Below are 72089 nucleotides of genomic sequence, written 5' to 3' on the forward strand. Positions count from 1 at the left end.
GGGGGCCTTACAACTTTGAGCACCATGGATCATTGGTAGTACCTAATGAGGGTGGGGCATTGATCATATCTAACATTGTGCACACATTCCAATGCTGCAACTCTACCTTTTCACACATTTAGAGTAGGATAGGACCAAGAAATCAAAGTGAATCACTTTAGGGTTGTTGCTGTAAACATGCCCAGAATAGGGTAGAAAAACAAGGGAAAAAAGGGATTGAAATCCATTGACAAGGTAAGAGCACAAATGCAGCAATAATCGGGCACTAGAAAAAGAGTTTAAACCCCAAGGAAGAGGGGGTGAAGGCTCAATTTCAGTCTCAGCTTAGAGAAAATGAATTAGAGAGCCGAAGAATGGGTGACAAAGAGTGAAAGACTTGGCAAGCCGCCTAGCCCTTACAGAAGGAAATAGAGTGTTAGCAAAAAGCAAAGCAGATGCTGCACAAACAAGATTGGAAACCCAACAACATTCTTCCTCAATACTATCTTGGATGTCACAAAATCAAAAGAGGAGGAGGCCATTGAGACACTAAAGAAAAAGCTGGAGATCTCCCATAGAGCCATATGGCACGAGCTGTGTGCTCAACTGCAAGGAGAAGGGACCAGCTTAAGCCAACAAGATCAAAGAAAGTATTTACTAAGGGCAGGGCTAATGGTCTAAGATGTGGACCTGCTAGGCTTCAAGGAAGGAGAACCACAAGAGGCCAGGAGAGAAGATGAAATGTAGAGGCCGCTTCCAAAGGTAGGGCTAGAATTTGAAATGGGACAACCACAGACGAGGATCTAGTCCTGCAACCTCCCTCTCCTCGACTAGAAATGCACCAAGAGGTGGACATCACTACTGAGAGAAAAGCACAAATCAAGAAGAAGAGAATGAGGATGTTGGAGCAGGCAAGGAGACGATTAAAAGCCCAACCCATAGTAGCCCCAAAAGCACCCATTCCACCATGAAAAGATTGTTTCCTAGTGAATTAGAATGCAAAGCTTATAGTGTGGGAGCAGAAATAGACTTCACCTTCAAATTCCCCTCTACACTATGTAGAGTGCTATTAACCAAAGTGGTGGAGGAGGTAATAAGCATGGGAGGAATACTTGTTGGCAATAGGTGGAACCAAGAGAGGGAGAAGAATCCAACGTAGTGGGAAATGGAAGCACTCGATTTATTGGGAAAACAGAGTCATGGAGGTGCCCAGACAGTGAAAAGCTATGAGTCCCAACCAAAATGGAGGAGGAGAATCTAGGACGGCAACATGGAGACCTTGATGTCATTTTGCTTATTCTCATTCTCTTCTTCTTGATTTGTGCTTTTCTCTCAGTAGTGGTGTCCACCTCTTGATGCATTTCTAGTCGAGGAGAGGGAGGTTGCAGGACTAGATCCTCGTCTGTGGTTGTCCCATTTCAAATTCTAGCCCTACCTTTGGAAGCGGCCTCTACATTTCATCTTCTCTCCTGGCCTCTTGTGGTTCTCCTTCCTTGAAGCCTAGCAGGTCCACATCTTAGACCATTAGCCCTTCCCTTAGCAAATACTTTCTTTCATCTTGTTGGCTTAAGCTGGTCCCTTCTCCTTGCAGTTGAGCACACAGCCCATGCCTTATGGCTCTATGGGAGATCTCTAGCTTTTTCTTTAGTGTCTCAATGGCCTCCTCCTCTTTTGATTTTGTGACATCCAAGATAGTATTGAGGAAGAATGTTGTTGGGTTTCCAATCTTGTCTGTGCAACATCTGCTTTGCTTTTTGTTGACACTCTATTTCCTTCTGTAAGGGCTAGGCGGCTTGCCAAGTCTTTCACTCTTTGTCACCCATTCTTCGGCTCTCTATTTCATTTCCTCTAAGCTGAGACTGAAATTGAGCCGTCACCCCCTCTTCATTTGGGTTTAAACTCTTTTTCTAGTGCTCGAGTATTGCCGCATTTGTGCTCTTACCTTGTCAATGGATTTCAATCCCTTTTTTTTCTACCCTATTTTGGGCATATTTACAACAACATCCCTAAAGTGATTCACTTCGATTTCTTGGTCCTATCCTACTCTAAGTTGTAGCATTGAAATGTGTGCACAAGAGGGAGAATAGAGCTTAAAGTATAAGAATAATATCTTGTTTACTAAGTTGCTTACAAGTACAACTTGGGTACACTCTGCCACACATGATAGTGACCATAGGCTATTTATATAGCCTCTGCCAAGCTAGGGCTAGGGTTTCCCCTACCCTTAAGGCTATTCACACCCATCTTCTCTCATACACCCTTGCTTACTGTGGGTTCCTGTGCCTATCTTCTAACACCCCCCCCCAATGCCAGGGTGCCATTGGATAACAAGGCATATAAGATGTCACCCCCCTTAAACAATTGGGATGCCTTTATAAATTGGGCTACAAGAGTGTTTTTAGGTAGATGGTTTAAAAACTCAAAAATTTTGGATCTTCAGATGGATTGGAGGCATAATTGACCACCAGTTCTTTGGGTACATCAAGAGTGTTGGGGCATTTACTAGTGATATGCCCTATCTTCTTACATTTGTTACATTTCATTTTCTTGGGATACTTCTCCCAATAGTTGTTTACAAGATGTCCTTTTTTCTTATAGAAAGAACATCTAGTGAGAACTATATGTACCAATACTTGATCACGGGAAGTTGAAGATGCCTAACTGATGTTGCCTTCTTTGTGGTTCCTCTTTTCTTCATCTGCCAATGTAGGATCTAAAATTTGGTAAGAGTGGTTACAAGGGTAGGAAACACATTTTTTACAGCTTTTAGGAAAATAGCAATATCATCTTCTTCATGCATTGGATCTTGTACTAAGGCAAGCTATGCCATAAGTCCCTTCATGTGAGAGATGAATTTTCCCAAGTCTTCTCTTGATCAATATTCCAAGCTAAATAATTCAATTTTAAGGAAGATTTTAGTATTTTTACTAGTGGCTCCGTAGAGCTTTTCAAGCTCATCCCATTTTTCTTTAGCAGTATTTAGTTGATCGACATGATGAATCAATGACTCATCTAAAGTGTAACATGATGATTGCTTGGGCACATTGGTCATTCTCTATATCAACCATATTTGTAGAGTTAATAGCTCTAGTGCCTTGAATGAGAGGCCAATACCCTCTCTCCATCATCTTGTACTTGATAAGTACCTGCCATAGGTGGAAATCTTTGCCATCAAATTTTTGAATTTGAGGACGGACATCAATATATGTTGTGGCCATTGGGAAGGTTTTACCACTTGCTAGAACAAGGGCAGTGTCTAGTCCCTTACGAGCTTTGCCACTAAATGTGAAAGAAAATCAAAGTTGTAATGAGGAGAAAGGTTGAAAATCATACATATGTAATATTTCAAAATATGGCATTGGTGGTCCTTTCTTATGAGCAATATTCTTCCAAGGTTTAATGGTTTTTTTATGCCATATCCAAGGGTAGGGGTGGACTTCAACCTTGACATCCACGGCATATATGATATTTTGAAAATATACAATGTAAATGCCGCCAAGCCGCTGACATTCTCCATGAATGACTTACAGGACTCAATTGCCCATTTTCTTAATGAGTTCACTTATTGCCTAGATCTCACCTTTATCACTACTTGTAACTATCTTAGATTACTTAGGTACTACTTAAATAGGGTCCTACACTACAAGAATACTACCTCTCACCCTATTTTTTGATTTTAAGGTTGGCATAGATAGAAGATTGATGATGGAAGATACCCTCTTACAATCCTTTTGCATGGCCCTCTTAGAGGACATGAACAACAGTCGCTTCACTAGGTGCGACCACCCATTTTTGTCCATAACTTCTCCAAATTAGAATAATGAACCTAAAAGGATATATGTAGGGAACATGCTTCCTTAACAAGTCCCTTAAGCTCCCAACTTCTTCTCATGACCATGATGACGAACTTTAGCTCTTCATTATTTTCAAAAAGACAAAATAAATTTAAAAAAAAGAGAGGAAAAAAAAGAATAAGAAAACAGGGAAAAAAATCACAAGAGAAAGCAAGAAACTCACTACATGAGCACCGCAGTCACTGTACTTAGGGGTCCTCAAGTTAGGTGCATCCGGTGGCCTCAGTTTGCCAGCTCCATCCCTAACCCCCTAGACCCATTTTGATTCCCCACTTCATGCTTAGGGCACATCAAGGGTAGGACGTACCTAGGGCAGTCACACTCGTCTATGGTTGACATGTCTCCTGATCCGAGAAAATCACAAAAAAATATTTATCCAACACTTCGTTGATTTTTTGCACATTTGGAGCTTTGAAATAAAGAAGAGGGTGGGAACAACCTCTTGGGAAATCCAAGAAATCACTGGATGGAAATATTTCATAAACAGGTTTACCAAGGGGGGGTGAAGAGTAACGATCAATGGAGGAAGGTGAAGGAAAAATGTATAATGTGAAAAGAAAAGACATGAAATGGATTTGGAGCCATCCAAAGGGCATGTGAGGCTCATAATGTCATGACTTCGGAGCCTTATGATAATTCAACCAAATGGGACCCTTCTTGGAAGCATTAGTGGAAGAAAAATCAAACACATGATTCTGTAAGATTTTTTAAATATACTTCCACTCCAATCCAAAAAAACTTTTCAACATGAAAGATGTAGCGCATGAGCTGAAGTTTTGGTTGATATTTTTTTATAATTTTTTGGAGCTACGACTCGGGAGATATGGCCAAAATGGTGGATGCCAACTTTTTCCAACTGCGGTGGAGACCACCTCCCAATTTTATACACACCCACACTTTCTTCTCCACACTTAACACTTCCATAAAACATCATTCATTAGACTCTCAACCCTTTTCCCTTTGTTCTCCTCTCTCTCAAGCTAATAAAACATTAGAATTCCCCTCCTAAATCACCCTCAAATCATCCTTAATTGTAGTAGTGATGTATGAATTCTCACTACTGTCTCTCTATTATTGCTAGATGTGATCTTATTTTATGAAGATTCTCTATATTTTTTTATAGGAGAGCTCTTGGACTCAAGCTATGGGGGGGATAATGGAGACAACTCACCTATGATGGAGCTTGATTAAGTACAAAATTGGTCAATAAAACATCTAGATGGAGCTTCCACATTGGTGGAACTGCCTCAATGCAGCTTTGGTGGTGTTAATTCCTATTCTATCTTAATCTTCTCCCTAAACACCCTCAAGGCCTATATAAAGAGGCCTTTCCCCTTTGTAATTTGCAAGAAGAGAGAGAGCCAAGAGGCCTTCTTCAGCCCTATTGAGCCTTTCCCATTCTCTCTCATGAGCTTATGCAGTTCATTCCCTTACTATAGCTCATGCATGCTCTACAGTGTAATAAGCCCATGCTTTTGGTGTCCATATTGTGTATATTGGCTGTGCCTTGACGGTTCTCCATCTCTTGTACCCTCTTAAGTTTTATTGATTCATCTATCTTTTGTAGTTCTCTCTCTCTCTCTCTCTCTCTCTCTCTCTCTCTCTCTCTCTCTCTCTCTCTCTTAGTTTTCCTCTCTTCTCCCTCACAAGCTCCTCTCCCTCTTACATAGCGTCCTAGTCCGCTCTTCCATGACTAGGTGGTGCCCTTACCTCATTCACTTTGTGGCAGAAGGGAGTTTGGCATAGTATAGAGGCTTCCATACCGAATTTCCTTCGTCATAAATTGGTGCCCCCACTGAGGACATTCTCATCCACAATTCTCTACCTCCTTATACAGGACAATGCAACACATGGTGGTGCATCCACTACAACAATTGCTCCAAGTGGCTATTCTCCAAGGCCTTCACCAACTCTTTTTGAAGCTAGTCGAAGTCCACGACTCCCACAATTGTCTCCCAAGGAAGCCCAAGAAAGGAAGTATGTCTATTGGATGATGGCACGTATGCGGGTAAAAGGTGTTCACCTTAGAAATTCCATTCTATCACAACGAAAAAAATCATGTTTCCATCAATTGCTAGATTCTCATAATTGTGGTGAGTATTTTGCAAACAAAGTGAAGGCCTTTCCAGGAGGTCGTCATCTCCAAATCATCAAATCCCTCTCTCTCTCTAGCCTAATCCACATCAAAGGAGGACAACTATGCATGAACGGTGTGGAGTTTTGTAGAGGTGCAAAGTATGGAGACTACCTTCAACTGTTGCTAGCTTGAAGGTTAGGTGTGGTTGAAAAGGTGGCCATCACACCTTATGAAATATATGTCACCGAGGATGGACACACTAAGGCAAGAACAATCACTGGTGAGCAAATTCTCTGTATAGCAAAGTTGGTGGGCTCCAGAAAGAAACACTCTAGGGAAAATCCTTTATAATTCAAGAAAGTGTGTTCCCTATACTCCCTTAAGTAGTCTTCACTGATGAATAATAATAATGGCCCGAATTTCTACACCTTTCACTCTGTACAAAACATTAGAGTTAATGTATGCATGAGTAGGAAGATTTTCTTCCAGCAACGTCTTGTCATGTACTTTGGGGCTAAAAGATTAAGGGAGATTCTTCTATCACCAGAACTTATAATCTTTCCAATGCTAGACTACAATGCATCCTTCAATGTACATGTCTTTATTTTATTATAATATTTTCTCATGAATCATCGCGAGTTGTATGGACCAATCCAACCTCTTGCTATGCAAACTGTGCATATTGTAGCCAGCAAAGAGCTGAATGGGAGGGATTGAAGGCAGCTTTCTTGCAAAGATTTCAACAAACTAACTCAGCTGAAGAGTTATGGCAATGGCTTTTGGCCCTCCATCAAGTGATCATTATGGTTATGCAACTTATGAGGAAGGGTTTTTGAAGCTTTGGGGGTAGTGGTCAGACTCATTGAACCTTGGAGAGAGAGCTCCAAACTGCCTTCAAAAGGATCAATTTATTTCAATTTGTACCCCTTGCTCAGGGAGAAGGTAAAGGTGAAATTTTCAAACACATTTGAAGATGCTTTGAGAATCACTAGGGAAAAGAATCGAAAGATTCTCTACCAAGCCCAAGCTAGCCAAGCAGTTTTGGGAAACAACATCACAACTATGGAGGCCTCTCAAGTTTCCCCAAATGTATCTAATGCATTAGGCCTTGTTAGAGGTCAAGAAGACATGATCCAACAAATAAACAATCTTACTAATCAACTAAAGGGTTTGAGAGTGAATCTTGTGCAAGATGCAAGAAGATCTATCAAGGGGAATGGTGGGAATCGACTACAAATGCAGTGACAAGCAAGGGAGATGCTGTGTTACAACTGTGGAAAAAATGGACATGGCGTGTACAATTGTCCTCACCCTAGAAGATATGATCACCCTGCCAGAGGTCCTTGACAACAAGTAAGCCCTCCTCGTGCTAGGACTCAAAAGCAAGAGCAGTCACGACTTGCAATTTTACAACCACCTTATGTTCAAGCCGAAACCCCTGCTGTTCAACCAAATGTTAATGTCATAAAAATAGAGGAGGTGGTCAGGGATAGAAGGCTCCAAGAAGAAATAGCGAGAGGTAAGATGAAGGTAGATGTAGTAGAGACCATGCTTATCAAGTGGGTACGTGTCCAAATTGAGACAAGCAAGGAAGCAATCAATGAGGCAAGTACATCACAGGAACCTAGAGTTGAAGGGAAGAAGAGAAAGACTCGAGCTACGTCTAAAATTGATACCTCTGACTTCCCTTTGGGTTCTCAGACACAACCTTATGATCTGGTAGCAGATGTGAGCTCTCAAGGGCCAAAAATTACTTGGCCACAACTACTTCATGCCTCTCCAAAGCTACGATGACAATGGTCAAAAATGGTAAGCACAAGGGCAAGGCAAGGTAAAATGGTTAGTGCAATCAAGGCATATGGCCTCAAAGATATAGTGCCTTTAATGGAGGCTCAAATCAAAGGTCAACTGATTCGAAAAACATACATTGATAGTGGAGCAGAGGTTTGTGTCATGACACAAAATCTTATGCATCAATTAGGCTTAAAAGTAATGGAATCCTCAACCTTTAGGTCAAAGATGACCAACAATGATGCGGTCACATGTGTGGGTGTAGTGAAAGCTTTGAGAGTTTCTGTTTTTGGAATCATTGCAGCAGTGGATGTTTATGTGATGCCAGTAAAGGGAGAAGGATATCCCCTCATCCTAGGGAGACCTTGGCTTATGGGCATCGGTGTCAAGAATCGCGTGGTGGAGGGGGTTGCTCAAGATGCTGCGCCGAACACACACAGAATGCACAAGGAGAAGCTCACTCAAGAGACAAGAAGAGAGATGAGGCCAAAACGTTTTCTTGCTGATTTCTTCTTCTTCTTCCACACTCTTTACAATGTACACAAAATATAGATAAGATACAACATAAAAGGAAAGTGGCCTACTAAGTCAAACAATGCATAACCGACTACACTAGTCGACTGGCGCTATAACTATGCCAGTTGTAAATAGGTGTAACAACCTGAATATAATAAGTAATGAGTCAGTGGCCATGTGAGATGCATAATGACCACCGACGTGCTAAGTGTAGACGTGTGGACCCATCTAACCAGGCGGTCCATCATCCATGTCCACATGTGTTGAGCTTGCCATCTCAACACTCCCCCTCAAGCTCAACTGCATCTCTGCAACTCCAAGTAAGCTTCGAAACTTTTGAAGCTTCTCTGTACCCAATGCCTTCGTGAAGATATCAGCTATCTGATCCTGTGTGCTGACATACACCAAGTCAATCTCACCTGCTAGTACCTTCTCTCTCACAAAGTGGTAGTGTACCTCAATATGTTTTGTCCTGGCATGGAACACAGGGTTCCTAGCCAACTGTATACTGCTCATGTTGTCACAATAAATGACAACTGGACCTTCCACCTGCACATCCAAATCAGCCAGTAACTTTTGCAGCCATACTACCTCACATGCTGCAACAGCAGCACCTCTATACTCAGCCTCTGTACTCGACAAAGCAACTGTAGATTGCTTTTTGCTGCTCCAAGCAACTGCTGCACTACCAAGAGAGAACATGTATCCGCTGGTAGATCGTCTATCAGACATACTACCAGCCCAATCTGCATCTGTGTATCCAAACACCTGTACGTCTGTACCTGCCTCATAGAAAAGCCCATAATGTAATGTGGACTTCACATATCTCAATATGCGTCTCACTGCATCCAAATGTGGCTTTCTAGGTACTTGCATAAACTGACTCACAAGACCAACAGCATAGCTCAAGTCTGGCCTTGTAATGGTCATGTAGATCAAACTCCCCACTATCCTCCTGAACATAGTAGGGTCTTCTATCTCATCCCCAACATCAGCACTCAACTTTACATTCTGCTCCAACGGGACTGAAAGTGGTTTGCATGCAGTCATACCATACTTGGACAACATATCCAAGCCATACTGTCTTTGGGACAGCCATATACCATCATCACATCTGATCACCTCAATGCCAAGGAAGTGCCTTAGCTCACCTAAATCCTTCATCTCAAACTTCATCTTCAAATAGCCCTTGACTTCAGCAATCCCACTATCACTATCACCTGTAATAATCAAGTCATCCACATAGATGACTATGATGACCAAACCTGCATCTCCCTTTCTCACATAAAGTGAGTGATCAGCATCAGAAACATAAAAGCCAATATTGACAAGATACTCTCTGATCTTGTCAGACCATGCTCTTGGTGCTTGCTTGAGCCCATAGAGTGCCTTCTTCAACCTGCACACATACGTGGGATTCTCTAAATCTTCATAACCTGCTGGCTGATCCATATACACTTCTTCCTGCAAATTACCATGCAAGAAGGCATTCTTTACATCCATTTGCTCCAACCTCCAACCTTTGGCTGCTGCCAAAGCAATCACACATCTGACAGTTGCCATCCTAGCAACTGGACTGAAGGTTTCATCATAATCTATGCCATATGTTTGGGCATAGCCTTTTGCAACCAGCCTAGCTTTGTACCTGCTAATAGAACCATCTGCATTGTGCTTAATCTTATAAACCCACTTACATCCAATAGCTTTCTTTCCCTTTGGCAATGATACTAGATCCCAAGTCTTATTGGCCTCTAATGCAGCCATCTCCTCATCCATTGCTGCATCCCAATGAGCATGACCAATAGCCTCCTCAAAACATGTGGGCTCAACATCCTCAACTAGTTTCACCATATAAGCATAATGGTGAGCTGCATAACCCTCAAAACCAAATCTTTTAACAGGGTATCTCACCCTGCTAGACCTGCGTACCACTGGATCACTCAATGGAGTCTTTGCATTAACACGTGCTCTCTGCACACCTGGAGTCCTCACTGAAGGAATGCCAAGCTCATCATCCAAGCTCTCTGAGCCACTGGAGTCTCCATCAAGAACTGCATCAATGCCTTCTGACACTTTATTCTTTCCTTTGTCTTTACCTGTAGTGCTACTAGATGCACTCGAAGATGTAGAGGTACTCCTTAGTCTCCCAGACCAAGGACTACCAGATGATGTCTCTGGTCCACTAAGAGTCCATGATTCTTGCCTTTCAGCCTGCACATGAGTGTCATGATCATCATCAACATCCAATGCATCACCACTAGATGCATACCAACTGCTCATTTCATCAAAGATGACATCCCTGCTCACTCTGAACTTACATGTGATAGGGTTGTAACAGCGATACCCTTTTTGCTCTAAAGAGTATCCAATAAAGATACACTTTTCAGCCTTTGGATCCAGTTTCTTCCGCAACTCATCTGGCACATGAACATACGCAATGCAACCAAATACTTTCAAGTGTGAAACATCAGGCTTCTTACCTGTAAAACATTCTTCGGGGGTCATACCATGAACTGCAGCTGTGGGAGTTCTGTTCATAATATAAACAGCAGTATGAACAGCCTCAGACCAAAAATGCTTAGGCATATTCTTTTCAGCCATCAAGGCGTGTGCAACTTCTGCAATATGCCTGTTTTTCCTTTCTGCAACCCCATTTTGCTGTGGGGTATACCTGCATGTGAACTGTCTCTTTATCCCATGAGACCTCAGAAAATCACTGAACTCATTTGAGAGGTACTCTCCCCCTCCATCTGACCTCAGGCACTTTACTTTCAAGCCTGTTTCTCTTTCAACTGCAGCCTTGAAAGTTCTAAAGTGCTCAAATGCTTCACTCTTTTCCTTCATAAAATATACCCACAGCTTTCTAGAACAATCATCAATGAATGTGACAAAGTATGAACTGCCTCCAAGAGATACATTTTGTGTAGGCCCCCAAATGTCTGTATGCACAACATCAAGGATATTTCTTCTTACATCTCTGTCATGTGAAAAGGGTTGTCTTGCCTGCTTACCAAACTGACATGCTTCACATACCTTCTGAAATTCTGCAACTTTAAATGTAGGCAAACCTGTAACCAACCCTTTAGACTGCATTAATTTCAGCCTTTGTACATTTGCATGTCCAATGCGTTTGTGCCAAATTTCAATGTCTGCAACAACACCTTTTCCTTTGGCATACATAGCCGCATTCATAGTAGGAATTCCAGCATCTAGAGTGAACATACGTCCAACTCTACTTCCCTTTGCTACCAACCTGCACTTGTCATTGAAGTCTTCTACAAAGCAGCCCTTTGCATTAAATCTGACTTGCAGCCCTTGCTCTACCATTTGACCGACTGACACCAAGTTCTTTGTAATAGATGGTACATGTAATACATCTGAAAGACTCTTTGTCTTACCATCATGCAAGGACAAGGGAACTTTTCCAATGTGTGAAATTGGGTGGCATGAGTCATCACCCGTCTGCACATAACCTGCATTCTGCAAATCCTGCATCTCTCCAAACCATTCTGCATGGCTGGTCATATGATTGGATGCACCTGAATCAACATACCAAACATCTTCATGTGTTCCCTTTCCTGTAACAGCATTCAACATATGCTGCATAACGAACAAACGTTCATTTTTGTCTTCATTCTGTCGTGAAGATGATGCATAGTTTCCTTGCTGCAACTTACCACTACGGATATCATCTCTCTTAGCATAACATTGGGCTGCAATATGACCTGTTTTGCCACAGTAGTGGCACACAATACCAGAGTTGTTAGAACCTCTGTTCTGCCATCCACCTCTTCCTCTAAAGCTCCCCCTGCCTCTAAAGTTACCACGGCCTCCTGAAACCTGCATATCGCCAAATTGCTGATTCAATCTATTTTGCTGGTTGTCACTACCACGTCCTGTACCACGGCCTCTTGAAGAGAACCTGCCACGTCCCCTTCCAGAACTGGAGTAGAAAGCTTGGACCTGTTCACCACTTCTTTCAGATGTCTCACTCTGCATGTTGATCTCTTCAGTGATCATAAGGGAGACCAATTCATCGAAATCTGGAAATGGCTTTCTGACATATACGGAAGTTACAAAAGACTTCCAAGCCTTTTCATTGTTAAGTCCACCCAAGGTAGACGACACCAAATCATCATCATCGGGCATTGCATCAATCGCTGCCAATGCATCTGCAATGCTTCTTACTTTCAGTGCATAATCATTGATAGACATCTTCCCTTTCTTCAATGTATTCAACTCTTGCTTGAGTTGAATCTTTCGTGCCTTTGTATTTACAGAAAACATACTTTCAAGTATGGTCCAAGCTGCATATGCATTCTCTGTATTTCTAATGTGTCCCAGCATGTTATTGTCAATTACTGCAGACAACCAATACATGACCTTCTTGTCTTTTGCATTCCATTCCTTTCGTGCCTTTGTCTCTTCTGCAGTTGGAGGATCACTCACCTCCGGCTCCTTTTCTTCACCTGAAACGAACTCGTAGAGGCCTTTTCCAATAAGGAAGTTCGTGACACGAAACTTCCATGATGGGTAGTTGTTCTTGTCGAGCTTCTCAATGATGGGGCTTCCACTGTTCTCTGCCATTATCACAAAACTAATACCAAACAGCAAGCAAATCTTCTGCAACCCTTGACCTGTAGTGCACAGCAATACACCAGACAGCCTTTTTTACTGTCTGCTCAACAATACATGCAATCTGCAACCAGTTTGCAGATAAACCTTGTGTTTACTCACTAATAAACACCTTTGAACTTACAGATCTGAAATCTGTAACCTGCGCACCCACGTTCGGTCAATACAGTCGAAGTCACAGTGTACCCCGAAACTGCTGTCCGCAACCTTGCGGCTCTAAAACGGGCCCTGAAACGGCCTCAAATGCCCAAAATCTCTGCGGGAAAGCCCTAAAGGTCTTATCTGCAGAATATACAGCGCTCTTTGCGCACACCAAATCTCACTGCAATCTGAGATTTTTGCTCTGCCCTGCTTCCGGTGCCTCCACAGGCACTATCCAAGAGAAGGAGTGGAAGAATGGGAGAGATTCTTACCCGTAGCTTGCTTGCTCGAACCTTGCCTCTTCTCCTTCACTTCAACCTTCGAAATCAGCCTCTCTCAATGGCGTGGCTCTGATACCATGTCAAGAATCGCGTGGTGGAGGGGGTTGCTCAAGATGCTGCGCCGAACACACATAGAATGCACAAGGAGAAGCTCACTCAAGAGACAAGAAGAGAGATGAGGCCAAAACGTTTTCTTGCTGATTTCTTCTTCTTCTTCCACACTCTTTACAATGTACACAAAATATAGATAAGATACAACATAAAAGGAAAGTGGCCTACTAAGTCAAACAATGCATAACCGACTACACTAGTCGACTGGCGCTATAACTATGCCAGCTGTAAATAGGTGTAACAACCTGAATATAATAAGTAATGAGTCAGTGGCCATGTGAGATGCATAATGACCACCGACGTGCTAAGTGTAGACGTGTGGACCCATCTAACCAGGCGGTCCATCATCCATGTCCACATGTGTTGAGCTTGCCATCTCAACAATCGGAGCTAGACAAGATTGGGCAACAGGGGATCTAGAGTTGAGGCCACGTAAGGTGGGTGGCCATGATCAAAAGGTGGTTTACAACTTGAAGAGTGGGTGTCAAGAGAACCTTGAACTAGAAATGTCTGTCGATGAGTAGAGCTCAAGTGGATGTTCCCCATCGGTAGAAGAGGAAGAGAGTTCAAGTGGAGAGAGTGATAGCACTCTCGAAGTTATGGGTGTCACCTTAAAGGAACCTACCTCATCAGAAGACAACCCAATAATCCAAGGAGAAGATGTGTGGGATGCTAGCCTAGAGAAGATGATATCCAAGGATATAAAGGATGAAGAAAGGGAGGGTTATGTGAATGTTCTCAAGAAGCATGCATCATTCTTTATTTCTGATTATACTCACATTACAGGTGTCACTGCAGTGGAGCATCACATTCAACTCAAAGAAGGAAGCAAACCTATAGTACAAAGATTGAGAAGACTGGGAGTTGTGCAACAAGATGCACTGTTGACGGAGGTGAAGAGACCCTTGAATGTAGGATTCATATACCCAGTGGAAGATTCAGAATGGGCCTCCCCAGTAGTAGTGAGGCCAAAGAAAAATGGTAAGTGGCAAGAATGCATAGATTACAAGCCACTAAATGCTGCAACAAAGAGGGACCACTTCCCTCTCCCATTTCAGGATGAAATCTTGAATGAAGAAGCAGGACATGAGTGGTATACAGTGTGTGATGGCTACTTTGGCTACTTCCAAATTCGCATTGCAGAGGAGGATCAAAAGAAGACCACTTTTATCACATCGTGGGGCTGTTTTGCCTTTCGGGTCATGCCCTTTGGTCTCACAAATGCCCCAACAACCTTTCAACGATTCATGAATATGGTATTCCAACCTTACTTTGGTAAGTTCATAAGGATTTTCATAGATGTATTTTGTATTTAGAGCTCAAGAAACATACATCTACGCAAGGTTGATGAAGGATTTACTCGCTTAGCTAGGTTGGGTGGACAACTAAATAAGGATAAATGTGACATTGGGGAAAGCAAGGTTACACTACTAGGGCATGTAGTTTCAATTGAAGGAATTGAGGTAGATCCAAATAAGGTAGAAACATTGCTAGCTCTACCTTCCCCAACCTCCATCAAACAATTAGTCTCCTTCTTACAAAAGCTAAGATATTTGGGTAGATTTATACACTTACTCTCTCAGGCCATATATCCCCTGCAACAACTGATACGCCAATAAACACTTGTATGGAGTGAACAAAGAGAAGGACATTTTAAGAAGATAAAGAAAATGTTGGGGTCACTTCCTATAATCCTCCAGCCTTATTGGGAAGAAACATTCTTTGTAAACCCTAGCGTGGGAGAAGAGGCCATTGGTGCTGCTCTCCTGCAAATAGATCCAAAAACATCCTTCATGAGGCCTGTGTATTTTGCCAGCTGCCTCATGAAAGCCTTAGAGAAGGCTTACACCTCCATGGAACAACTAGTGTTGGCCCTCATGTTTGCAGTAACCAAATTTCGGCCATATTTGCTTCCAAAGAGGTTTGTGATAATCACTGTGGAGGATATGTTTCCCTATGCACTACAACATATGGAAATCTCTGGCAAAATAGCAAAGTGGGTGGTCCGACTTCAAGAGTTTGATTATACAGTGCAGGTTGAAAAAACAACTCGGGCATGCTTGGCTGATATTTTGAAAAACAGGTGCTATGAGAAAAATCTTAGGGTAAAAAGAAAGAACCTTCCACCACCCCCATCCATAAAAACTCTTGTAGATGCTTATATCCTCTACTTTGATGGTGCATACAAGAGAACTAAGGATAAGGCAGCTGCAGGCATCGTTGTTTTCTCTCCTTTAGGAGAGAAAATATATGGTGAAGGAATCGTCTTGGAAGGTGTCCACTCTAACAATGAGGCAGAATATCAAGCTTTAATTCATGGCCTTTGTTGGTGTCTTAGTAAATCAATCGAGAGGTTGAATGCTTTTGGAGACTCCATGCTATTGGTAAGGCAGATGCAAGGTACATGGGCATGCAAAAATACAAACCTCTCTAGTAAAATGAGAGAGGCCAAATATCTTATGAGAAGATTTAGGGAGGCACAAGTACATCATGTGCCAAGAGACCAGAACAAAGATGTCGACCATCTAGCATCATCAAAGCTTAATGAGTCAATGGTGGGAGCAGTGGCTATCAAACCCCCACTTCGGCAAGGCAAGGAAGACTTAGAAGATATTCTACATCTGTTAGAGCAAGGAGAAGCTCCCAAACACCTGAGTAAGGGAGAAAGACAGTGGCTAGCTCGGAAGGCTACAAGATATTGCATGGTAGATTATAATTTGTATTGTCTTGGTAAGGATGGTGTGCTTAGAAAAGTGCCTTCAAAATGGGAAATTGAATAAATCTTAAAATCTTGCCATGATGATGTGTGTGGAGACCACTTTGCACATGACATCACAAGTAGAAAGGTTCTACAAGCCGGCTTTACTTGGCTAAGTCTACACCAAGATGTCAAATATTGGTGTCAAACATGTGAAGAATGTCAGAAATCAGGACCACAACGGCTCATAGTAGAACCCCAAACCCCAATCAAGGTCTATGGACCCTTTGAGAAGTGGGGAATTGATGCCATAGGGCCTCTACCACGCACTCCATTAGGAAAACAGTATATTATCATGGGGGTAGATTACATGACTAGATGGGCCGAGGCTATGCCAACTAGAAGAATCATTGCTAAGGAAGTGAGTAAATTCATCTTTGACCACATTTGTTGTAGGTTTGGTACCTTTCTTGAAATATTATCGGATAGAGGACCAGGGTTTAGAGCTAATTTGGTGGGTGAACTCATGCAAAAGCTAAATATTCAATGACAACACTCTACCTCTTACTACCCTCAATGCAATGGATTGGTGGAAAAGGTAAATGGAATGATTTGTAAAATCATCAGCAAACAGGTACATTCAAGGCCCCTGGATTGGGACAAGCACCTTAATGGAGCTCTATGGGCTTATAGAACCTCCTTCAAAACCATGTTAGGGTTCACATCTTTTCATCTAGTTTATGGACAAGAGGCTCTTTTGCCTATTGAGGTGAAATTAGCTAGCCTTTGGGTATTAGGTGGCACAGTAGGCTCTCAAAAGGAGAAGTTACATCAAAGATTATTGGACCTAGAGAGGCTACAATTGGATCGTGAAGAAGCCATCAACCACTACTCCCAGGAAGCTGAGAAGCATAGAGAAAAGTTCAACAAGAAGCTAACACATAAAAACATCAAGGAGGGATCTTTAGTGCTTCGATATGACAATCACTTTGATAAAAGAAAGGATGGCAAGTTTGTCTACCGGTGTGAGGGACCGTTTTGGGTCACAAAAAAATTCAACAATGGTTCCTACAAACTTCAAAACATTGAGGGAAAAGTGCACAAGACCAGGGTAAATGGATGGCACTTAAAACCCTATCACATCAGGGTGGGGTCAGCTCAAGATACCAAAGAGTGTCTAGAGGCATAAATACCTCTAGCCAGGTTGGGGGGAGGGCTATATGATCCAAAAATATCACAAAAAAATATTTTTCCAACACTTTGTTGATTTTTTGCACATTTGGAGCTTTGAAATAAAGAAGAGGGTGGGAACAACCTCTTGGAAAATCCAAGAAATCACTGGATGGAAATATTTCATGGACCGGTTTACCAAGGGGGGGTGAAGAGTAAAGATCAATTGAAGAAGGTGAAGGGAAAATGTATAATGTGAAAAGAAAAGACATGAAATGGATTTGGAGCCATCCAAAGGGCATGTGAGGCTCATAATGTCATGACTTTGGAGCCTTATGATAATTCAACCAAATGGGACCCTTCTTGGAAGCATTAGTGGAAGAAAAATGAGGCACATGATTCTGTAAGATTTTTTAAATATACTTCCACTCCAATCCAAAAAAAAAAAATCAACATGAAAGTTGTAGCGTGTGAGCTGAAGTTTTGGCTAGTATTTTTTTATAATTTTTTGGAGCTACGAGTCGGGAGATATGGCCAAAATGGTGGACGCCAACTTTTTCCAACTACGGTGGAGACAACCTCCCAATTTTATACACACCCACACTTTCTTTCCCACACTTAACACTTCCATAAAACATCATTCATTAGACTCCCAACCCTTTCCCCTCTCTTCTCCTCTCTCTCAAGCTAATAAAACATTAGAATTCCCCTCCTAAATCACCCTCAAATCATTCTTAATTGTAGTAGTGATGTATAAATTCTCACTATTGTCTCTCTATTATTGCTAAATATGATCTTATTTTATGAAGATTCTCTATATTTTTTTATAGGAGAGCTCTTGGACTCAAGCTATGGAGGGGAGAATGGAGACAACTCACCTATGATGGAGCTTGATTAAGTACAAAATTGGTCAACAAAACATCTAGATGGAGCTTCCACATTGGTGGAATTGCCTCAATGCAGCTTTGGTGGTGTTAATTCCTATTCTATCTTAACCTCCTCCCTAAACACCCTCAAGGCCTATATAAAGAGGCCTTCCCCCTTTGTAATTTGCAAGAAGAGAGAGAGCCAAGAGGCCTTCTTCAGCTCTATTGAGCCTTTCCCATTCTCTCTCATGAGCTTATGCAGTTCATTCCCTTACTATAGCTCATGCATGCTCTACAGTGTAATAAGCCCATGCTTTTGGTGTCCATATTGTGTATATTGGCTGTGCCTTGACGGTTCTCCATCTCTTTGCCCTCTTAAGTTTTATTGATTCATCTATCTTTTGTAGTTCTCTCTCTCTCTCTCTCTCTCTCTCTCTCTCTCTCTCTCTCTCTCTCTCTCTCTCTCTCTCTCTCTCTTAGTTTTCCTCTCTTCTCCCTCACAAGCTCCTCTCCCTCTTGCATAGCATCCTAGTCCGCTCTTCCATGACTAGGTGGTGCCCTTACCTCATTCACTTTGTGGAAGAAGGGAGTTTGGCATAGTATAGAGGCTGCCATACCGAATTTCGTTTGTCATCTCCCTAAGATTCACACATCGCACCCTCCCTTATGCACAAATTCGGTCCTCAAGTGCATGGGACAACACCCAAGCTTGCCTATGGTTTGATCCAACTCCTAGTTCTACTAGCACGAGCACATTACACCACACAGTAAGGTAGACACCCCCCAGGATGTGCACTTTTTCTTTCCTTTCAGGTAAAGACGAAGGTGACCAACCACTAACCTTGGAGGCCTCCAGCCTCCACCACCTTAATCATTCGATAAGCTTCTCTTTCATGAGCAATCCCCACGAGACCCCATTATCGATCCTGGTGTGCAGATCGGTCGCAGTATGCTAACGTAGTGAGTCCCGGAAGGTCCCCAAGAACAATGAACTCTACCTTTTTGCACAAAAAACAATGTAAAAAGCATGAACGACAAGAGCAAGAGACCAATTGGGTTCAATCTCCCCCCATGCCTTGTGTGAGCGCTTCACAAAGCATGTATTTTATGTATATTTCCATCTTCATGCTCAATAATAGCCCAATTTACAAAAATATGACAAGCTTTTAGCTTTTGAGTTTGCCTTTTACAAAAATAGGAAATAAAGTTAATGGACGGTGACCATAGAGTCTGGCACGCCCAATCTCAATGTCCAAATAGAAATAACATATCCGTGCGCATAGGCGCATACAAAATAATAATAAATAATCGATGCCTCAATAGACATAACAAAATATAGGCGTGGCGCCTATCAAAATATAATCCATAAGTCGAATACTCGCTAGACTCCAATGCTTTCCTCCGGCACTGCTGCTATCTCTACACATCAACTGAAGCATTCACAATCGTTAGTAAAATAATACAATTAAACCGACAAAAGTGAATACCTAGCAGTCTTCAGCTACATAAATAAATCAACTGGTTAGAAATAAATCCTAACCTTAATTTATTACGAGTGCGCACTCTAAACTCATAAACGTTTATTAATTTAATATGTATTTTGTGGAATCACCCGCTATGGAATCACCCATGTATACACTAAATTAATGAAACGCCCGAAAAGGACATGCGTCCCCATCAACTTCTCGCACAAAGAATCCACTTTGTGTATGAGCCCCAGTCATCTAAGTTTACGGAATCCACCGTAAAACCTCACGGAATCCACCGTGGAATATGCCTCCTGGCATCATACCCCCAGGGTGGAATAGCAATTGACCTCAATTGCTATTAGCTCAATGTGGAGCTAACAGAGTGGGGAAAGCATTTAAATCTCTAGCGTGCATCCATTGTGCTTCCTCTACAGGATGGTTCTTAAATTTTACCAGATATCTAGAATACCTTCGGCCAGTTCTAGTGGTCATAAAATCAGTGTCTATGATAGCTTCTGGTTCAAGTATTTCAGTCCCTTCCTCTAATAAAGGTGGGTTTTCATAAACAGGGTGGATAGGTAATTGGCCTCTAAATGGTCTTAATAAGCTAATGTGAAATGTATTGTGAATTTTCCAATGAGATGGTAATTCTAACTTGAATGCATTATCATTAATTTTATGAATGATTCTAAACGGTCCATAGAATCTAGGAGCTAATTTGACAACTGGATGTCTATCTACACTTTGCAGTCTACGTTTTTCTATTCTCAGCCAAACATAATCATCAACTTTGAAATTCATGGCTTGTCTTTTCTTGTTGGCTTGTTTGGTATATGATTGCTGGGCTTTAGCAATCATATCCTTAACCTCATCAAAAATACTGTTATGCATACTAGCAATATCATCAGCACTCTGAATTCTATTAGATAAAGATGCAACAGGTGTAGATAATCTATATCCATAAATGACTTCAAACAGTGCTTTCTTTGTAGATGTGTGCGGTGTATTGTTATATGCAAACTGTAATAAATGCAAATGAGTGTCCAATGTCTGAGGTTTAGAGATAGTATATGCACGTAAAAGATCTAGAATGGTGTTATTTGTAGCTTCTGTTTGTCCATTTGTTTCTGGATGAAATGCAGATGAGAAATCAATCTTTGTGCCTAGATTAGCAAATAGGGTAATCCAAAAATTGTTACAAAATCTAGAATCACGATCTGAAATGATAACTTTGGGCAATCCATGGTTAGTAAAAATAGTTTTCAAAAACAATTGTGCTGCTTGTGATGCTGTTAAATTTTTCTTACATGGAATGAAATATGCTTGCTTACTAAATCTATCTACAACTGTCCAAATCATGTCATGGTTAGATTTAGTATTTGGTAAACCAGTAATGAAGTCCATAGAAATTTGTTCCCAAGGTTTAGATGGAATAGACAAAGGCATTAGTAATCCATACTGTTTACCATGATGTCTCTTAACTCTTTGACAAATCAAACATTCAGAAACGAAATTAGATACATCTGCATCCATATGCGGCCAATAAAAATCTTCAGTTAACATACGTAATGTAGATATGATACCTCTATGACCTTGATATGGGGGACAATGAATTTCATTCAAAACAAAAGATCGGAATGGAATAGTAATACACAGTCTCTTTTCATAAAACATAAATCCATCATTACATGACAATGAATCAACAGGAATGAAATTATTTTGAACTAATTTATTCCAATCAGAATGAAAAGTAATATCCTGGTGATATGTATCTTTCATAGCAATCAAAGAATCAAAAGATATGACAGAAATATTATGAATTGCAGGTCTTCTACTCAATGCATCAGCAACTACATTTTCTTTTCCAGGTTGGTATTGAATGATAGGATGAATACTTTGAATAAAGGAAGCCCATTTGATATGACGGTCAGAAATTTGGGGTTGGCTAAGTAAATGTCTAATGCTTTGCTGATCGGTCTTTATCATAAATTCTGAACCCATTAAGTAGTGTTTCCACTGTCTTAATGCTTGTACTACTGGTAATAGTTCTTTGTCATATGTGGAATATTTCAGCTCAGAGGGTTTCAACTTACAACTAGAATATGCTATTGGATGATTGTCTTGCATTAGTATGGCTCCTATTCCTGATCCGCTAGCATCAGTCACAACTAGAAAGAATGGTCTATTAAAGTCAGGCAACTGTAAAACAGGGGCATTGGTTAAGGCATGTTTCAGTAAGTCAAAGGATTTCTGTTGATTTTCGGTCCATTGATAAACAATTCCTTTCTTGAGAAGTTTGGTTAATGGTAAAGCAAGTAATGAGAAATTACGTACAAACTTCCTATAGAAACTAGCAAGACCAAGGAATGAGCGTAACTCATGCACGTTTTTAGGAATAGGCCAATTCAATATTGCATCAATTTTCTTAGGATCAACTTTAATTCCTTCAGATGATACAATATGACCTAAATACTCAATTTCTGTCTTAAAGAATTCACTCTTTTCAAGATTTGCAAACAGTTGATTTTCTTTCAATAATTGAAAAACTAATGACAAATGCTCATAATGCTCTTTCTCATTTTGACTAAACACCAAAATATCATCAAAGAAAACAATCACACAGTACTGATATTTCAGAAAGATACGGTTCATCATTCTACTAAAAGTGGCAGGTGCATTAGTCAATCCGAATGGCATGACTAAGAATTTGTAATGGCCAAACTGTGTTCTGAATGCAGTCTTAAATATGTCAGATTTATCTAGCCTCACCTGATAATATCCAGACTTAAGGTCAATTTTACTAAATATAGAAGATTCTTGCAGTTTGTCCATAAGGTCATCAACTCTAGGTATAGGATACCTATTCTTTACAGTGATCTTATTTAAAGCTCAATAGTCAATACACATACGATAGGTATTATTATTTTTCTTAACTAAGAGTACAGTGCACCGAATGGAGAACTGCTAGGTCGAATCAAACCTCTATTTAGTAATTCTTCAACTTGGCTCTGGATTTCTTTTTGCTCTATCTGGTTGTGCCTATATGGTGCTTTGCAAGGTGGTTGTGTGCCAGGTATCAAATCAATATTATGGTCTTCTGGATGTGAAGGTGGTAAACCTAGTGGTAGGTCTTCTGCAAAACAATCCTTAAAATATGCTAGAAATTCCTTATGCCTAGAGTGCATATGATTTTCCTTTGCGTGCAATTCATTCACCCAAACGGGATATGATTTACTACTCTTACGTAATGCACGTTTTGCTTGAGTATGCGAAAGCAGTGGAAAAACATTAGATGCATGCATACCATATAATGTAATAGATCTTCCTTGAAAATTAATATTCATAGTGTGTGTGGAATAATCTATATCTGGATTATGCTGGTGTCGCCAAGGCATTCCTAAAATAATGTCACTCGAATGTAATGGAACAACTAAGAAATTTCTTCTTTCAGTGTATGAACCAATTTGAATCTCTAAGTCTTGTACTTCTTGTGTACCATTATACCTAGTGCCTAAAAATGCAGCTTTTATGCGATAATGCGTAGGTACAGTTTGTAATTTCAATTCCTTTACCAATTTTGCTGAAATAAAGTCATGAGTACTACCGTCATCATGCAAGATAGTCTTTTCCTTTCCATGCACCAAACATTTCATAGTCAATAATGAATGTGGAGTAGGCATACCTAGTAAAGTGTCGGAAATAGTAGTAGTGTCATCCTCATCTTCAGTGAAATCAGGCATATCCTCATGTTCATCTTCGTCCATGGCTCCAAGATAGTTGATATGTGCTGGTGGCTTCTTTGAATGACAATTTGCTGCGAGCTATCCAGGCTGGTGACATTTATAGCATACTATTGGCTTGGCTTTGGTTACATTATTTGCAATGGCTGGAAGTCTAGGTACATTTGGATTTGCTTGTGGAATAGGCTTAGGATTTGGATTGACATTGGATGGTAATGCTGGTGGTTTAGCCCAATTCTTGCGGAAAGATGATGAAGAGAAACGACCTAGATTAAACCTTCTAAAATTGGAATTGAATTGTTTAGATCCATAATTACCATTGGCTTGGAATTGCTGTGGTCGTCTGTCTCTACCGCGTAACTTATCTTCAGTGTCGTGAGCTAGTGAGATGGCGTCTTCAAGGGTAGCAAGCTTGAACATGTTCACTTCAGCGTAGTAATGTCCAAGAAGTCCAGACATATACTTCCGCTTATGTGTCGTCTCTGGTACGTCTTCAAGCATGCGTAGCTGTAGGAGTGCATTCCAAAAACGCTCTGTATACTGTGGTATAGACTCACGATCCCGTTGTTGGAGTAGATCCCATTGCTTGATAGCCTTCTCATGAAATTGCGATGGAAGGAAATTCTGCATGAACTTCTTCTTGAAATCTTCCAAAGTAGCAGGACATTCTATGCTCTTGCGTACTACAGTCCACCAAAGTGATGCTCTGTCTACCAAATGATTAGTAATACACTTGATTTTATCTTTTTCTGGATAGGTTTCCTCATGGAAATATTCATCAAACTGACTAATGAATGATAAAACAGTCTTTCCTTCTCATATGCCATTGAAAGTGCGAAATTTGAAACTTCGTTTACTTATCTTTGATTCCTTGCGAATGGTTTGAGCTTCAAGAGTGGTGTCGATGGTACGTCGAATCAAATCTTCAGCTTGAGGTTCTTCTTTGTCGGTAGATGCTCTTTGTAATTTTGTCAATTGCGCTTGCAATGCTTGCCTAGCCCTTCGTTCTTCTTCCAATTGCATCATGATTAGATCCAGCTTTTGTTCCATGGTAGGCTCAAGTAGGTCGTCTTCAGCCATAGAATCATCCATATATGGTTCCGTCATCCTGTAAAACTCAAAAGACCTTTCTCACTCAAAATCAGGTTAGCGGGATGAGCGTAGCTCAAATTCGGGGTTACAAGGCTATGTGTTTTTGGGTATTTCTTTCTCAATTTTCAGAAAATCTGCGATATTTCCTTCCTCGTATGCTGAAAATACTTCAGCGAACTTGCATATGGGTAGAATACTTTGCCACGAACAACTTTGCAGTTCGGAGTTTCTGCACAGGAACAACCCTTCTAGGAGTTTTGAGCACTAATCAGTTTTGACTCTAGTTGACTAGTCTGACTTGTAGAGTTGCAGACTTAGGTGACTTGCAGAGTTGCAGACTTAGCCGACTTAGTGAACTTGCAGGACTTGATCGCGATTGACTTGCAGAACTTGATTTCTGGAGTGCAGGACCTGAAGTTTGTTGACTTGCTGGAGTTAAGAGCTTTGAATGACTTGATTAAGCTTAACGTCTTAAGCTTAATAGCTTAAGCTTATGGAAGGGGGGGGTAATTGTGAAAAACGGCGCAGATCGTGGAGGATGCGGGCAGCCGTTTTTTGACGTCGCGGATTTTTCGGACATCTTCTTGCAGCTCGATGATAATTTTTGTGAAGCTTCTTAAATTCCTTAAGCCTTTAAGCTTTAATACTAAGCTTTTTGAGAAGATAGATATGGAGCTTCTTACTATATATCCACGACTTGTTTATGGAGATGAGGGAGTGGTCCTCCGCCTGTACAGCCTGGTCCTTCGCGATCTGAGAGTAGAAACAGGGGTTCTTGATCGCCAAAAGTCTGCCTGTATCGACGGTTCACGACGAGATTGACCGTAGAGCCCGATCGTTCCAGGAGCTCCGCCTTCGCACGAGATGGGTAGCGATTGGAAGCTCTTGATCTCAGCTCCGCTCTGATACCACTGGTGCGCAGATCGGTCGCAGTATGCTCACGTAGTGAATCCCGGAAGGTCCCCAAGAACAATGAACTCTACCTTTTTGCACAAAAAACAATGTAAAAAGCATGAACGACAAGAGCAAGAGACCAATTGGGTTCAATCTCCCCCCATGCCTTGTGTGAGCGCTTCACAAAGCATGTATTTTATGTATATTTCTATCTTCATGCTCAATAATAGCCCAATTTACAAAAATATGACAAGCTTTTAGCTTTTGAGTTTGCCTTTTACAAAAATAGGAAATAAAGCTAATAGACGGTGCCCATAGAGTCTGGCACGCCCAATCTCAATGTCCAAATAGAAATAACATATCCGTGCGCATAGGCGCATACAAAATAATAATAAATAATCGATGCCTCAATAGACATAACAAAATATAGGCGTGGCGCCTATCAAAATATAATCCATAAGTCGAATACTCGCTAGACTCCAATGCTTTCCTCTGCCACTGCTGTTATCTCTACATATCAACTGAAGCATTCACAATCGTTAGAAAAATAATACAATTAAACCGATAAAAGTAAATACCTAGCAGTCTTCAGCTACATAAATAAATCAACTGGTTAGAAATAAATCCTAACCTTAATTTATTACGAGTGCGCACTCTAAACTCATAAACGTTTATTAATTTAATATGTATTTTGTGGAATCACCCGCTATGGAATCACCCATGTACACACTAAATTAATGAAACGCCCGAAAAGGACAAGCGTCCCCATCAACTTCTCGCACAAAGAATCCACTTTGTGTATGAGCCCCGGTCATCTAAGTTTACGGAATCCACCGTAAAACCTCACGGAATCCACCGTGGAATATGCCTCCTGGCATCAGATCCACACGACCACCCTTCAACTCATAGAGCCCTCATCAACAAAGAACCGCAAGTGCCATGGGACTGGCACTCAACTAGGAGGGGGTAATGTTAACCCCAGTGTAGGACAAGAAAAAAGAAAAGGACAAATAAATCCGAAAAATTTCAAAAATGCAAACCAATGAAGTCAACAAGAAAGAGAAAAGACAAGAGTCACAAAGACAACCTCAGAAAAATACAAAAGACAAAAGGCACATTTTTAAATGAAAGACACCCCTAAAATTTTGTAAAAGAGCACTAGGCTCTCTGTTGTGCAAATTATAAAATCTAGATGGGCATAGGTGAAGGGATAAGGTAAATAGAAGGGAATAGGAAAATAGGACCTTGGCAAGATGTGACCTTGGCAGGATACACGATCATGTAAAAAAGGGGATGGGTGTCCAAAGGATTCAATATAAACTCAAAAAGTGAATGAGAAGTGCATTGTTGGTGTGTGGCAAAAGTAGATCTCTTCTTGTCCTCTTCTCTTCCTCTTGCTATAACCACAGGCCGTTTGTTTCAGTCACCTGAAACCCACGACCCACGGGCATAGGTGAAGGGATAGGTGAAGGGATCATGTGGTTAAGTGCGGACCGTGGGGTTCACCTCGCTCTCGAGTGCGACTCCTGGAGGTTTATGGTGGCTACCTTGAATAGAAAAAGAAAGGCTGCTGAAGCATGAGTTCACGGGAGGTCACTATCCCAATACTATTGTGGCCTAACCATTATTTACTCGCATAAATGAAAAGCAAGGGTGCAGCACTAGGACTTCTTAGGGAGGTCAACCATCCCAGTACTGTTCTTGCCCAAGCGCACTTAACTGCGGAGTTTTGATGGGATTCGATGTATTAGCACTGGTATGACCGCACCATGCTTAGAAACCATGCTCATGTGTATACATGTCATATGCAAAAAAGCTGCATGCACAACTTTTTTTTTGGGGGGATTGGGGAGTGCATTCCAGACTAGTTCCATGGACTAATGGCACACCAAACCCCACAACAAGGGAAAAACTAGTTGCATGTGCAGGGGGTAAAACCCCACGGCTACTTGCATGTGGTGTGAGGGGGCGCCACACCGAGCCCCAAACCCCACAACTAATCCCATTGTTGGAGGGTGGTTGCAACAAGATTTTTCTCCAAGAAAAGCGACAAATCCTCCCTACCATGACTAAGTTCATCATGTGTGCAAGCAGCATGTCGAACCCCACGAACTACCAAGGCATGGCCCGAACCCCACAACTAATCTCATATGTGCAAGCCGTACATGACACCACACAACTGATTGCATGCATGATCGGGCACCACACCGAACTCCAAAACTAATTGCTCTTTGTGCGCGCAAGGTGGATGTGGCACAAAACCATGACTAATTGCATACACATGCGGGGGTCATCGACCAAGGTGGGGGGTGAGAGACAAAGAGAGACAGGGCTTGCAATTATTTTCCAGCAAGATATATAAGAGGGGTAAGCCAGAACCCCACAACTCATCTTGTAAGAGGGAGAGAAATCCAAAGGCTTCCCATTCAATGCATGCACGAAGATTCACCACTCGGGAAAGAAAGGGAGGGACTTGTGTCTTTTTCCACAAAGGGTGAGCCAAACCCCATGACTAATCTCAAGAGGGGACAAATCGGCGCGGCTGCGGGCTAAATGTCAGTGGATCGTAGTAGCAAGGCTACCTTGCTGCCACTTACAATACCCGACCACATATTTAAGTTATCTGCAAAGGATTAATCTCCCCAATCATTTGGAATTGCCATTCAGATCCCCCGATGCAGCCACTTCCCCCACCTTAGGGGAGACTCTCGACACATGCTCTTGGGGACGCACGAGTGTCCCTACTATAAGTCGAGTAACAACGGGGAGGTAGAGAGTGCCACATCTAGCATGGATTCTGAATTAGAGGCATTTAGTCATAATCCTTCACATGGTAGCTTTGCTTCACTGGATTTTCAACCAAGCGTAATGACCAATTATGTGAATCAATGGTTCCTCTCGTACTAAGTTGAATTACTATTGCGGCACAACTCATCAGTAGGGTAAAACTAACCACTCTTATGATGGTCTAAACCCAACTCACATTCCCTATTGGTGGGTGAACAATCCAACACTTGGCGAATTCTGCTTTGCAATGATAGGAAGAGCTGACATTGAAGGATCAAAAATCAATGTCTCTATGAACACTTGGCCGCCACAAGCCAGTTATCTCTAAGGTAACTTTTGTGCACCTCTAGCTTCAGATTCTAAAAAACTAAAGGATTGATAAGCCATGCTTTCGCAGTTTGTATTCATACTGAAAATCAAAATCAAATGAGCTTTTACCCTTTTGTTCCACACAAGATTTCTGTTTTGGTTGAGCTCATCTTAGGACATCTACATTATCTTTTAATAGATGTGCCACCCCAGCCAACAAACTCCCCACTTGACAATGTCTTCCTCCTGGATCGGCACATAAGCATGCCTTAAAACTAGAAGCAGGGACAAAGCCCCACCTCCACCTCACGGAGTAAGTAAAATAATGTTAAAAGTAGTGGTATTTCACTTGCGCAAAAGGCTTCCACTTATTCTACACCTCTCAAGTCATTTCACAAAGTCAGAGCTCAATAGGGTCTTCTTTCCCTGTTGATTTTTCCAAGCCCATTTCCTTGGCTCTGGTTTTGCTAGATAGTAGATAGAGACAGTGGGAATCTCACTAATCCATTCATGCGTGTCACTAATTAGATGACAAGGCATTTGGCTACCTTAAGAGAGTCATAGTTACTTCTACCGTTTATCCGTGCTTGGTTGAATTTCTTCACTTTGACATTCAAAGCACTGGGTAGAAATCACATTGCGTCAACATCCATGGAAACCATCACAATGCTTTGTTTTAATTAAACAATCAGATTTCCCTTGTCCATACCAATTATTAGACAGTTGTTCACCGCCTAGGGAGGGCCGCCCCGCGAGAAGCGATGTTCTATGGCTGTCGCCCAGTGGGCACGTAGAGGTCTACCCTTGCCACTGGGGGGCAGCTCTAGTAGACCCTCGTCGACACCCTCCGTGTCAAGACGCAGACCCCTAGACCCAGCCCTTAGAGCCAATCCTTTTCCCAAAGTTACGGATTCATTTTGTTGACCTCCCTTGTCTACATTGTTCTATCTTCCAGAGGCTGTTCACTATGGAGACCTGATGCGGTTATGAGTACGACTAGGCATGATTGGCATTCGCTCCTCCAGATTTTCACAGGCCGTCGGGGGCGCAACGAACACTGCGAGATGTGTGGTGCTTTACCAGGTACTAGACCCTATCTTCAGGTGATCCAATTTTAGGGTGGTCAGGTTGTTAAAAAGAAAAGAGAACTCTTCTTGGGGCCCCCGCCAGTGCCTTTGGATTTGGTCATGTTGCCGTCCACTGCCATGTCTCGGTTTGAAAATATTAATCCGATTCCCTTTCAATGCACGACGCACATTATTGCACCCTTGACACAGGACTGCCCCATCTCTTAGGATTGACTAACCCATGTCCAATTGCTATTCACATGGAACCTTTCTCCACTTTGGTCTTCAAAGTTCTCATTTGAATATTCACTACTAGCACCAAGATTTGCACTGGGGGGGTAGAGTTGCACAACAACCCCTATGCCCTCCTACTCATCGGGGCCTCGCACTCACCTTGATGATCGGGTATAGGTCACATGATTCAACACCATCCATTTTCAAGGCTAGTTAATTCGGTAGGTGAGTTGTTACACACTCCTTAGTAGATTTTTACTTCCATGACCACCCTCCTGCTACGTGTTTGATTCCGATTAGAGAGGAGAGATCGGCCCAATCCCCTCTTGGAAGCCCTTTCTCGACACACTGCCACCAAGACCTGTGGCGGCAAGCCGGCTTGCAGAAGTCATTTCCTCGACCGGCGCGGTGCATAGAATTTCACAACAAGGTGGAAACTAGTTGCATGTGTACGGGGAAAACCCCTATGGCTACTTGCATGTGGTGTGAGGGGGTACCACACCGAGCCCCAAACCCATGCCAATCCCATTGTTGGAGGGGGGTTGCAATAAGATTTTCCCCCTGCAAAAGCAACAAATGGTCCCGGTTGTGACTAAGTTCATCATGTGTGCAAGTGGGGCACAATCCAAACCCCACATCTAATCTCATATGTGCAAGTCATACATGACACCACACAACTAATTACATGCATAATGGGGTGCCACACCGAACCCCAAAACTAACTTCTCTTTGTGCATGTAGGGTGGGTGTGATGCATAATGGGGTGCCACACCAAACCCCAAAACTAACTTCTCTTTGTGCACGTAGGGTGGGTGTGATGCAAAACCACGAGTAATTGCTTGCACGTGTGAAGGCCGTCGACTACGGAGGGGCGAGAGAGAGAGAGAGAGAGAGAGAGAGAGAGAGAGAGAGAGAGAGAGAGAGAGAGAGAGAGAGAGACGCGGGGCCTTGCAATTATTTTCCAGTGAGATGTATAAGAGGTGTAAGCCCGAACCCCACGACTCATCTCATAAGAGGGAGAGAAATCCGAAGGATTCCCATTCAATGCATGCACAAAGATTCACCATCCGGGGAGGGAAGACTTGTGTCTTTTTCCACAAGGGGCGAGGTGAACCCCACGACTAATCGCAAGAAGGGACAAATCGGCATAGCTGCGAGCTGAATCTCAATGGATCATAGCAGCAAGGCTACCCTGCCACCTACAATACTTGGCCATGTATTTAAGTCGTCTGCAAAGGGTTCATCTCCCTCATCGTCTAGAATTGCCATTCAAAGCCCCCAAGGCGGCCACTTCCACCACCTCGGGGGAGATTCTCAACACATGCTCTTGGGGTCGCATGAGCGCCCCTACTATAAGTTGGGTAACAACTTGGGAGGTAGAGAGCGCCGCATCTAGCATGGATTCTAACTTAGAGACATTCAATCACAATCCTATACATGGTAGCTTCGTGCCACTGGCTTTTCAACCAAGCGCAATGACCAATTATGTAAATCAGTCGTTCCTCTTGTACTAAGTTGAATTACTATTACACCATAGCTCATCAGTAGGGTAAAAGTAACAAGTCTCATGATGGTCTAAACCCAGCTCATGTTCCCTATTTGTGGGTGAACAATCCAACACTTATGGAAAATTTTGCTTCGTAATGATAGGAAGAGCTGACATCGAAGGATCAAAAAGCAGCATCACTATGAACGCTTGGCTGCCACAAGCCAGTTATTCATGTGGTAACTTTTATGACACCTTTAGCTTAAGATTTTGAAAAACTAAAGGATCAATAGCCATGCTTTCATAGTTTGTATTTGTATTGAAAATCAAAATCAAATGAGCTTTTACCCATTTGTTCCACACGAGATTTATATTCTCATTGAGCTCATCTTAGGACACATGCGTTATCTTTTAATAGATGTGCTGCCCCAGCCAAACTCCCCATCTGACAATGTCTTCCGCTTGGATTGGCACACGAGTGCACCTTAAGACTAGAAGTAGGGGCAAAGCCCCGCCTCCACCTCACAGAGTAAGTAAAATAACATTAAAAGTAGTGGTATTTCACTTGCGCAAAAGGCTCCCACTTATTCTACACCTCTCAAGTCAAGCTCAACAAGGTCTTCTTTCCTCGCACTGATTTATCCAAGCCCATTCCCTTGGCTGTGGTTTTGCTAGATAATAGACAGGGACAGTGGGAATCTCATTAATCCATTCATACGCATCACTAATTAGATGATGAGGCATTTGGCTACCTTAAGAGAGTCATAGTTACTCTCGCCGTTTACACGCGCTTGGTTGAATTTCTTCACTTTGACATTTAGAGCGCTAGACAGAAATCACATTGCATCAACATCCGTGGGGACCATTGCAATTCTTTGGTTTAAATAAACACTTTGATTCCCCTTGTTTGTACCAGTTTTGAGACGCATGTTCACTGCCTAGGGAGGGCTACCCCTCGAGGAGCGACGTTCTATGACTGTTGCTCAGCCCTTGCCACTAGGGCAACTACAGCAGGCCCTTGACAGCCTTCGATGTGTCAGACTGTAGACCCCTAAACCCAGCCCTCAAAGCCAATCCTTTTTCCGAAGTTATCGATCCATTTTTTCGAGTTCCCTTACCTACATATTTCTATCAACCAGAGGTTGTTCACCTTGGAGATGCGATGTAGTTATGAGTACAATTGGGCATGATCAGCATTCGCTCCTCTAGATTTTCACGAGCCGGCAGGGGTGCATTGGGCTTCGCGAGACGTGTGGTGCTTTACTAGTCGTTGGACCCTATATCCGAGTGATCCGAGTTTAGGGTGGGTGGGCTATTAAAAAGAAAAGACAGCTCTTCTTGGGGCCCCTACTGGCTCTCGAGATTCGATCACATTGCCATCCACTGCCACATCCCAATTTGGGAATATTAACCCTATTCCCTTTCGATGCACGATGTGCATCATGCCCTTGACACATGACTGCCCCATCTCTTAGGATCGACTAACCCATGTCCAATTGTTGTTTACATGGAACCTTTCTCCACTTCGTTTTTCAAAGTTCTCATTTGAATATTTGATATTAACACCAAGAATTGCACTGGGGGCCATTTCACTCAGGCTCACGCCCAGAGCTGTGCCACGACCCCCATGCCCTCCTACTCATCGGGGCCTCACACTCACCCCGATGTTGAGTATAGGTCGCGCGATTCAATTTCATCCATTTTTGGGGCTACTTGATTTGGCAAGTGATTCGTTACACACTTCTTAGTGGATTTCAACTTCCATGATCATCATCCTACTATCTTAATCAATCAAGACCTTTTTTGGGATCTAGGTTAGCGTGCAGTTTGGCACCGTAACCCGGCTTTCGATATATCTTGCATCGCGGCATTATTGGCGGCGAAGGTGGGCTGGCTGGGTGGCACATTGGTTGGAAAGACGGTGCTCTTGAATTTCCTTTTGTGACTTGCCCAAAACTCCTTTTGGCCTGAAACCAGAAGTAGTCGAGGCGATCCTTGATGGGGCCGAGCAAAGGGAGGCCATAGCCACTAGGAATGTCACATAGAGGGAGTTGCTCATTGGTAATGGGAGTTGCACTAGCCGTAGGGGAAGGAGAAGGAGGGGTAGCCATGTGGACTGCTTGATCTCAATCTTTCACTACTACAAAGAGCTTTGAAGAATAGAGATACATGAGTGAAGCCGTAGGGGAAGGAGAAGGAGGGTAGCCATGTAGACTACTTGATCTCAAGCTTTCACTACTGCAAAGAGCTTTGAAGAACAGAGATATGTGAGTGAAGCCCCAAATATCCTGTTGTGAAGCCACAGGGGAAGGAGAATGAGGGGTAGCCATGTGGACTGCTTGATCTCAAGCTTTCACTACTGCAAAGAGCTTTGAAGAACAGAGATACGTGAGTGAAGCCCCAAATATCATGCTAAACAACTTGCTCATCCTCAATGTTTGTCTAGACAAGACCAACCCTGTGTGAAGCTTTTACTTGTTGAATGTTTCTAAGTTCTCTATTATAACTTAACTTGTCTTAGGTGACCCGCCCATGCACTAGGATAATCCATTTAGGGGTGGGGGTAGGTGGTACCTTTGGAAAATGCAATTGCATCTCCAAGAGGTGCCATAAGTGTGGGCGGGTGGCGGTAACCCTCCCCCTGCAAGCGCATTCTTATTCAAATCATATGGAACTATTTTTAAGAGAATAATTTCCATTATGTAATCAGGTCTTTCCCACCAAGAGAAGTTGTTTCCATTACATATATTTGAGATGTCTCTTTCATTCATGGGCAAGATGACCCCTCACCTTTTAATTCAACATGTCATCATTCTCAAAATGATATTATGACCAATGATTTCTTTTCACCATTTCTTTTTTATCTCATGTTCTTCAACATTGTTTATATGAATTAGTCAAAGAGGTGTGTCCCAAATTGGAACTATGCCATGTTACCATTCACACCGTTGTACTCAAGAAGATTTAGAAATTCAATTTGGACATGCTCAGATGAAGCTAGGGCCTCAAGACTCAATTTTCTACACCAGTTTGGTAATAGGACATGTCTGGTTAAGTGGATATCTTTTAAAGATTTGATTTAGGACTTTGGTATATCATTTTATAGATTTAGAATCAAAATAGTTAGCTTCTATACAAAAAATATATAGATATTTTTTATGGTTAGCTTATATACAAAAAATATGGAAATTTTTAAATTACAACAAATATTATCGAGTTTTAGATTAAAGCATTTTTTCAAGGCTAAAATGTTGAAATACATGAAAGTTATTCTCTTAATTTTTACATAAATTGATCGTAGTTTTTGAAATATAAGTGTAATTTTCAATTCTTAAATTCTTTTAATTATCATAAAATGCTTTCCAACAAAGAAGGCTACTTATTTATCTCTAATTGGGCTCAAAAGTAATTCTAGAGAGATGGTGATTAAGAGCCAAAATTTGATGCATTTGGATTATTTCAACATATGGCATAAGATCAAAACAAATCCATATTGATGTGCATGTTTTAAATGTTGTTATATATTAACTTTAAAATTTTAGGAGCCTAATATAATCTTTAGGACCAAATTTATATTGTAGAAATTTTCAGGTTATGCTCGAACTTTGTGCTAATTTTGAAATACAAGGACTAAGATATGATGTATCTAAATTTAAGTGTCTAAATTACACTCAATGAATACACTAGCCATTATCTATAGATGCAAAAAAAAAAAAAAAAAAAACTATAGAAAGCATCATTTGATAAGTTCTTCTAATATTTTGAAACCTAATGTCACTATTCATGTTGTTTATAGTTTATAATCTCTATAGCACTTATTCTCTTTTAATTTTTTAATTTGTGGTGATGTGATAATTTGTTTTTATAAATGAATGTTATTTCCATATCAATATAGCATTCAAGGGGGTGTTAGATACAAGCATACAACCATTTAGACCAGAATTTTCAATAAACTTCTATATCATGGGGGGGGGGGGGGGGGGGGGGGCGGCGGAGGATACCCTTGGAAAATGCAATTGCATCTCCAAGAGGTGTTGTAAGTGTGGGCAAGTGGAAGTAACACAAAGTGCACCCCCCACGGCCCCAACCCTCATCCTTCTTTCAAGCAAGCACATTCTTATTCAAATCATATGGAACCATTTTTGAAGAGGATCTTTCCATTATGTAATTGGGTCTTGCCTACTAAGAGAAGTTGTTTCCATTATATATATTTGAGCAAAATATCTTTATCTTTTCATTCATGGGAACAATCCTCACCTTGTCCTTTTATTGGGCATATGATATCCTTATCCCTCACCCTTTAATTCAACATGTTTTCATCTTCAAAATGATCTCATGACCAAATATTTGTTCTTACCATTTTTTTGTCTCATGTTATTCACCATTGTTTATATGAATTATCAAAGAGGTGCATCCCAAATTAGAACTTGGGACCACAAGACTCAATTTTATGAAGATGGGACCACAAGACTCAATTGTTTACTAGTTTGGTAATAGGACATGTCGTGCTAAGTAGACGTCTTTTATAGCTTTGATTTAGGACATTGGTATAGATTTTATAGATTTTAAAATCAAAATGGTTAGCTTATATATTGTTGGAGCTAGGTTTCTATAGAATGCACACACGAAGCTTGATGAGGGAGGAGAAGCTTCATAGCGCACAATGTAGGAGATAGTATTGACAAGTGTACTAGTACAAAGATAGGTTAGTCCTAGCATGATGGGTATAAATATAATGCATGGGGGAAAAATACCTCCTAGTGAGGGAAAAAAAGTGCCCCGATAGTCCTAAGTGTGTTCACACACATTACTACCTATATATGGCAACAAATTCCCCCTTGGAGGGATGGTTTGAATGAGAGCTGGCACTCATGTATAAGGAAGTGCCATACCCTATGTAGATTGTTGTGTGGCAGGTGATGAGTGTTGCGGCTACAGAAGTGAAAAAGAAAAAGGCAGGAATTAAAGATGGAACCCACTTTGAAGGGAGATATAAAATTCTTGACAATTTCTTTGTAATTTCCATGGGGCCATTGTGCTTCCAATTTATAGAGAATTGAGCCCACACCCTAAGAGAGGAGTATAAGGCTGAAAAAACTTCATTTTTTAAAGGTCTTTTGTAAAAGTCTCTACTCAAATGTGGATAAGGGAGAGTTCATCTTCCATAACCTTTGTTGCAAATTTCTTTTGAGTTCAAGGAGCTTCTCTTGTATCAACATTGTGTTTTCAATCATGTGTAAGTGCTTGATGCTTACTTATTCAGTGATTAATATCCAATTTGAATCAATTTATACTTGCTTTATCTTCATGAGATTAGGGTGCTTAATTGCATGATTAAATTGATATCTTTTTGCATGTAAAAGTGTGCAAGAAGTGTTTCCTCATGTATTTAGTGTGATTGTAAGCCACATAATTCACTTTTGCTAACTTGGCAAACCTAGAATCACGATTTTGCACTTGTCTGGCTATGAGATCTGAGTACATGGTTTTTCTCCCTAATATCATGTGAGTACCCTCCTTAAGATTGTTTGCGATTGGAGTGCATTTGCTCATCGATTTGCCCACATTTTACATGTAGATAAGGTTTGATAATGTGTCCCTTTGCATTGTTGATTCTTGCATTTGATCGTCTTAGTGTCTCCTTGTGATTGTCCAAAGATTTCATAGAGTTTGACAAGCCTATGTAGCCTCTATACACTAATTGGGTCACTTCCCTAGCATTGATATAATTATGTTAGTGCTTGTAAGCTATGCTGCATCGTTCATCTCGCGACCCACTAACATTGGCACTACTGTGGGATGGTGACCTAGATTAGAGAGTCTTTAGTTTGTGTAGTGATTGGCATCAAAAGACTGACTTTGCATTCATTTAGGCTTAGGATAGGGAGAGGTAGAATTGGTGATTCTAGGCTCTCGAGGAAGCCAAGAAGTGGGACCCACCAAGGACCTCATACGATAGATTTGGATATGTTGTGAGTTTATACAATTTCATAATGCAATATTCATTGTTTTGTTCATTGGTTTTTTTTCTTTCCTATTTTTTTAAATAAATAATATTATTATTTCAGCACTAGGAGTAGGGTAAGTAGAACATGTTTGACTTGAGCTTTGGTGTAAAAGTCATAGTTTTGATGCCTAAATCTTAAAGGTAAAAAATGCTCATTTCATGATACATGCTTGAATTGAAGGTGTATTTGCGTGTCCAGAGTGCTTTTACGGCTACATGAGCATCATTTTTCACTATTAGAGGTTATGCTAGGTAGGAGCTGAAAAGTGCAAATTTGGGCCAGAAGGCTAGAATCACAAATCTGCAACTTTCTCAATTTCTACACCTAGCTTCTTCCAATGTGTTGGTACATGCTTGCTAACCATTGTTTGAGCTTCCTTGCATGAGTTTGATCCTTGAAATTAGAGAAAACCACTTAGCTAGTGTGATTTGAACAAAATTGCAATAACTGCCTTGATTTGAGTGAATTTGAAATCCATTCTTCAAAAAGCTTTGCACATAGGGCATACAAGGTGTCCTTTACAAGTTGATGAAGTAGGATCTAGATTAGGGCAGATTTGGTAGAATCATGATTCTACAAAGGAAGCCTTCTAACAGCCTTTTTGGACTTTTGAGTGCACAAATGTCATTGTCATACTTCAAAAAGTACCTCTTTGAGAGGATTTGAGCTTTGGATGCCAGAAAGTGTGTCGAAAGACTCAAACAAACTAGAATCCATTATAGAGCTGAAGAAAATAACAAGATTCTAGCTCTTTTTGACATCCAATTGCAACCAAGACTTGGGGAAGTGTTGTAAACACTATCCCCAACCAGCTAGTGAAGTCAGATCTAGAAAAGCCCAAAATTACTAGGATTGCGATTCTGCAAAGGAGGGTTAGATTTGGTGGAATTTGACATCTAGGCACACAGATGTGCTCCCATCACTCTTAGCAACATCTCTTCGAGAGGAATTGAACTTTGCATTTAAAAATATGTGTCTAAAGAGCAAACAAGGTGGAATCAAACAAGTGAGCTTAGTAATTAGTATGATTCTAGACCTTTCTAATTTTCAATTGCTACCAGGATTGGGGAGCTGCTAAGGACATTATCCTCTACAAGCTAGTTAAGTTAGATTATTCGAAAAACCTCAAATTGCTAGAATTGTGATTCTGGGAAGTTGGGATAGAAGTTGCTACAATTTTTATCTAGGCACTTGCATGTGTTACCAGCATTCTTAAAAATTCCCTTGCACAATTTCATTGCAATCAGATAAGTTAAGCTCTAGTTATTTATGAACCTAGATCTGGGGCAGTTATTAGATCAAGTATTTATGAACAATTTTGCATAATCAAGTATTTATGAACCTAGATCTGGGGCAGTTATTAGATCATGTAATCCCTTGGGATTTTGAAACCTTAATAGTTAATTTCTTGTTGCACTTTATTTATTACAAGATAACAATTGTAGAAAAATCGATGTAGCCATTGCCAACCATAAACTTAATGACTAGCACATATAATCTTAGCACCCACACTTAATGATTTTTATGGTTGTTCCCATAGCTTATGAATTTTGGTTCTTTAGCATGCACACACGCATACACACATGATTGAGCCATAGCAAGCCACCTAGCTTTACTAGTTGCAATCTTCATAAGAAAGAAATTCATTAAGTGATTATAACATGTTAGTCAAGCATATAATGTGTGCTAAAGAGATTAGCCACTTCCTCCTCTAACACATACACATGCATAGCAATCATAAAGAATATGTTGAGATATTTGCAATCACACCTACTTCAGTCGCTTTGTATGGAGCAATGAGGGCTCAGGATGAGAATCCCATATGCATAGTAGGAGAAGTGCTACCATTCAATTCCTATAAAGCATTGTACTTGCACTCTTTTCTAATGCAATGATAGTACTCTTTTCTTTCTAGTAAAGTTTCTATGTCATTGTCCACACACAAGATTGTGTTTATGAGTCCAAGTCTCAATCTTCAAACCTAATTCACTTGTGTGACAATTTGTCTTGTCAGGGTCAATGTCTTCATGAGTTTCTTCTTCCTCTTTCAACCTCCATAGCTTTTGCATGCTCTAGATCCTAACATGGTATCAGAGTGCTCAATCGGGCATGGCACTGCCTCTCCATCCTCTCTTGGTCCCTCTCAATCTCTGCCCACCAGCTCACATCCAACTCAGGATCAGTGTATGACTTCATTTTTTCAACTTCATCTTCAGAGCACCTTGTGGCAGCCATAGCCAGCTTGCACATCCCTGCCTTTGAGCTTCCATAACTTCATGTAGAGGGCATGTCTCTCCAAGATCTCTTCTGGAGATTTATTCCTTGACTTCCAAGGGTTCTTTATAGTATCACATAAGATCCTGACATTTCCCTATTTGGAGCTCAGCATTGTCACTTCTATTAGTTGCTGCCGTAATCTCAGTCTATGACTTGTAGGACATACCCACCATGGAGCTCCTGGATCTCTCAACAAAAGCCATATCTCTCTATACCTTCTTTTGTGGACGTATTCCTGACTCATAAAAATTCTCTATGGCACATCAAAGACCAACATTACTGCTCAATCAGCTCAACATGATGAAAAATTGTGATCATTGTCAAAACTGTGCCTGTTCATGTTCTCCAGCTTTGCACGTCCCGAATTAGCAGACACCAGTGATCTGGTCAATTAGCATAGGGATTTGATAGAGCATGAAGAGAGCTTCATTTTCATTTAAAAAATTTTCAAAATGATCCACTGTAGCTCACACAATCACTAAAAAACCAGGGCTGGGTCAAAATCCTAATCCAAGAAGCCATAGCCAAAAACTTCACTAAAGCTCAAAAATCTCATCATTTTCTCTCTTTTGCCACTTGGAACAACCCATTTCCACTCTGGTCTACTACCCCAACATCAAATCAATGAGGGGAAAAACCTGGAAAGATTGTTGATGACCCCGAACTAAGAAGATTCGAGTTCGACATCAACTCAGACATAGCCTTTATATAGTGTGTTTTCACAATGTCATTACTTGTGTCTCTTGACACACAGTAATGTTCTCTTCCACTGATAAAATCTGAGAATTTTGAAGTTGATTTTCTATTGCTCCAATCATCTAATGTGGGCAAAGACCCCGCATCAAACTCATCCTGATGAAGAAGGGCATCTAGGCCATTACCATTGGAAAAGAAAAGAAGCCCTTTGATGTAGACCTTGCAATCACTTAGCAAAAGAATGATTATAAGGATCAGATAATTCTCAAACTAGAGCTAGACGATGGCTATACCCACCATGTCAATAACTATGATACTTCACAGGATACATAGAAGAGACTTGACACTTTTTATGGTGCATAGTCTAAGTCATCAAAGCATGGTCTCTTGATTGAGCTTTTTAGGCTTGAAATGAAGTCCAGCACATCACTTGCCACACATCTAAATTACATGGAAGGACTACTAACCCAACTTGCAGGAATCCACATTGAAATGGAAGAAGATGTTTGCATCACTCTTGTACTTAAACTTTGCCTCCTGAATATAATAATGTATCAACAACTCTAATCAATATGCCAAACCTTGAACTTGTTGATATCCATGCATCATTGTCAGAAGAGGAAAAGAAGCCAAAAACTAAGGAAGAACCAAGCACCTCTAGAGATGAACATGCATTATATGTTGGCAACAGGTACAAAGGCAAGAAGGACCAGCTTTTCTGTGACTTTTGCAAAAGGATTGGACACACCGAGAAGTTTTGCCACGCCAGAAAGAGGTCCCAAAAGGCCTATCTAGTTGCAGTTAAAGAAGAAGAAGAAAATGGAGCAAAAGAAGAAGAAGAAGAAGAAGAAGAAGAAGAAGACCTCCAAGAGAAGGACAAACCTCATCATTCCTTGTATTCGGATAGACTTTTTTAGCCTTGTATTGCCTAGCCCTAATGATTCAGACATAAACTTGTAAACTCCTCAGTTAGCCTTGTGCTACAGCCCCTGTGCACTTTGTGAGGCCCGTGTTATAGCCTCTAGATGTCCACCATGTTTGTGGTACCCACACTTAGCCTTTTCTGTCAGCCTTTGGTGTTTTGCCATGTCTATGATGTGCCCACACTTTGCATGTGTTGCTCTCACTAAAGCGTCTGCACACTTTGTACTTCTAGTTGTGATTGAGGAGGGGTGTTGAGATATTTGCAATCACACCTACTTCAGTCTCTTTGTAAGGAGCATTGAGGGGTTAGGACCAAAATCCCATTTGCACAGTAGGAGAAGTGAGACCATTAAATTCCTATAAAGCGTTGTACTTGCACTCTTTTGCAATGCAATGATAGTACTCTTTTCTTTCCAGTAAAGTGTCTATGTCATTGTCCACACACAAGATTGTGTTTATGAGTGCAAGTCTCAATCTTGGAAGCTAATTCACTTGTGTGACAATTTGTCTTGTCAGGGTCAATGTCTTCATGAGTTTCTTCTTCCTCTTTCAACCTCCATAGCTTTCGCATCCGCTATGCTCTAGATCCCATATATTTAACATGGTATCAAAGCTCAATCGGGCATGACACTACCTCTCTAGCCTCTCTTGGTCCCTCTCAATCTCTTCCCAACTCACATCCAGCTCAGGATCAGTGTATGACTTCATTTTTTCAAGTTCATCTTCAAAGAACCTTGTGGCAGCCATAGCTAGCCTGCACATCCCTGCCTTTAGGCTTCCATAACTTCCTGTAGAGGGCATGTCTCTCCAAGCTCTCTTCTGGAGATTCATTCCTTGACTTCCAAGGGTTCTCTGTAGTATAACATAAGATCCTGATATTTCCCTATCTGGAGCTCAGCATTGTCACTTCTGCCAGTTGCTTCCGTAATCTCAGTCTATGACCTACAGGACATACCCACCTTGGAGCTCTTGAATCTCTCAACAAAAGCCATATCTCTCTATACTTTCTTCTAAGGATGTATTTGTTGACTCATAAGGCTTCTCTATGGTACATCAATGACCAACATTACTGCTCAATCAACCCAACATTATGAAAAATCATTATCATTGTCAAAACTGCGCCCCTTCATATTCTCCAGCTCTGCGCATCATGAATCAACAGAGCGATCTGTCTGATTAGCATAGGGTTTTGATAGAGCATGAAGAGAGCTTCATTTTCATAAAAAAAGGTTTTCAAAATGGTCCACTGTAGCTCCCACAATTAGCAAAAAACCAAGGCTGGGTCAAAACCCTAATCGTGGAAGCCATAGCCAAACTTCACTAAAGTTCCAAAATCTCAGCATTTTCTCTCTACTTCCACCTGGAACAACCCACTGCCACTCTAGTCTATTGTCCCAACATCAAATCAAGGAGGGGAAAAATTTGAAAATTTTGACGAAAGATCGACGACCCCGAACTAAGAAGATTCGAGTCCGATATCAACTCAGACATAGCCTTTATATAGTGTGTTTTCACAATGTCATTACTTGTGTCTCTTGACACACTGTAATCTTCTCTTCCACTAATAAAATCTAAGAATTCTGAAGTTGATTTGATATTGCTCCAGTCATCTAACATGGGCAAAGACTCTCCATCAGCTTGCTTCAAAGGAGTCGGATTTCATACCTGGCAAACCCGCATCAAACTCATCCTGATGAAGAAGGCCCTCTTGGCCATTACCACTATAAAAGAAAAGAAGCCTCGTGATGCGAACCTTGTAGTCACTTGGCAAAAAATGATGATAAGGATCATGAAATTCTCAAACTGGAGCTAGACAATGGCTATATTGACAATGTGGATAACTATGATACTTCATAGGATACATAGAAGAGACTTGACACTGTGTCTAGTGCACAATCTAAGTCATCAAAGTATGGTCTCTTGATTGAGTTTTATAGGCCTGAAATGAAGTCCAGTACATCACTTGCCAACGTCTAAATTACATGGAAGGACTTCTAACCTAGTGTACAAGTTTGCCTCCTGAATATAATAATGTATCAACAACTCTAATCAATATGCCAAACCCTGAACTTGTTGATATCCAGGTATCACTGTTAGAGGAGGAAAAGAAGCTAAAAACTAAGAAGCAACCAAGCACCTCTAGAGATGAACATGCATTATATTTTGGCAACAGGTACAAAGGTAGAATGACCAACTTTTCTATGACTTTTGCAAAAGAATTGGACACACCAAGAAGTTCTACCATGCCAGAAAGAGGTCCCAAAAGGCCTATCTAGTTGCAGTTAAAGAAGAAGAAGAAAATGGAGCAAAAGAAGAAGAAGAAGAAGAAGACCCCCAGGAGAAGGACAAACATCATCATTCCTTCTATTCGGATAGAATTTTTTAGCCTTGTATTGCCTAGCCCTAATGCTTAAGACATAAACTTGTAAACTTCTCAGTTAGCCTTGTACTACAGCCTCTCTACACTTTGTGAGGCCCGTGTTACAGCCTCTGGATGCCCACCATGTTTTTGGTACCCACACTTAGCCTTTTCTATGACACCCTTTGGTGTTTGCCATGTCTATGGTGTGCCCACACTTTGCATGTGTTGCTCTCACTAAAGCCTCTACACACTTTGTACTTCTAGTTGTGATTGAGGAGGGGTGTTGAGATATTTGCAATCACACCTACTTCAGTCTCTTTGTAAGAAGCACTAAGGGGTCAGCACCAAAATCCTATATGCACAGTAGGAGAAGTGAGACCATTCAAATCCTATAAAGCATTATACTTGCACTCTTTTGTAATGCAATGATAGTACTCTTTTCTTTCCAGTAAAGTGTATATGTCATTGTCCACACACAAGATTGTGATTATGAGTCCAAGTCTCAATCTTGGAAGCTAATTCACTTGTGTGACAATTTGTCTTGTCAGGGTCAATGTCTTCATGAGTTTCTTCTTTCTCTTTCAACCTCCATAGCTTTTGCATCTACTATGCTCTAGATCCCGTATATTTAACATGGTATCAAAGCTCAGTCGGGCATGGCACTACCTCTCTTGGTCCTTCTCAATATCTGCCAAGTCGACATCCACCTCAGGATCAGTGTATGACTTCATTTTTTTCGACTTCATCTTAAGAGCCCCTTGTGGCAGCCATATCCAGCCTGCACATCCCTGCCTTTGAGCTTTCATAACTTCCTGTAATGGCATATCTCTCCAAGCTCTCTTTTGGAGATTTATTCCTTGACTTCCAAGGGTTCTCTATAGTATCACATAAGATCCTAACATTTCCCTATCTGGAGCTTAGCATTGTCACTTCTGTCAGTTTGCTGAGCAGGACATACCCACCTTGGAGCTCTTGGATCTCTCAACAAAAGCCATGTCTCTCTATACCTTCTTCTATGCAAGTATTCCATGACTCATAAGCTTCTCTATGGCACATCAAAGACCAACATTACTTCTCAATCAACCCAACATTATGAAAAATCATGATCACTATCAAAACAGCATCCCCTCACGTTCTCCAGCTCTGCGCATCATGAATCAGCAGAGCAATCTGGCCGATTACCATAGGGCTTTGATAGAGCATGAAGAGAGCTTCATTTTCATAAAAAGATTTTCAAAATGATCCACTATAACTCCCAAATTAGCAAAAAACCATGGCTGGGCCAAAACCCTAATCCAAGAAGCCATAGCCAAACTTCACTAAAGCTAAAAAATCTCATCATTTTCTCTCCTGCCACCTGGAACAACCCACTGCCACTTTGGTCTACTGTCCACATCAAATCAAGGAGGGGAAGAACTTGGAAAGATTGAAGAAAGATCGACAACCCTGAACTAAGAAGATTCGAGTTCGACATTCACTCAGACATCACCTTTACATCGTGTGTTTTCACATCGTCATTACTTCTGTCTCTTAACACACTATAATATGCTCTTCCACTGATAAAATCTGAGAATTCTAAAGTTGATTTTCTATTGCTCCAACCATCTAACATGGGCAAAGACTCTCCATCAACTCGCTTCAAAGGGGTCCGGTTTTACACTTGGAAAACCCGCATCAAACTCATCCTGATGAAGAAGGGCCTCTCGGCCATTACCACTAGAAAAGAATAGAAGCCTTGTGATGTGGACCTTGTAGTCACTTGGAAAAAGACCATTGTCAAACTAGATCTAGACGATGGCTATATCCACCATGTGGATAACTATGATACTTCACATAATACATATAAGAGACTTGACACTTTGTCTGGTGCACACTCTAAGTCATCAAAGTATGGTCTCTTGATTGAGTTTTTTAGGCTTGAAATGAAGTCCAGTACATCACTTGCCATACATCTAAATTACATGGAAGGACTTCTAAACCAACTTGCAAGAATCCACATTAAAATGGAAGAAGATGTTTGCATCACTCTTGTACTTAAACTTTGCCTCCTCAATATAATAATGTATCAACAACTCTAATCAATATGCCAAACCTTGAACTTTTTGATATCCATGCATCACTGTTAAAGGAGGAAAATAAGCTAAAAACTAAGGAAGAACCAAGCACCTCTAGAGATGAACATGCATTATATGTTGGCAATAGGTACAAAGGCAAGAAGGATTAGCTTTTCTGTGACTTTTGCAAAAGGATCGAACACACCGAGAAGTTCCGCCATGCTAGAAAGAGGTCCCAAAAGGCCTATCTAGTTGCAATTAAAGAAGAAGAAAATGGAGCAAAAGAAGAAGAAGAAGAAGAAGAAGACCCCCAGGAGAAGGACAAACCTCATCATTCCTTGTATTCGGATAGACTTTTTTAGCCTTGTATTGCCTAGCCCTAATGCTTTAGACATAAACTTGTGAACTCCTCGGTTAGCCTTGTACTATAGCCTTTGTACACTTTTTGAGGCCCCTGTTACAGCCTCTGGATGTCCACCATGTTTGTGGTACCCACACTTAGCCTTTTCTATGACAGCATTTAGTGTTTTTCCATGTCTATGGTGTGCCCACACTTTCATGTGTTACTCTCACTAAAGCCTCTACACACTTTGTACTTCTGGTTGTGATTAAGGAGGGGTGTTGAGATATTTGCAATCACACCTACTTCAATCTCTTTGTAAGGAGCACTAAGGGGTCACGACCAAAATCCCATATGCACAATAGCAGAAGTGAGATCATTCAATTTCTATAAAACATTGTACTTGCACTCTTTTCTAATGCAATGATAATACTCTTTTCTTTCCAATAAAGTGTCTATGTCATCATCTGTTGAGGGTAAAGGCACCTGTGCCTAGCCGCTTGTGTATTACTACACTGACAATACTCGCCAGTGCATAGTGCAGGTGTTGTGTGCCCGTCACCATCACTTTATTCTTTATTGTTTTAGTGACAGTTTGAATAAAGGAAGGCCCATTCACATATTGTGACTGTTGGAGTTTCCATTTGTGCCTTTGTCTCTTCTTGCTCTTGCTCGCCGCCATAGCTCACTTCCAAGAAAGCTTCGATCCTTCTCATCCTTCAACTGGTATCACAGCTTTTGATTAGAGCTTAATCATCGAGCTTGGCCTGACATTACTTCAACCTGGATTGAAGACCTAGAGCTTGGAGCTTCAATGCCAGCCATGGATTCTTCCCCGAGGTAAGATTTCATCTCCCGCCTCCCCCGACCCTCATAAGCTCTTTGTAGGTGTTCCTTGGCTTCATTGGGCACCTTGTATGCCCCCATTTGCCCCCTTATCCTCATCATAACCAGTAGGCCCCACCATCAGCTCACGTTTTTTTACGCCTATTTCAAAATCTGGCTCAAAAATCCCATTTTTCCTCATATCTCAAGCATCTGAAACCCAATTTAGGCAAGATAAGAGTCTAACTCGGGGTTTTGGCACTCTCCGAATGTGATGGCAATGTCAGATCTGCCAAATTCGGGTCACAACATTTTCTACAACAGATCTGAGTTGATTTACAGTAAGAAAATGTCATGCTCTTAGCTTATGTGATGCTCCCGAGGCTTGGTATTTGATGCCCAAATACTTTGGGGATGTTTTCTAGTGTTTTGAGATGCTTTGGGACTTGGTTTGAGCTTCCATAGCTCAATTTATGCAGGGATCTACTACTGTACATTGTTTGCGCAGCAATATTTTATTAGGGACGACTTATGCATAATGCTCTTTGTTGACATTTGGGTGTCTTGTTGGATGTATTGATGCTTGGTCATCATGGTTTATGCCCGGATATGCTATTTGAGAGCTATTGAGCCTTAATTTGGATGCATAAACTTTTTTGTTGGTTGGGATTTATGCTACCTTGGTTGATAGGTTATTTTACCTCCAGTTTGGTTATGCCTATTGATTTCATGCTATATCTTTGGAATATGCAATGAAGTATTGACCTTTGGGGTACAACATCAAGCTTGTCTTTGGTTCTAGATCTTCATTTGAGCTTGAGCTCCGCTTTGGAATGCATTTGATACTTCGTCTTGGATGTACATATGGCATGTATGTTACCTATGTCTGACCGGTTTTGACATGCTTGGCCTATGCTACTACTACATGCTACTTACATTGTTTGGAGCCGATTGCTACTAGTCCTTGTCTTGGCTTGCATCTGGCTTCTGGGAACTTACTTGGGATATTTCTTGGCTTTCCCGTGTTGTATTTGGGATACAGTTGATGTATATGGATGCTCTAATTGGAGGCTACAGAGCCTATATACTCATGATGTCTTATTGATGTCTGGTCTTGGATCTTTCGTCACTAGTGCTCTCATATGCCCTTCTTGAGCTTCTTGGCTTGATCCATATGACTTTTGTGCTAGTGGGAGCATCGTTGGATGTTTGACAGACATTGAGCAAGTGGTTTATGCTATTGAGCTTTGAGTATTCTAAGACTTGGATCTTCTTCACTTGGATGTTGCATGGTTGATATGTCGTGGTCCACATACATGTACTTGGGTTGATTTGGGCTTCGTACTCCCTCAACATACACCTCTTTGTGTCAGGTCTTGCCAGTGTTGTGTACACTTTGCCCTATTACACAAGGGGTGTGCCAGCTTATTGACGGATTTTTTTGACATGCTTGGGTGTTTTCTTGATGTTCGTATGATTGTCATATGTTGATTTATGCCCTTTGATACTGGTTATGCTTTGACAGCCAATGGTTGACTTGGTGCATTGATTTTGCCTACAGTTTGCTCTCATTGTATCTGGCTGTAATTTATTACAACAAGCAGTTATGTATGGACTAATGTGGAATTTTCATGCTGAATAATCTTGATTTTATGTACTTTTGATGGTACTTGGTGGGCAGCATCATTAGCTATCAATTTGTGGTCATTTTGCCTTGGTTTTGGTGGTATTTTTGGATGTTTACAATAGAAAACAACAAGTAGTTTTGAACTGTTTGCACTATTTTGGACTGCATTATGGGTTCTTCTTCCACTGATAGTGCTATCTTCAACACCACTAAGATTAATGGTATGAATTATGCCCTATTGGAAGAGCCAAGTCTGGTGGGTATTGGTGCAGAAATCGCAGATAAATCCACTAAGGATGCATGGCGAGCAGCCTGAACTTTTTAAATTGTATTTTTAACTTGTGGTCCATGCAACCACCTTGAGCCATAGATAAGGAGATTTCATTAGATTCCCTTGGGCCTCAACCTTAAGATTGAATTCCACACAAAATCTTGTGTCATTTTAGACCTTAGAAAGAGAAAATCACTTCTCTCCTCACTTCCAGAGGATCACATCTCTTGTCTTTCTTAGTGAGAGAATTACCTCTCTTGTCTTTCTTAATGAAAGAAAAGACCTTATACCTTGACTTGTAAGGGAGAGGATGACCCCAAATGAATGAAATGCTCATTACACACAAGTAAACATTCCCATGCGTCCCCGGACGCACAAAGAAATACATATACATAATGCTAATGCACTTCCTCTTCCTAGAACTCAATCCATCTTCATTTATGTGTAACTCCTTGGTTCTTGTGTGCACTCTTACACTTGGCAGACACTTCCTTCCCCCTTCATAACTTGTACTGCATGTACAAAATATCCCCGTCACAATGCTCAGATCACCCCATTAAGTGATGCACTAGGAATACTGGTCTCTAAATAGTCTCATGGCCATGCTAGATCATCATCAACACTTAAATAAAAGTGAGTCATTAATTTATTGACATAGCTTTATTAAATAGAGAACATGTAATAAGCAATCAATTTAGTGACATTAGGTAATGGAGGTTGTTTGCTGTCTAGCAGAGGTACTGGTTGATCGCCTTTCCATCCCTACATTGGATGTATTCCCCATCGCTTGGGCTCTCAAATAATGAATCCTACTGTAGCACTCTTCCATTTTATGGTTGCTCCACCTTTTATCAAAGTCACACCATAGAGCACGTCAAGCATCTGGTTTGTTCATCCCCATATTTTTAGGTAAACACTGAGATCTAGCGTGATCACCCCCATGATGTCCACAGTTATACCTTCTATCCAATCATCTTTGCTCCATCACTCTTGGCGGTCCATACACCTGCTGCATTTTTTCCATAACTCCTTTCATTATTCCTTTGACTTGCGATTCAGTGGATGAGTCGCTACTGCTAGCTTTTGAGCTCGTAGACTCTGGCTCTCCACAATCACAATTGTCATCATAATCTATTGCATCATAGATGCATTAATTCAAATTCTTGTGATGCTTCATGTATAATGCTGTGTGTTCTTTATCTAACAAGCCTTCTAAGAAGATTGACACTAACCTCTCTTGACTTGGAATCTCCTCATCACAAGACATCTCGACAAGTATTGTCGCAATTGGTTAGCGTAGTCTCTCACTGACTCATTCGACTTCTACACAAACCCATGGATCTGTGAAAGCACATCATTTTCCAAAAGTTTGCTGCGAAGTCCTTTTCAAGTGCTTCATAAGTATGATAGATGGATAGGTTCAATGTGTGAAACCATGACAACACACAACCTTCCAATGTAAGTCCAAATCCTTTCACCTCAGTGTGGAGATCATGAACTTGCTCGAGTCTGGCTACTTGTTTAAATCTAGCCATGTGATCGTAAGGATCACATGACCCATTAAACTTCTTGACCCACTTTTGAAAGTCGACTGGTCTAACTTTCCTAGATTCGAACGTTGCTCGACCTAGAGTGAAGGTGCTTGCTTCTTCCCTAGGATATGAGAATTTAACTGTGGGTCTAAATGAACTAGTGGGCCTCGTTGGCACCTCATGTGCTAATACCCTTCTTTTCCTAGCTCAAAGGTTGAATGCCAACTGGCCCTCAAGTGCATCTCATGAGGGTTTATGTTGGTGACAGTGATCAGTGCGGGTGGTGCTATTGGCGAGGGGTGAGCCCACCTGAGATCATGGTTGCAAGCATCAACATCCCAAGCTCCCTTAAATATAAAACGAAAGGCTGTTCAAGCACGAGTTCATGGGAGGTCACCGATCCCAATACTCTTGTGGCCCAAGCATTCTTTACCCGCATAAATGAAAAGCAAGGGTGCAGTTTTAGGACTTCTCGGTAGGTCACACATCCCAATACTGTTTTGGCCCAAGCACTCTTAACTGCGGAGTTTTGATGGGATTTGGTGTATTAACGTTGGTATGACCGCACCACGCTTAGATGCCATGCTCACGGATATACATGTCGTATGCAAAAAAGCCACACGCACAACTTTTTTTTGGGGGGGAGGGGGGGATGCCACATCCCGAACTAGTTCCAGGGGTGGAATTGACCAATGGCACATCGAACCCCACAACAAGGGGGAACCTAGTTGCATGTGCAAGGGGAAAAACCCCATGGCTACTTGCATGTGGTGTGAGAGGGCACCACACCGAGCCCCAAACCCCATGACTAATCCCATTGTTGGAGGGCAGTTGCAACAAGATTTTTCCCCCACAAAAGCGACAAATCCTCTCGGTTGTGACTAAGTTCATCATGTGTGCAAGTGGGGCACAATTCGAATTCCACATCTAATCTCATATGTGCAAGCCGTACATGACACCACACGACTGATTGCCTGCGTGATGGGGTGCCACACCGAACCCCAAAACTAACTTCTCTTCATGCACATAGGGTGGGTGCCGTGCAAAACCACGACTAATTTCTTGCATGTGTGGGGGCCATGGGCCGCCGGGGGGGAGAGAGAGAGAGAGTCGAGGCCTTGTAATTATTTTCCAGTGAGATGTATAAGAGGGGTAAGCGCGAACCCCACGACTGGTCTCGTAAGAGGGAAAGAAATCCAAAGGCTTCCCATTCAATGCATGCACAAAGATTCACTGCCCAAAGGGGGGGGAACTTGTGTCTTTTTTCACAAGGAACGAGTCGAACCCCACGACTAATCAGAAGAGGGGACAAATCGGTGCAGCTACGAGAGCTGAATCTTAGTGGATCATAGCAGCAAGACTACTCTACCACTTACAATACCTAGCCACATATTTAAGTCATCTGCAAAGGATTCATCTTCCCAATCTTTTGGAATTTCCATTCAGAGCCCCCGAGGTGCGGCCACTTCCACACCTCAGGGGGGAGACTCTTGACACATGCTCTAGGGGATACACGAGTGCCCGTACTATAAGTCGGGGAGGTAGAGAGCATTGCATCTAGCATGGATTTTGACTTAGTGGTGTTCATTCATAATCCTACACATTGTAGCTTCATGCCATTGACTTTTCAACCAAGCACAATGACCAATTATGTGAATCAACGATTCCTCTCGTACTAAGTTAAATTACTATTGCAACATAGCTCATTAGTAGGATAAAACTAACCTATCTAAACCTAGCTCACGTTCCCTATTGGTGGGTGAACAATCCAACACTTGGCAAATTGTCTTTCGCAATGATAGGAAGAGCCAACATCGAAGGATCAAAAAGCAATGTCACTATGAACACTTGGGTGCCACAAGCCAGTTTTCCCTATGGTAACTTTTCTGATACCTCTAGCTTCAGATTCTAAAAAAATTAAAGGATCGATAGGCCATGCTTTCACGGTTTTTATTCGTATTGAAAATCAAAATCAAATGAGCTTTTACCGTTTTTCTCCACATTAGATTTTTGTTTTTGTTCAGCTCATCTTAGTACACCTGTGTTATCTTTTAACAGATGTGCCACCCCAGCCAAACTCCCCACCTAACAATGTCTTTTGCTTGGATCAGCACATAAGTGCACCTTAAGACCAAAAGCAGGGGTAGAGCCCCGCCTCCGCCTCACAGAGTAAGTAGAATAACATTAAAAGTAGTGGTATTTCACTTGTGCCAAAGGCTCCCACTTATTATACACCTCTCGAGTCATTTCACAAAGTCTGTGGAGCTCAACAATGTCTTCTTTCCTCGCTGATTTTTCCAAGCTCATTCCCTTGGGTGTGGTCTCGTAGATAATAGATAGGGATAATGGGAATCTCCTTAATCCATTTATGCACATCACTAGTTAGATGATGAGGCATTTGGCTACCTTAAGAGAGTCATAGTTACTCCCCCTGTTTACTCGCGCTTGGTTGAATTTCTTCACTTTGACATTCAAAGCACTGGGCAGAACTCACATTGCGTCAACATCACTACAGAGGGGAAGATATTCCGTTCTGAAAGTATCGAAACTCATTCTTCTAAGGATTGTTATTGTTCCATCATTATAAGGATTACAAACCACAATTAAGTATGCCATTCTTAGAGGATGTACCAATAAAGAGTTGTACATAGGTTAAGAAGAATGAAGAGTTGAATGGGCCGTTGTAGAGCATTTGTTCCCAGTCATACAGCAAATTTGTGAAAAGATTTTGGCTTGCTTAGAGGAAGTGCATTTGACTCTTTTGGGCCAAAAGCCTTTATTTGGAGCTCAATTAAACATTCAAATTCCCCTTGTTTGTACCAGTTCTGAGATGGTTGTTCACCGCCTCTAGGGCGGGCCACCCCGCAAGGAGTAACGTTCTATGGTTGTCGCTCGGTGGGCACGCGTAGGCCTTCCCTCCTTGCTAGGGCAGCTTGGGCAAACCCTCGATAGCCTTCGGTGTTAGACCGCAGACCCCTACACCCAACCCTCATAGCTAATCCTTTTCCCAAAGTTACGGATCCATTTTTCATGTAACGTGTCCGCTTGTCCACTTGTGGGACACGTCTTAGCAGCCCATTGGGAGGGGAGTCTAAAAAGCGCTACCTGGCACTCGCAAGGAATGCCACAGGGTTTGCGATCTAGGTCTTTGCGAGTCTGCCCCGAAGCGGAAGTATCCGACCATTCCCACTTAGGACCGACCTGAAGTCAGGGTTTCTTTCCTATCAGCCAAGTCTCTAGGAAGTAGCTAGCGTCGAGCTCCAGATGAACCACTTTGCGTAGGAACAACAAAGTCGAAGTGGATTTATGTTGCACTTGGTTCATGGAGAATGGGAAACGAGAAGGATGCGAAGCTCAACCTCTCTGCCCATAAGGCATAGTCCCATTCCGCTTCCCTAAAACAACATAAATCGGGATTCTAACTCTATTGACTCTAGGTCTTCACAATTTTGTTATTATGTCTTTTGAGAAAAGTTCCCAACTAACCGGGACCACCCTTCCGTAGGACGGACCCAAGTCGCATCCACCACACTTTCCTCGATAGCTTTAGTTGTCTAATTAGGTCCTACCACATTTATGTGTGACATGTGAAATCGGCTTCATTAATTAATCCTTTTAGGGCATAGAGTTCGTTCACATAATTTACAACACATACACAAAAACAAAACAAGCAGTCCTTTTATCAAACAAGTTCCTTAACTTATCTTTAAGTTAATCTTTGTCTCCTGCCTAAACAGGAGAATTATGTATCCCTTCTGTCCAACAGAAGTACCCGGTCCAAATCTCATGGCACCGAAATTTCCATTCTTCCTTAATTAATCCAATTAAAATTCAAGCACAATCAAAGCAATCAGCCCTAATATCATATTCTAGAAAAACATTCCTTTATTCCCATGGCAACTCGTCATTAGAGACCCCTGCCATGCATTTGCCATCAACACAAGCCTTGGACTATTTATCCAAATCACAATGCAACAATCCCTTGATTGAAAGAAAAACATTTAGGGTGTTGTTCAATCAACCAACAAAACTAATTGTATTTTTCCCAAACAATACAATAATAAACGCGACAATAATTCCATCGCATATTCACTCTCCCCCTTGGGGCCAAGTAGAATTTACTTAATATTCCCTCATTTAGCCTAAGGTATATGCTAAAGGTTCCAATACTATACATGACGTAAGTCCTATCATTCCAATGCAAATTAATCAATCTAGCAAGAGGATTTATGCCTCTTCTCTAAGTGACAATTATCTTTTAGCATTTTCCTACTATGCAACATTTGTTTCTTGGCTTTATCTTCATTTCTCCTAAGGCAAGGAGTCGCATGTCATCGATGTAAAGTTTACATAATCTCTCCCATGTATGTACCGTGTATATGCATTTGCGAACTTTAAACAATATTATCCTCGGTAAAGATTAATCAAAGACTCATCGATGTTCAATACTTTAGTGTCCCATATGTTGCTTATGCTATGCATGGATTCATCACATAGCAACTAGGTGCAATTTAACTCCCTTTGATACAAGCACTTCACAAAACTTCATCTTTGAATATTTAAGATGCGATTTATCCTTTTCAATGACCTATTATAGCACCACAAGGTACGGAGCCTAATGTATCTCTTGTGAGCATTAAAACAAGCATCTATCAATTTGAAAATACATTACTTACGACCGGTACCGCAATTGGATTGACAGTGATGCCTTCGCCCGAAGCTCTATTGCTGGTTGTAGGATTGTCATCTGCACGCGACATTCTTCGCTTGGAGGCCATCGTCCGCAAGTAGACTCAAGAGATTAAGAAGGTGGAATAGATCCGAGATGGGAGAGCGTAAGAGAAGATGGTTAAATTGAGGATCGAGATAGAGGGAAATTGTGTAGCCTCTCGGGGTAACTCTTCTCTCTCTCTCTCTCTCTCTCTCTCTCTCTCTCTCTCTCTCTCTCTCTCTCTCTCTCTCTCTCTCTCTCTCTCTCTCTCTCTCTCTCTCTCTCTCTCTCTCTCTCTCTCTCACAATCTCTTGGAGGGGTATACTCTCTCTCTCCCTCTCTCTTGCAGCCTTTCGGGGTCTCCTTATGCTCCCTTGTGCCTCCCCATGCCTCATATTTATAATGAATTAGAGAGGGGATAAGTCTGAGAACAATAGTGGAGGGGCTCTTAGAAGACTCAATGATCTGATACTCAGATCATAAATCTGATGGTTGCATTGGCTCCAAAAATGGGGTAAAGCACCAAGACACTTGGTTAGAAACCTCTTAGTTCACTCCTTCTTCTTTTCTCTGTTTGAAGTGTTGTCTACTGCCTGTAGACTATGATCGCGGTGAGTGCAATTTTGCAGTCACTTTTCTTTATTTCTCTTTTTATAAAATCTCCAAAACTAACTAAAACATCACTTATCTTTTCTTTTAAATGACTTTTAGTTCTATCTTTTTAGGATAATATCTAAAATATAATAGTTTTTTTTTCCCTAAGAATCTAATATTTTTGGACCATTCAAACTATACACATTAATACTAGTGATTAATATGGCTCATAAGTCCCGTTCACATTGTACTTTTCATGAAGGGTGGCTACGGTCCTTATCAATCCGAGAAAAATATCAGATTTATGACTTTCAATTTTTTTAAATATATTTCTAATTGAATGAAAATTATTATCTATTAATGCTAGTTAGGTTTTACCTTAGTTAGTCTTTAGTTAGTAATCTTACTAACTTATTAATTGACTAACTAACTTTCGAACTAACCAACTAACTTTTATTGCATGAAAATATTACATCCTCCCCCCTTAGAGAAATTGAGATGTCCTCATCTCGAGAGAAACTTGGGAAGACAAGCACTAGTGGGGCTTATGACCTGTGGATTAAGACCCACCATGCATCCACTGTGCTACTCTTAATGTTTCAAGTAGTGCACTCATATTATTCGAATTAACCATAGGTACAAGAGTAGGATTTATTCTCAATTGTGTTACATGTCGATTAAGCTTATAGGAATTTTAGTCCTCCTAGTAAGGTTTAGTGGGCTCTAGATCTTTGTCTTCATCTGATTCGTCTATATATCCATAGACTGCACCTGTGTAGCTTTGTTTTCTTGGAGGCTCAATGTCTTCTGGACTTAGATCAGGGCAGTCTGCTTGGATGTGTCCTAGCTCATTACAATAGAAGCATTGACGGTAGGGACAACTCCTACGGATATGCCCTATCTCTTCACATGTATGGCATCTCTTATCTTGATCTCCATAGTCATCTTTGCTACAATTGCCCGATTTAAGTTCTTGGATGATTGGATTTGCTCGGAGTAATGCATCTTGCAAGTCCGTTGGACGCATTGCTTTAAGAGGGTGGTTCAGGCCATGGAAAAACTTGGATACTTGCTGTGCAATATCCATAGGTGGTGCATATTTTAGTAGGATTAGAAACTTTGAGTAGTAAGCTTCCAGGGTTAATTCCAGCTGCTTGAGCTTGAAGAATTCATTCATCTTCAAGGTTTGGTAGATTGGCGAAAGGTATCGTCCGCGTACAGTATCTTTCAACTGAGTCTACGTAACAACGGCTTCAGAAATACCTTGATCTTTGCACCATTGCTTCCACCATAACCAAGCCTGGCCAACTAACTTCAGTTTTCCAATCATTGCTTGATTCATGGAGGCAGTTCTCGAAGCATAGAAATAGTCATTCATCATCTCAATCCATATCTCTGCTTCTGTTGCGACGTCTAACCCTTCTCCATCAAACTCGGGTGCCTTAATTTGCTTGAGAAGAAATTTCTTCCCTTACATGTCAGCATTCGTGGGTGCAAAAGGTGCCTGACAATCAAGCCATACCACTCAAGTTATTTCTGTTTAGGATATGTCTATGAACCGAACATTAATCAATCATGTATCATCATGAAGTTTCGCTCCGATACCAACTGTAACGTGTCCGCTTGTCCACTTGTGGGACACGTCTTAGCAGCCCATTGGGAGGGGAGTCTAAAAAGCGCTACCTGGCACTCGCAAGGAATGCCACAGGGTTTGCGATCTAGGTCTTCGCAAGTCTGCCCCGAAGCGGAAGTATCCGACCATTCCCACTTAGGACCGACCTGAAGTCAGGGTTTCTTTCCTATCAGCAAAGTCTCTAGGAAGTAGCTAGCATCGAGCTCCAAATGAACCACTTTGCTTAGGAACAACAAAGTCGAAGTGGATTTATGTTGCACTTGGTTCATGGAGAATGGGAAACGAGAAGGATGCGAAGCTCAACCTCTCTGCCCATAAGGCATAGTCCCATTCCGCTTCCCTAAAACAACATAAATCGGGATTCTAACTCTATTGACTCTAGGTCTTCGCAATCTTGTTATTATGTCTTTTGAGAAAAGTTCACTCCTTCTTCTTTTCTCTGTTTGAAGTGTTGTCTACTGCCTGTAGACTACGATCGCGGTGCGTGCAATTTTGCAGTCACTTTTCTTTATTTCTCTTTTTATAAAATCTCCAAAACTAACTAAAACATCACTTATCTTTTCTTTTAAATGACTTTTAGTTCTATCTTTTTAGGATAATATCTAAAACATAATAGTTTTTTTTTCCCTAAGAATCTAATATTTTTGGACCATTCAAACTATACACATTAATACTAGTGATTAATATGGCTCATAAGTCCCGTTCACATTGTACTTTTCATGAAGGGTGGCTACGGTCCTTATCAATCCGAGAAAAATATCAGATTTATGACTTTCAATTTTTTTAAATATATTTCTAATTGAATGAAAATTATTATCTATTAATGCTAGTTAGGTTTTACCTTAGTTAGTCTTTAGTTAGTAATCTTACTAACTTATTAATTGACTAACTAACTTTTGAACTAACCAACTAACTTTTATTGCATGAAAATATTACATCCTCCCCCCTTAGAGAAATTGAGATGTCCTCATCTCGAGAGAAACTTGGAAAGACAAGCACTAGTGGGGCTTATGACCTGTGGGTTAAGACCCACCATGCATCCACTGTGCTACTCTTAATGTTTCAAGTAGTGCACTCATATTATTCGAATTAACCATAGGTACAAGAGTAGGATTTATTCTCAATTGTGTTACATGTCGATTAAGCTTATAGGAATTTTAGTCCTCCTAGTAAGGTTTAGTGGGCTCTAGATCTTTGTCTTCATCTGATTCGTCTATATATCCATAGACTGCACCTGTGTAGCTTTGTTTTCTTGGAGGCTCAATGTCTTCTGGACTTAGATCAGGGCAGTCTGCTTGGATGTGTCCTAGCTCATTACAATAGAAGCATTGACGGTAGGGACAACTCCTACGGATATGCCCTATCTCTTCACATGTATGGCATCTCTTATCTTGATCTCCATAGTCATCTTTGCTACAATTGCCCGATTTAAGTTCTTGGACGATTGGATTTGCTCGGAGTAATGCATCTTGCAAGTCTGTTGGACGCATTGCTTTAAGAGGGTGGTTCAGGCCATGGAAAAACTTGGATACTTGCTGTGCAATATCCATAGGGGTGCATATTTTAGTAGGATTAGAAACTTTGAGTAGTAAGCTTCCAGGGTTAATTCCAGCTGCTTGAGCTTGAAGAATTCATTCATCTTCAAGGTTTGGTAGATTGGCGAAAGGTATCGTCCACGTACAGTATCTTTCAACTGAGTCTACGTAACAACGGCTTCAGAAATACCTTGATCTTTGCACCATTGCTTCCACCATAACCAAGCCTGGCCAACTAACTTCAGTTTTCCAATTATTGCTTGATTCATGGAGGCAGTTCTCGAAGCAGAGAAATAGTCATTCATCATCTCAATCCATATCTCTGCTTCTGCTGTGACGTCTAACCCTTCTCCATCAAACTCGGGTGCCTTAATTTGCTTGAGAAGAAATTTCTTCCCTTACATGTCAGCATTCGTGGGTGCAGAAGGTGCCTGACAATCAAGCCATACCACTCAAGTTATTTCTGTTTAGGATATGTGTATGAACTGAACATTAATCAATCATGTATCATCATGAAGTTTCGCTCCGATACCAACTGTAACGTGTCCGCTTGTCCACTTGTGGGACATGTCTTAGCAGTTCATCGGGAGGGGAGTCTAGAAAGCACCACCTGGCACACGCAAGGAATGTCATAGGGTTTGTGATCTAGGTCTTCCCGAGTCTGCCCCGAAGCGGAAGTATCCGACCGTTCCCACTTAGGATCGACCTGAAGTCAGGGTTTCTTTCCTATCATCCAAGTCTCTAGGAAGTATCTAGCGTTGAGCTCCAAATAAACCACTTTGCATAGGAACAACAGAGTCGAAGCAGATTTATGCTGCACTTGGTTCATGGAGGATGGGAGACGAGAGGGATGCGAAGCTCAACCTCTCTGCCCATAAGGCATAGTCCCATTCCGCTCTCCTAAAACAGCATAAATCGGGATTCTAACTCTACTGACTCTAGGTCTTCATAGTTTCGTTATTACGTCTTTTGAGAAAAGTTTCCAACTAACCGGGACCACCATTCCATAGGACAGACCTAAGTCATGTCCATCGCACTTTCCTCGATAGCTTTAGTTGTCTAATTAGGTCCTACCACATTTATGTGTGACATATGAAATCAACTTCATTAATTAATCCTTTTAGGGCATAGAGTTCTTTCACATAATTTACAACACATACACAAAAACAAAACAAGCAGTCCTTTTATCAAACAAGTTCCTTAACTTATCTTTAAGTTAATCTTTGTCTCCTGCCTAAACAGGAGAATTATGTATCCCTTCTGTCCAACAGAAGTACCCGGTCCAAATCTCATGGCACCGAAATTTCCATTCTTCCTTAATTAATCCAATTAAAATTCAAGCACAATCAAAGCAATCAGCCCTAATATCATATTCTAGAAAAGCATTCCTTTATTCCCATGGCAACTCGTCATTAGAGACCCCTGCCATGCATTTGCCATCAACACAAGCCTTGGACTATTTATCCAAATCACAATGCAACAATCCCTTGATTGAAAGAAAAACATTTAGGGTGTTGTTCAATCAACCAACAAAACTAATTGTATTTTTCCCAAACAATACAATAATAGACGCGACAATAATTCCATCGCATATTCACTCTCCCCCTTGGGGCCAAGTAGAATTTACTTAATATTCCCTCATTTAGCCTAAGGCATATGCTAAAGGTTCCAATACTATACATGACGTAAGTCCTATCATTCCAATGCAAATTAATCAATCTAGCAAGAGGATTTATGCCTCTTCTCTAAGTGACAATTATCTTTTAGCATTTTCCTACTATGCAACATTTGTTTCTTGGCTTTATCTTCATTTCTCCTAAGGCAAGGAGTCGCATGTCATCGATGTAAAGTTTACATAATCTCTCCCATGTATGTACCATGTATATGCATTTGCGAACTTTAAACAATATTATCCTCGGTAAAGATTAATCAAAAACTCATCGATGTTCAATACTTTAGTGTCCCATATGTTGCTTATGCTATGTATGGATTCATCACATAGCAACTAGGTGCAACTTAACTCCCTTTGATACAAGCACTTCACAAACTTCATCTTTGAATATTTGAGATGCGATTTATCCTTTTCAATGACCTATTCTAGCACCACAAGGTACAGAGCCTAATGTATCTCTTGTGAGCATTAAAACAAGCATCTATCAATTTGAAAATACATTACTTACGACCGGTATCGCAATTGTCCTATTGTTTGAGTAGATCTATATGATGAAAAAGAATGTGAACTCCAAAACTTGATGTATATGATCTAGCAAGCATTGGAGTCTTGTTTTAGTGGATCAACATGAGAAAAGATCTTATTTACTCAACTCACTAACTAACTAATGTATTTAAATTAGAAGGTATAAAGTTTTTAACTAGCTTATTACATATATTATTGATTTCACAAATATAAATACCAAAAAAAGGACCATTATATTACTTTGCAATGCAATTGTGTGAGAAGAATGTTGAATGCCTTGGATATAAATGATGAAGTATCTTACCTTGATATAGAAGTATGTGGTAATCACAATGCATAGCAAACCTTTACACATGTTTGGTACTAGAATCAATCTAACTTGGTATATTGCAAGTTCCTCAATAAAATGATGGTTACTCATGTGGCCAAGAGCACTATGTAAAGTCACTTCTACTAAGTGCCTACAAGATTTTTACAATTTCTCCAAAATCCTATGAGAAACAAAACCATATTACAATTATAATAAAATATATTCTATCGTTTTTTTCTTGACTTAGGAATGGCATACATGGTGTTGAGCCTATTTAGATAATATATATATATAGGTTCTATAAGAAGAGTACGATTGCTAAGGTGTTAGTTCGAGTAGGACTTGGAGAAGAATCTTCAATCACAAAGTGCTTCAAAAAAAGGCCACAAGATAGTATGCCATAAGCAAGAAGTCATAAATTACAATTCTCCTAACTTGGCATAAAGAAGACCATAATGTGTATAAGTCTTACAAAAAGTAATCCTTCAATCTTGGAACACTCACCAAGGCCATGAAAAAAGTTTGCAATCCTATGATTACTAAATGTATGAAACTAATTAAATATTTTATCAAGTTTAAATCATTCATAAGATGTGATTATCCATATAGTCTTGATCTTGAATTTGAGCCAAGATGTCATAATGTCCTATTCTAAAGGTATTTGTTGACAAGTTTTGAAGCAGATGTATTTTAATAAAAATATTAAACAAACTTGTCTATATTGTATATTCACTCTTATTTTAAAAAGTCAAAATGTACCCTATTTTAGGAGAGCTTGACAGTTAAGTTGAAGTACACCAATTTTAAGCACATGGCATGACAAGATTCTAAGTATAGTTTTAGAGTATTTTTCATGATGTCAAAGTGGAAAACAATAACAAAATTATATCAAAGTATACACTAAAATATTTTTAAGGTAATTTGAAGTAAGTTGTGGCATCAAACTTCTTTGATGTCAAAATGGTATTCATAATACACCCAATCAAGTAATTTCATTAAAGATCCTAATAGATTAATGTTCCTAAACTCTTATTAAGTTTATTGGTATGAGATTGGTATACAAGGCTAAGAGCACAACCTTCCTTTTTAGATCTCAAAAGGAATCTTATGAGTTGACAAGAGGTAACAATATTGAGGTGTATTCCATATTAATATGCAAAAAATATAGTTAAGTTACAAATCACTTTGTATTGTCTCATGTTTTTATAATGAGAAGCTTAATATGTGCATTATATTTACAAATGCTTACATGAAGAGGTTCAAATTTTTTGTCTCATATTTTTGAAAGGATAAAAAATGGTAAATTAGTTCCCATTATGCTCACTATTTGATCCTAAAATTTTCATTGATTTTTCTTTAGACAAAGCTAAAAATAGAGTTTTAAACTATATTTTACTAAAGATCAATGGGAGATATTAAAATTCTCAAAGTTTATTCTTCAACCTAAACATATATCAACACTACAAGGATATGGAGGCATAGCGACGGCACTTTCCGATGCAAAATAGCGGCATTGTTATTTGCATCACAAATAGCGACACAAATAGTGACGATGCTCAAACGAAAAAAAATGCAAACTGAAACCCAAGCACGTTATTTTGCGCGAGTATACGAAAGAGAGAGTGAACTCCATCTTGCATTTGAGAGGGAGAGAGAGAGAAAGAAAGAAAGAGGGAGAAGGAAAGCTTATCATCGCCACAGCCGCCGTTCGCAAAGAAGAGGAGGAAGTGTACGGAGGGCGAAGAGGAGCTGCCGTCACAAAGAGGAGTTGTCGAATCCATCCTCAAGCCTTTACGGTGAGTGCATTGTTCCTTCTTGCTTTGTTTTTGTGTTTTCTCTTTTTCTTTTACTTGTTTTTGTTAAAAATCATGTGTATTGAGAGAGGGAGAGGAAATGAGAGAGGGAGAGGAAGAGAGAAAATAACAGAAGGAATGAGAGAGAGAGAGAGAGAGGGAGAAAACATTAAACATAATAGGGAAAGAGAGAAAGAGAGGGAGAGGAAGAGGAAGGGAGAGGAAATGAGAGAGGGAGAGAAAGAGAGAAAAGGAAAGAAGGAACGAGAGAGAGAGGGAAAAAACATTAAACATAATAGGAAAAGAGAGAAAGAGAGGGAGAGGGAGAGGGAGAGAGAGAGAGAAGGAGGGAGAGGTTGTTGTTATTGTTGTTGTTGTTTTATTTATTCTTTTTAAAAAAAATTGTTGTTGTTGTGGTAGTGGTAGTGGTAGTGGTAGTTGAATTTCTTATTTTCTTGTTTGTTGTTGTTGTGGTAGTCGTCATCGTAGTAGTAGTAGTAGTAGTAGTAGTAGTAGTAGTAGTAGTAGTAGTAGTAGTAGTAGTAGTAGTAGTAGTAGTAGTAGTAACAGTAGTTTCCTTGTTTGTTGTTGTTGTTTTTTTTTTTTTTTTCTTGTTTATTGTTATTTATTTTTCTTGTTTGTTGTTGTTGTTGTTGTTGTTGTTGTTGTAGTTTTTCTTCTTTTCTTGTTTATTGTTATTGTAGTAGTAGTTTTTGTTGTTGTTGTTGTTATTGTTTTTTCTTATTTTCTTGTTTATTGTAGTGGTAGTGGTTTGTTATTGTGGTAGTCATAGTCGTCGTAGTCATGGTTGTAGTAGTAGTAGTGGTGGTGGTGGTGATTTTCTTGTTTTTTATTATTATTGTTGTAGTTTTTTTTCTTTTTTTGTTTATTGTTGTTTAGTTTTCTTGTTTGTTGTTGTTGTAGTAGTGGTAGTAGTAGTAGTTTTTTCTTCTTTTCTTGTTTGTTGTTATTGTTGTTGTTGTAGTAATAGTTGTTGTTGTTGTTGTTGATTTTTCTTCTATTCTTATTTATTGTAGTGGTAGTGGTAGTGGTAGAGAGAGAGAGAGTTGTTGTAGTGGTCGTAGTCATCGTAGTCGTGATTGTAGTACTAGTACTAGTAGTAATAATAATAGTTTTCTTATTTGTTGTTGTTGTAGTAGTAGTAGGTTTTTTTCCTTTTTTATAGTAGTAGTAGTAGTAGTTTTTTCTTCTTTTCTTGTTTATTGTTATTATAGTAGTAGTAGTTGTTGTTGTTGTTACTTCTTCTTTTCTTATTTATTATAGTGGTAGTGGTAGTGGTAGTGGTAGTGGTAGTGGTTTGTCGTAGTCGTAGTCATAGTCGTAGTCGTCGTTGTCATAGTCATGGTTGTAGTACTAGTAGTGGTTTTCTTGTTTGTTGTTGTTGTTGTTATTGTTGTTGTTGTAGTAATAGTTTTTTTTTTCTTGTTTATTGTTGCTTAGTTTTCTTGTTTGTTGTTGTTGTAGTAGTGGTAGTAGTAGTAGTTTTTTCTTCTTTTCTTGTTCGTAGTAGTAGTAGTAGTAGTAGTAGTAGTAGTAGTAGTAGTTGTTGTTGTTGTTGTTGTTGTTTTTTTTTTTTTTTTTCTTCTTCTTCTTTTCTTGTTTATTGTAGTGGTAGTGGTAGTGGTAGAGAGAGAGAGATGTTTTGTTAAAGGAAATTGGTAGTAGATCTATTGCTAGTTGTAGGATTGTCATCTGCACGTGACATTCTTCGCTTGGAGGCCATCGTCTGCAAGTAGACTCAAGAGATTAAGAAGGTGGAATAGATTCGAGATGGGAGAGCGTAAGAGAAGATGGTTAAATCAAGGATCGAGATAGAGGGAAATTGTGCAGCCTCTCGGGGTAACTCTTCTCTCTCTCTCTCTCTCTCTCTCTCTCTCTCTCTCTCTCTCTCTCTCTCTCTCTCTCTCTCTCTCAAGCTCTCTTTCACAATCTCTTGGAGGGGTATACTCTCTCTCTCCCTCTCTCTTGCAGCCTTTCGGGGTCTCCTTATGCTCCCTTGTGCCTCCCCATGCCTCATATTTATAATGAATTAGGAGGGGATAAGTCTGAGAACAAGAGTGGAGGGGCTCTTAGAAGACTCAATGATCTTATGCTCAGATCATAAATCTAATGGTTGCATTGGTTCCAAAAGGGGGTAAAACCCCAAGACATTTGGTTAGAAAGCTCTTAGTTCACTCCTTCCTCTTTTCTTTGTTCGAAGTGCTTTCTACTGCCTGTAGACTACGATAGCAGCGCGCGCGATTTTGCCAGTCACTTTTCTTTATTTCTCTTTTTTGAAAATCTCCAAAACTAACTAAAACATCACTTGTCTTTTCTTTTAAATGACTTTTAGTTCTATCTTTTTAGGATAATATCTAAAATATAATAGTTTTTTTTCCCCAATGATCTAATATTTTTGGACCATTCAAACTATACACATTAATACTAGTAATTAATATGGCTCATAAGTCCCGTTCACATTGTACTTTTCGTGAAGGGTGGCTACGGTCCTTATCAATCCGAGAAAAATGTCAAATTTATGACTCTCGATTTTTTAAATATATTATCGAACTAACCAACTAACTTTTATTGCATGGAAATATTACATCCTCCCCCTTGCCTTACTTACATTGTTCTATCGACCAGAGGCTGTTCACCTTGGAGACCTGATGTGGTTATGAATACAATCAGGCGTGATCGGCATACACTTCTCGAGATTTTCATGGGCCGTCGTGGACGCACTAGACACCGAAAGACTTGCAATGCTTTATCAGCTAGCCGGTGGACCCTATCTCCACGTGATTTGATTTTAGGGTGGGCAGGCTGTTAAAAAGAAAAGAGAACTCTTCTTGGGGCACCCGCTGGTGTCTCCAGATTCGATCACATTGCCATCCACCGCCACATCCTGATTCAAGAATATTAACCCGATTTCCTTTTGATGCACGGTGCACATTTTGCCCTTGACACAGGACTGCTGCATCTCTTAGGATCAATTAACCCATGTCTAATTATTGTTCACATGGAACCTTTCTCCACTTTGGTCTTCAAAGTTCTCATTTGAATATTTGCTACTACCACCAAGATCTGTACTCGAGGCCGTTTCACTTGGGCTTGCACCTAGAGCTACGCCACAACCCCGATGCTCTCCTACTCATCGGGGCCTTGCACTTGCCCCGATGGCCGGGTATAGGTTGTGCACTTTAGTGCCATCCATTTTCAGGGCTAGTTGATTTATCATGTGAGTTGTTACAGACTCCTTAGCGGATTTCCATGACCACCGTCTTGTTTTCTTAATCAATCAACACCCTTTGTGGGATCTAGGTTAGTACACAATTTGGCACCTTAACCTGGCTTTTGGTTCATCCCGCATTGCCAGTTTTTCTTACCAAAAATGGCCCAGTTGGAGGTCCCATTCCACACCAGGGGGTTCAACAAAGCAAACCCTGCCGCTTACCTACTTAAAGTTTGAGAATAGGTCGAGGGTGTTTCACCCCTGATGCATCTAATCATTCGCTTTACCCAATAAAACTGTGACAAGCTCCAACTATCCTGAGAGAAACTTTTGAGGAAACTAGCTACCAGATGTTTTGATTAGTCTTTCGCCCCTATACCCCAAGTCTAATGAACGATTTGCATGTCAGTATATCTAAGAGCCTCCATGAGAGTTTCCTTTGGATGCTGTTCAGAGATACAACCTTGGGACTCTTGAAGATCCTCAAGATGGTCAAAGCATTGCACTTCATGCTAGAGTGGCACCAACTTTGGGTTAGGGTAGCAGCCTCTAGCTCAAGATTTGGATGCAAGTATTGGCACTTCAGGCTTGACTAGCACGAGCTGCAGGTCAAGGTGGCAGCTTGACCTAATGTTAAGAATGAGTATAGTTGGGCTTGGGTTTGTGGGACTCAACTAGTGTACAAGGGAATGTGGATTTGTGAGTCAGCAACAGCTTGCAAGTATCATAGGTGGCAAGGCACATCTTCATTGCATGTATTCCAAAGGACCTCGGAATCCAGAAGTTTGCATGCATGGAGACAAGAATTTTTTTTTCAGCAATAGCTGCAGGCAAGAGGCTTGAAATGAGAGTACTCCCCTGTTGAATAGTTGGGCAATGAACACAGCTCAACATGGAACATGAGTTTGCACCCTAGAGGGATGACATGCCGGGAGTAGTCCCTCGAGTTGTTGTGACCTTGTTGATGTGAAGACTAGCTCTATCTTGGAAGGAAATAGAAGAGGGTGTACCATGCAAGACAAAGTATCTCAAGAAAAGGACTCAATGAAGTCGTGTTAGCTTATACTGCCTGTATCCAAGGTGTGGAATGGAACACAACCCTGGACACGGTGAGTTGATGTAAGGCAACATGTGCAAGCCAGTTGCTAATTAGTTATGGTAAGAAGATGGAGGTTAGTCTCAAAACTGACAGGTCTGAGGCTGAGCCAAGACTTCTTCACCATCCTAGAGAGGAGACTTTTCTACAAGTGGCCCTGTGGAGGTCACCAAGCGAGCAACAAAGGAGTCGGCTAGGGTAGGGCCACGCTTCAAGATCAGTGTGAGGGCAGAGACAGCACCTCACCTCCTTGGGAAGGGACCTTGTGTAGCAGGTGGGTGCAGTTGGCTAAAGCGTGGCTTGGCAGAGACCTTGGGTAAGCTTGGAAGATTGGAAAACCCCACTCAAGATGCGATGCAAGATGGCAACTACTCCAAGGATGGAGATTGCAAAACATGGAGAGCCTACATGAAGATGCGGCCAGACCCACTCACAAAGCGAAGAGCAACATGTAAAATTTTCACAAGCAACATCAAAGATGCAATGATGGGGAACTCACCTCATGATAGGGTGAGGCTAAATAAGCCTATAATTGCCACGTCAATAAGTTTGGCTAGGTAGATATAATCAAGCCCTAGCATGGAAGAAACACCTGGGATTCAGACTTGGTTACCAATCCATCTAAGGAGGTAGCACCCCAAGACTCAAATTGCATTAACAATCCATTTGAGGTAAGCAACACCCTAGGACTCGGACTCGGTTAACAATCCATTTGAGGAAGCACTACCCCCCAGGACTGGGACTAGGTTATCAATCTGTTTGAGGAGGCAACACTTAGGACTTGGACTAGGCTACCAATCCATTTACCCCTTCAAGGGGATGTCCCACCAAGCGAAGTTAGGGAGCCCATGTGACAGGGTGGACCATGCACCAAGCAAAGTCAGGGACCTCGTATAGTGAGGTGGATCATGCATGAAGGAAACCAGGATGAAAGGCCCCCAAAAAGAAGGCTTGGGCTTGGGCCAGATAGGGAGTGCCCCCCTTTGAAGAAGGCAAGGTGTACCAAGCAAAGTCAGGGACCACGTTCGATGTGGTGAACCATGTGCCTAGTGAACCTTGAGACCTCGTCTATTGAGGTGGACCGTGCACCCCAATGGCCCCAAAGAGGTCACAAAGAAAGGAACAAGGCAAGGGAATGTGGCCATGGCAAAAGGCCACTACAACGCAAGCAACTCACCTCTAGGAAACCCCACAAAGAATTTCTAGAGGGTGAGAGAGGATAACCCAAATCAGCCCACATCAAGGGGCAACAATCAGCCCACATCAAGGGGCAACAAGGGACCCCACAAAGAATTTCTAGAGGGTGAGAGAGAATAACCCAAATCAGCCCACATCAAGGGGCAACAAGGGACCCCAAAATGAAGCGGTCTAAGACTTCTTTACAAAGTGACAATTGGAAAAGCCATCCAAGAACCATTTATTGAAGGTTGAAGACTTCCCTTCATGAGCTTCACAACCTGGACCTCACCCAAAAACCAAGGTGGAAGCAAAGAGTTAGCAATGCGAAATGGAAGGAAGATGCTGTGACCAAGTGAATTTAGGAAACCAAGCAAAGTAAACTTGGAACTGAAGCCTATTGTGCTCGATGACTGAGCTGCCCATATGATGCCATGGTGGACAACCTCCACAACCCGACTTATGACTACAAGGGATAAAATGGTACTGGAATGGGACCCTAGTGCCTTGGAAAACCTTGGTTAAGATGCTCATTTCAAGGGATCAATAGGTGCTTTTCGGGGCAAGTACTTGGGAAAACCTTGGTTAAGCATGGACTATAGCTCTTGAAGACTGGCAAATGATACAAGCTATGGCACATCCAAGAGGATAAACATTCCTTCACAAGGTTGTGGGCATCTATCGTAGCAAGGATGTGAATGTACCTCATCTACTATAAAGCTTACAAGAAGCAATGAAAGGCCAATGCGACTTGGCTTTGCAACCATATGGCGATACTCTCAGGGAGTACTTGAGCAAGGGGCTTGGGTACAAAAATATGCACGGTAACTGTGGAACTAGACACTACCTTTGCAAACGACTATTTGCGAGAGGTGCAACGGGTACTGAACCTGGCTGGCAGAAATTGAACGAACCATGAGAGAGCACTAGAAGGAGACTTAATGCAGAGTAAGCTTCTCATGAAGCAGCTGCTCGATAACACGGCTGCAGAGCAAAGTGCCACGGCTCTAGTAACATCGTTGCGCATAGGATTAGGAGCAACCAAGGCTCAAAGAGCCAGTCTAAAATCCCTATTGTTGCCAAGCAAATCGATAAGTACCAACCCCATGACAATCCATACAGCTTTGTTGAGCAATTCGAGCAAGTTTGCGAAGCCAACGGTCTCAACGGCCTAACTCAACGCTCTCAAGCATTCGGGCTTTGCTTGGGCGACAAGGGTAGGACATGGCATACAAAGCTTAGATAACGCAGAGCGAGCCAACTTCGATGGCCTCAAGGATCTCTTCATTAAGAGATTTGCCGAGCTTGGATACTGCGATAATCTACTAGAAAGAGAAGGAGGACATTCGCGATTACGTGACCCATGTGCGGAGCCTCTTCAAGAGAATCCCCATTGGAGAGTGGCCAACTAAAAGAGCAGTATCAACTGTATTCATCAGCGGGATTCAGAACGAGGAATTATATAAGGCTTTGGCAGGCAACTTGAGCTTGCAGCGAGATGTGCTAGCTAGAGTATTTGAGGAAGCCATCCGAGTTGACGATCAGCTGAAGGAACAAAGCTCTAGAAGCTCGAACTCTGAGCAAACCAACTCATGAAATTCAGAGAGAGTGTCAGCCTTGAGTGAGCAATCAGCCCCATCAGCCCAGGATAAGGGGAAAACCACCGAGACGATGGCTGACGTTAAGATGGAACTAGCCAAGTTGCAAGACATGTTGAGACGACCAACACGCCCACACGCATTAGGGCCAAAAACGCTTCAAAAATGCACTTTTGTTAATCACGGGATTAAGAAAAGGGCCAAAGAGAGTTCGCCACGTGTGCAAGAATATGGTATTCTTGTCTCCTCTTTTTTAGAGATAGTGGAGTCCATTTCGTGATTCTCTCTTCTTTTTTAGCCAAAACCCCTAAAGTCTGACATGTTTTGGAGTCCCAAAGACGTTATTTACTTACAAATCTGACAAAATACATGACAGAGATGTGATGAAATTAATAATGAGTTTTTTGAAAGTCGGGAGATCTTTCAATATTGTTTTTGGCGCCCAATACATACTCATTTGGGTTCTTGGCGCTACTTTTTAGTTCATTCACCCCTCTTTGAGCTTCTTTCTTTGCGCTTTCATTCTTTTCATGGCTTCCTCCAGGCGCCCTTCTCGTTTAATACACCCTTGCACAGTCTATAGCCAGGGAGTAGATGGAAATTTTGAGCCCAAAACCTTTGTTGTAAACAATTGGGTTACCATGCTGCCATCTTGCAAGGGCTCTCATAAGGTGAAAAGAAGAAAACGAGAAGATATAAAACATCACTGGAAGGGGCGTATCATTGCCTTCAAAATTATGCCCGAAGGCTGGTTTGTCAAGGTGCAACATGTTTACATGGCCAAGGATATGCACTTGCCTCCAAACGAACGTGTTCCCCAACAAACACATTGTAAGTTATAAGTTGAATAACGTATATAATTCTTTTCCATTTATGCAAGTTCTAACAAACAGTTCGTCATTGTTGATATCTTTCCGTCAACAAGTATTGAATGGCAACCTGTGAAAAGCCTAAGTGGGACTTTCCATGCCATTCATAAGGTATTGGCAGACATTATTTATGCCGATCAAACTGTGTCTTTTTATAGTGAATGCAAGGTTTTTATATATTATGCACAGTATGTGGTTCCTTCTAAAGCGGATAGGTATGGGAATATCGAAGATTTGCCATTGCCAAGTCTTTCATCTCTAAACTGGGAGATTCCTAACAAGGTAACGGTGCAGAGTTTCAAATTCAAAATATCTCAGGATATTAAAAAGTCCATGACAGCTGGAAGGATCTCAAGAAGAATACGTTTATCATGGTTTGTACCCCTCCATATCTTCATGGCTTGCTTCAAAACAACAAATTTACAAAGAACGAAGGTATCCTGGCTAAGTAGAAACTTTTCGGAAGAGGATTTGGACAACACTATAGGGACACATTGGAAATCTAGAGAGTGCAACCATAAGGGTGATATCTTGAGGTGCAGTGCATGCCCTCAATCCTTGGCTTTGGCTTACAGTATCCCTCGCCAAACTCTTGCTTTGGGCTTTGATTACAGGAGATACAAACTAAGATTGGGTATTTGGGTTCCCTTGGATTCCGATACAGATTACACACCATATAAACTTGCAGTGCACGTTTTGCCGCATGAAGAAGTAAAGAAGGTGAATGTTACTTCCAATTGGAGTCTGAAAGATGTGAGGGATACCTTGGAATTGCTAGGCAATACATCCCCTAGATATAAGTTCAAAGTGAATGGTGTAACAATCGGTAAAAGAGCTGAGCGCTCTTTCTTTTGTACGAGTTGTTTGTCTCCCACAATTGTGAGTTTTGAGCCTTGAGAATGAAAACTTGGCAGGAATTTATCTTAATAGACTGTCCTTAAGATATTTTTTAATGGGAACTCATAAGCTATCATGAAGCAAGTTGCCTTTCGAATGTGTATAAATAAAATGTACATTACATTCGATTTACAAGTGAAAATTTTCATTACACAATGAGGTACAAAAATTGCATAAAAATGTACAAAGCCAAAATAATAAGGCTCGTACATGCTTATAATTGCTATTTTCATTCTTTATCGATTTCTTCAAAGATATTTTTTCTCACAGGGCCTTTCTTTGATTGTTGAAAAAATTTCACCTTTACAGGTAGTCTCTTTTCTTGGGGCTTAAGA

At 41.0% G+C, this 72089-nt stretch overlaps 4 pseudogenes; all 4 read right to left on the reverse strand.

Moving 5' to 3' along the window:
- Positions 1-27844: 27844 nt before the first annotated feature.
- Positions 27845-29359, reverse strand: LOC148014191 (25S ribosomal RNA; annotated as a pseudogene).
- Positions 29360-30850: 1491 nt separating this feature from the next.
- LOC148014192 (25S ribosomal RNA) lies at positions 30851-32330 on the reverse strand (annotated as a pseudogene).
- A 19093-nt stretch (positions 32331-51423) lies between these two features.
- On the reverse strand, positions 51424-53165 carry LOC148014193 (25S ribosomal RNA; annotated as a pseudogene).
- A 12361-nt stretch (positions 53166-65526) lies between these two features.
- On the reverse strand, positions 65527-66632 carry LOC148014194 (25S ribosomal RNA; annotated as a pseudogene).
- Positions 66633-72089: the final 5457 nt, after the last annotated feature.

Source organism: Lygodium microphyllum, chromosome 25 (assembly GCF_053477565.2).
Source record: "Lygodium microphyllum isolate KBCC chromosome 25, Lygodium_microphyllum_v1.1.10, whole genome shotgun sequence".
NCBI lineage: Eukaryota > Viridiplantae > Streptophyta > Polypodiopsida > Schizaeales > Lygodiaceae > Lygodium > Lygodium microphyllum.